Below are 71763 nucleotides of genomic sequence, written 5' to 3'. Positions count from 1 at the left end.
CCGGTTTCCAAAAACTCCAGCACAGAAACTACAAGAGCACTTCTCTACATACATTTCTCAATTTCAAAGATTTAATAAAAACCTGAGAAAAGGCACCTAAAAGAGAATTATAGCCAATCTCACATATAAATGCTGACTCAGAATATCTAGAGATTAATCTAAAATTTGGGAGTAAATTAAACAATGAATGTATAAAAAGTAAAGGAGATTCAATTTAGTAAAATTGCAGTGGGTTCAATGTTAGAAAATTAAATATATCAGATTATAAAAGCCAAATTGTTAATGATATATAATAATTTATTAATTTATACATATAAACCCCAAAAATAGTAAATAAAATTTAGCACTCTTTTCTAGCTTATAAACTTAGTCAAATATAAGATGTAAGATACTTTTCAAAAACTTACTATCATTTTCGTAGAATATTTTCAAAGCATTCTAACTAAAGAAAATATACCACTTTTGCTGCTATTCTTTAGTAATCATCCAGAAATGTTAATTAATGCAGCCAACAAGAGTATAAAATAAGAGTATAATTTTTTTTAATTTTTACTTTAATTGGGAGCTTTAAATTCACCCTGCTTGGATCGTGTTCTTTCAAATTGTTTCATATGTATTGAGGTGTAATTGCCACACAGGACTGCATACGTGTACGGTTCACAGCGTCACGTTTCAGCTGGAGCGGAGCTTACACCACAGCGAATGGCAGTGCTGGGTGGCATGGCTCAGGGCCTGGCCCCGGGGAGGGTGCTGGGTGAACACGGCAGGCCTCGCTGTGGGTGGACGGCGGGGCCTGTGTGACCCGGGACCTCAGATGCTGCATCAGTAAAAAGCCCTCCTCATCCGGCCACATCACAGCACCTGCGTGGGTGCTGCCATCACTGCCGTCGCCACCCACCTGGGCTCGGGCACGGGCATCTGCCTTTCTCACCTCATGACTCTCTGAGAAATGCCTGCCCGCCTCAGCCCCCTTCCTCTGTCCTGCTGTCAGTGCACTGTGGCCATCGATGTCTCCCTCGTGGCCTCCCTGCGGCCACAGCCTCCTTCCCGAAGGCCGTCCAGGCGACACCGTCCCAAGTGTGCACTCAACCCCCGTAACCGTCCGAGGACATTTGCACACGTGCAGGCCTGCCCCCGCCTGAGGCCTCTCCTCGCCGAGCCGCCTCCTGCTGCCGGCAGAGCCCAAACCTGCCCTCGCTGCCCGTGGGCCGTTCACTCGGCTGCCCGTCCAGCAGCTTCTCCTGTAACGGTCCCTCTCTGTCCCCTCAACCTATGAACCAGGAGGTCACACATAGTTCCATTCCTGGTCAGGGCACAGGCCCGGGTTGTGGGCTCGATCTCCAGTGTGGGGCCTGCAGGAGGCAGCTGATCAATGATTCTCTCTCATCATTGATGTTTCTCTCTCCCTCTCCCGTCCTCTCTGAAATCAATAAAGATATTAAAAATAAAAGATATTGCACTAGTGGGAATAGAGGATGGGTAAGCATTAGAATGATGGGTTCGTCATTTTATAACTTTCATATTAATTCCCCCCCCCGTCCCTCTCTCTTCCTCTTCCTCTCTCTCTCTCTCTCCCCCCCTCTCGTTCCCCTGGTTTTATTTAAGAATCATTGTGCGAACATGAAGAGTGGAGATCCTTCAGGGAATATGACTTGCTACACTATATTTTCAAAATGGTTGTGTGATTTCATAAGCGGATATGGGGAGACATCATTTTGAGACTAAGGTCTCTGGTGTGAGCACCTTACTGTGGAGTGAAGGCCCTGTAAAATAGTCCATGTTTACACAGGACATGAGCCAGCGGCCTGGGGCAGGGATGTTGACAAGTTTGCTGAAGGAGTTTTAATTCTTTTAATGTGTCTAAACCAGCCGTGGGCAAACTACGGCCCGCGGCGGCCCGTTAGAAATGAATAAAACTAAAAAAAAAAAGACCGTACCCTTTTATGGAATGATGTTTACTTTGAATTTATATTAGTTCACACAAACACTCCATCCATGCTTTTGTTCCGGCCCTCTGGTCCAGTTTAAGAACCCAGTGTGGCCCTCCAGTCAAAAAGTTTGCCCACCCCTGGTCTAAACCCACAAACAGGACTTCCATCGTTGCATGTCTTTGAAGTCCCTCCATATTTCCCATCGACGTATTCATTGTTCCCACTTCCTCCCCGTATCTCCCCCCCTTCACCAGGCATCATTTTTCTTCCCCCTGGAAGGCCCCCTAAGGATTTTCTGTTTTGGTTGATCTGACAATGTCTTCATTTCTCAAAGGTGCTGTCGGAGGTGTAAGCTTCCCGGTTGGCAGTCATTTCATTACAGTTCTTTCAAGATCTCCTCCTCCTCCTTCCACCTTCCATTTTTCTGTGGCGAAATCAGCCATCAGCCTTATTGTTGCTGCTCGGACTGAGTTTTCTGTGACTGATGCCGAGATTGGCCTGGGAAATTGGATTTTCTCTGTGTCTCTCCTGCCTTTTCACGTCGGTGACCAGATGTCTTTAATCAATTATGATAAACGATCTGCCGCCGTCTCTTCAAATAGCGCCCTTCTCCATTTTTCCGTGTCTCCTCGTGGAGAGATGTTATATTTGCTGTTTCCTCTAATGTCCCCGCTTTCCCTGACAATCACTCTTCATTTCCGACTGTTCATCTCCCCGTTCGGTACGTACCTGTCCTCTGGCCGCGATCCTCGCTCAGGCACAGGTGGCCGCAGACACGGAGCCTGACCGGGGAGCCTGCACCCTGGCTTTGCCAGGTGGTCATCGCGATGTCCGGGGATTGGCAGGCCTTCTGGGCCTCACTGTCCTCACCTGTAAGCGAAACGGTGCCTGTGGCTCAGGTCACCTCGGGAGCTAGCAGAGCTTCAGGAGGGAGGGAAGGGCATGGGGCGAGGATAATATGTCTTCCTCTGCTGAGACAGGAGACAGGGTTCCCGCCCGAGGGGACAGAAGGCTGGGCCACGGGCCAGGGTGGGGCTCGGATGGGCTGCAGGAAGTACGCTGGCCAACTTGGCAGCCAGCAAACAAGGAGGGGAGGGTGGGCCAGGGTCCCCATGGATCCTGGAGTTAGATGGGTCACTGCGGGAAAGGAGTCTGTGTCCAAAAAGCTGCCCTCACAGACAGAAGACCCCGACTTGGGGGAGATTTAAAACATCCACAGGCTTGGAAGGTGATTCAGGAATAACGACTCCAAAGTATTCGGGGGCCTCATTGTTATAATCAATTATAGGGTCTCCCAGGAGGACAGCTGTGAACTCAGCCCATTTGAAGAGCTTAACACATTGTGGACGGATCACGAGAATTCTCGTGTTTTCTGTTCTAAGGCTTGTGGCCAACCACGAGAATTCTTTAAAAAGATATTAGCTTGTAAGAACACGTAATAAATAACTTCAAAATGCAATGGGTATTTAATCTTAAAGCGTGCCTTTAACATTTATGTACTAGTAAAATGTTTTTTGTACTCATTCAATAGAAACTTATCTGGCCACTGGGTAAAGCTAGCAATAAAACTCCTGGTCCACAGTGTGTTAAGAATATTAAGTGAAGCCCTAGCCAGTTTGGCTCAGTGGATAAGAGCATCAGCCTGCAGACTGAAGGGTCCCAGGTTCTATTCCGGCCAAGGGCACATGCCCGGGTTGTGGGCTTGATTCCCTGTAGGGGGTGTGCAGGAGGCAGCCGATCAATGATTCTCTCTCATCATTGATGTTTCTATCTCTCTATCCCTCTCCCTTCCTCTCTGAAATCAATGAAAATATATATTTTAAAAAAAGAATATTAAGTGAAAATGTCCCCTCTTCCCTCATTTGGCTTTGAGACGTTAAAAAATAAATCAAATCGAAGAAATTAAGTGCAAAATAAAACAATGAAAACTTAGAGATTAGCATATAGTTTATGCACATGGTATATAGAGTACGAATTATCCTGAAATTCTTGTTGACCCGTTCATAATAATCAAAGCAATACGAAAGAAGTGAATACCCATGCTCTAATATCTGTCACCATGGAGACAGGGCCCACTGTGCCCACTGGATTAGGACACTTAGCGAGAGCCTTGGAGGCTTGTACCTGCATAAATCTAAATAACCATCCCGTTAATTGTGGAAAAAGTCTTTAAACGTAACTGAAATATGTGCCTCAAAACACAAAATACATGAAATAAAAGTAGGTTGTTTTATGTATTAATATTTAAGTAAATTTCTACAAATATCTTAATATCCCTGGAAATGGAATGTATTTGGATAGATGTTATCATATTTATTAACACTTTAGGATAGAGTTTGGGAAGCAATTTTCAGTCTCCTAGCCATTGTGCTTAAACATACATGAGACAATTAGGCGATCGTTTCGTGTATTTTTTCTTTTCTGTATTCAACACTGTGTATTGAGGACCTACTGCATGCAAAGTTGACGCTCAGAGCGACCCCACCCCATCGCAACCGAAAGCCCGCGGCCAGTTGTGGTCCCGCTCTCTCGGTGAGTGGGGCGGGGTCACGGGTCAGAAACTACAGGAGTAACCATGTCCTTCCCACCCACAATGCGGCCTGTGAAGGGACGGCTGCCAGAGGGTTTGCCAGAAGACATCCAGTCTGGGCTGGGGTGAGGAAAGGTCCCTCCTGGCCAAGCGTGTCTCTCTCTAGACTGAGCATGGGCAAGAAACCATTTCGGGGAAAGGCAGGAGGACACAGGCTCGCGGGCCAAACCCCGTGGCAGGAGGAAGGTTGGGTCTTTCATAGAAGACCCGGAAAGACCCCTGGCCCTCGGACGGCCAGGAGGAGAGCGGAGCAATAGTCTTGAGCTTCCGAGGGGCACAGCATGCACAGCTCCAGGGCCCTCTGTAGCCTGACCAGGATTCTAAGAACAGCGATAGGGCGACAGGAAGTGGAGACTGCCTCGTGGAGAATCAACAAGAAAACGAGAGTGGGTGTGGGGAGGTCACTCAATGAATGAATGCAGGTGTTCACCCAAGAGATCGTGGCAGAGGTGATGGTGGAGGTAGATAGAAGCAAACGGACTGAGAAATTGAAGTGACGGTGTGGTGGAGGATTGTGTGATGTGTGTATCCACAAGACCATGGTGGCTGGTATAGGGAGGAATCAGATTGCAAGCAGTTCGAAAGCTATTGAGCTTGTTTAGCCTAAAGACATCAATGGCTGTGGATCAAGGTGATGGTGAAGGAAGAGGTCAAGAGGAATTGTTGATAAGGGTTGTGGAGTAGAAGAAAAAGAGGAAAGTCAGGAAATAGCACTTAACCATGTAATGAGTTAATCAGAAAACTTAGCTAATATTATAGCGGCATTAAGGATAGTTTATGTTGCCTGGCTGGGTGGCTCAGTGGTTGAGCATCCACCTATGAAGCAGAAGATCACAGTTGATTCCCTGTTAGGAGACATGCCCTGGTTATGGGCTTGATCCCCCGTAGGCGGCGTTCAGGAGGCAGCCCATCAATGATTCCCTCTCGTCATTGATGTTTCTATCTCTCCATCACCCTTCCTCTCTGAAATCAATAAAAAACATATTTTAAAAGGAACAGCTCATGCACAGTAAATGCTGACATGCTCTCCTAAAAGTGCACGTCGTAGTTTATCCCAGAGAAACATTCTTCAGATTATACCATGGGCCAAGACGCGCTGGGATAGCGACCGTGTTTGTTGTTTCCATTCTGTTTTGGTTGGAGGTGGCCCAGCACGGAGACTCTGGGCCCCTGTCACTGAGACTCCCTGAGGAAGGGCTGCTCCTGGGTGAGCTGGGAGGGGGGACGATTTCCCCACAAATCCGGGAGAGTTTGTGCCGTGAGCTAGTCCTGACATCTGTGATCCTTTAGCTCACCCCCGCCGACGCATTCATAAACACATCCTTAAGGCACAGAGAACGTCGTCAGCGTGGGCAGGCTTTTGCATATGACTATTTTATTAAGGAAGAGTTGTGTGCTACAAACTGGTACCGTGTTCGGAACAGGCTCTGAAGGGACCTCGCGGCGCCAGCACCCAAGGCTGAGCAGGAGCCCCTGTGCTCTGGGCCCCTCAGCTGCGAATGAAAGGTCGTTTCGGGTCACTGCATAGTTGAATGCATTAAAAATTAATAGAATAAAAACTCTGAGCAAGCACATTTACGGAGTCTGGATTGATGGCAATTGCTAATTGGCCCGTGCAGTCTCATTTCCCCCTTCCTGGTATATCACAATTTTATGGCCAGCAGTAATTTAAAGTAAGTGCGGTGTAGACTGTACACACCATTAACAGTATAATCCACCCAGCTGACCGGGTTGGGCAATCAACGCTGCCCATGGCAACCTTCCCCTCCTTGGGATAGCGTGGGGATTACGTTCGCACGATCATTGCCCAGGGCGCTCTTTCTGGGGGTTTTATGCTCAGTTTAGGGATGAATTCAGATACTGAGTTTACAAATCCAGGTATATTTTCACAGTTTGCCTGTGATTTGTGAGGCAAGTCAGGAAATAGTAGGTGGAAGATAAAGTGGGTTGGAAGTATACGTTTTTCTCCTTCTAAGACTCCGGGTTTGGGAAGGGATACAGACCCTCCCTTATCTCCACTTCTGACCCCACTGTGTCTAGTTTCTGGGACAACTCGGGTCACTTCCAAGTGAATGTTTATCTTGTCCTTGTTGGTTTCATTTTTAATAAACATTGTACGATTTTACAGGCTCTGAGAAATCTATAATAATAAAAGCATAATATGCTAATTAGACCGGATATCCTTCCAGACAGCCTTCTGGATGAAGCCTGGGCTGTGAGGCAAGCCCGGGTCCCAGGTGCCTGCCGACAGCCGGAGGGAAGCCCGAGTCCCAGGTCCAGAGGGAAGCCGGTGCTGGCAGCTGGGGGAAGGAAGGCCTGCTCTTGCATGAATTCCGTGCATCGGGCCTCTAGTAACACAATAATTTATTGTAGTTAATAAAATAAACTGTTCCCTCAGTCATTTGTTCATCTCCTCACTTATTTAGTACATTAGAGGCCTGCTGCATGAAATTCGTGCACTGGTAGGGTCCCTAGGCCTGGCTGGTGATCAGGGCTGACCAGGGCCTTCCAGCTGCTGGCCAGGGCTTCCCTTCCCCGACTGCCAGCCGCCGGCAGGGGCCCTCCTTCCTTCCCGCCACGCCCCGGTGGTCAGCACACATCGTCATGAGCGATCAAACCCCCAGTCTCCTGATTGAACTCCTGAGGGGATAATTTGCATATTAGGCTTTTATATATAGAGATTGTGAAATAAATAAAAAGTGGCTGCACAAGTAATGTTATAAGTATCCATGGACCCCTCTGCGCAGCACCACGATGCTGGGATGTATCTTTAACATCATATGTTTGTGAGTGTTGGTTAAGCTTTGTAAGCTTTTTCCTAATACTCTCACCACCAGGCACCTCTTAGTTGCTTGACTAAGGCACACAGGGTTTGATCTGGGAAAACTTGCTTTTCCTATGGTTTGCTCCAGTCCTGCTTTTGCTGGAGTTAGCTGAGTTTAGATATCCCCCAAGTCATATTTTTGGAAAGACTTTTAGGCCAGTCCGTATTTGTGAGAGGAATTGCTGACCTGTGTTTAAACAGCAAGACCCAGGGACGCTTGATACAATAATTTGCAAAGCAATTTATACCCAGATTTTTTTTAATTGTAATTTTATTAAACCATTTGGTCCATCAAAATATTTGGACTAGTCTTTTTCATTATTCTAAATTTTAATACTAAGATTAAATTTCTCATAAAATATTCCACTTCCATGGACTCTTGTCATACCTTTGATAACAGACACGTCCCTATTTTTTTTTAAATTTTTTAAATATATTTTATTGATTTTTTACAGAGAAGAAGGGAGAGAGATAGAGAGTTAGAAACATCCATGAGAGAGAAACATCGATCAGCTGCCTCCTGCACATCTCCTACTGGGGATGTGCCCGCAACCCAGGTACATGCCCTTGACCGGAATCGAACCTGGGACCTTTCAGTCCGCAGGCCGACGCTCTATCCACTGAGCCAAACCGATTTCGGCCCTATTTTTTTTTTTTTTTTTTTTTTTAAGGAAATCTATTTTCTCATTATCTTACTAGAGGCCCTGTGCATGAAATCCATGCACGCGGCGGGGAACCCTCAGCCTGGCCTGCGCCCTCTCACAGCCCAGAAGCCCTTGGGGGATGTCTGCCTGCCCTGGAGGTGGGAGAGGCTCACGCCACCGCCACCATGCTAGCCAGACATGAGCCCGGCCCAGGGCTTTGGCTGAGCGGAGCTCCACCTGTGAGAGCGCACTGACCACCAGGGGGCAGCTCCTGCATTGAGTGTCTGCCCCCTGGTGGTCAGTGCGTGTCATAGCAACTGGTTGTTCTGCCGTTCGTTCAATTTGCATATTAGCCTTTTATTATATAGGATTGGACAGCACCAGCTATCAGTGTGGTAGGGCAGCTTTTATGTCCATGTGGTGGAAAATCTCTACATAGACTAGGCTGTTTATTGAAGATCAATTCTCCATATCATTCAGGAAGCATAACACAGCACTTGCTTATGTCCAGGTAATGTCATGCATATTCTTAGAAATCACAATTTTGGATAATTACCTTAAAGAACATTGTAGTTAACATAATAGGAAAAATGCCTTATAACAGTGTTCCTAAATCTCCTATATGAAAATTTAAATTAAAAATTCAGAGTTGGGTCGACCCTGCTATAGACGATGCTGTGAAAATGTGGGGCCTTTAAAGACTCAACCGAAGGACTTGTATACATGTATATAAGCCATACCAATGGACATGGACAACAGGGGGATGGGAGCATGAGTTTGTGTGTGGGGGGGAGGTTGGGGGTTAATGGGGGGGATGAGGACACATTTGTAATACCTTAACTAATAGTAAAAAAAAAAAAATTTAAATTAAAAATTCAGAGTTGGGTCGACCCTGCTATAGACGATGCTGTGAAAATGTGGGGCCTTTAAAGACTAATAATTTTCTACTCAGTGTAACAATAGCACTGATTCTAACAGGAAAAATTAATGTCTTTCAACAGAAGAAGAAGATCTCGAATGACTAAATCACTTTTAAAATCTGTTTTGCTGGGAAAATTCCCAGGGAATGGCTCCCCCTGCAATGTAACATGCAGGGTGTGTGGGCAGCAGCCCAGCCGGGCTGGTGTGGTGCCGGCCACCCAGAGGCCGACTGGGTCCCACAGCTGCCTCAGGCTGGCTCAGAAAATTACAGCCCTCCATCCCCTCTCCACTCCATCTTCGGCCAAAATCCTGAGACTGAAGCGTTCTTAGCGTATGTTCCCTGACTTTATTACAGAGGACACAGGCCCTCCTTGTTGTTTTCATCACGTTGAGACCGAGTGATAAGGGCTCTGCTTAGAATAAAACTAAGAGGTAAGACGGTTGCTGGGCAGGAAGCACAGTGAGCGTTCTTCTCTCATGTGTATCTCAGCTGTGGGCCCCAGGGCCTCTTCTCCACGCGGAAACACCTCTACACAGTCACGCCCAGGCTGCCTGTGGGCCCGCCCTCCATCTGGGCGTAGCATTCCCGTGCCTTCGGACCTCGGGACCGGCCTGGTGTCCCATCGCGGGCCACGTCTCTCCTCCCGTGGGTGGCGTGGGTGTCCTCCGTGGAAACTGTGTGACTCCCGGGGCTCAGCCCAGGTCTCTCCTGCGTTCCCCCTGCTGTGCTCACCCGGGCCTCCCTGCTCCCCGGCTCTGAAGGGGCAGCCCTGTCCTGCGCAGCCCACACCCCTTCACAGAGCCAGACTCCTGCTTCCCTGTGATTATAGATCAGCTCTGATTCTCTGCCTTTCCCGGGGCACCGGGCGGGGCTGACAGGCGTGAAGGCCTGGTGTTTCCCACTAACAGCGCTGGCTGTGGTCCCGGCTCACCTCGCTGGCTGCGTGGCTTTGAATAAGTCCCCGCATTTCTCGCTGCCCCGCCCAGTCCCTGGGGGCCAGGCATGCACCCCTGCCACCGGCTGGACCAGAGCATCCAGGTCGGTCCGGGACAGGGAGCGGGGCTGGTGTTCGCTGTTGCTGGTATCACCTCCTTTCTCGCATCGTCCAGGGCGACCCACGTGCACGGTGGGGGTGAGTGCTACACACCAAGCCTGGGCGAGGCCCTGGAATTACAGGCTGAGAAGAGCGAGCCTTCGGGCCCCAGAAACGTCCCAGGGAAACGGGCCTTAGATGTGTGGATCCGCCCAGGTCTCCTGAGACCTGAGCCCTAGGACCGGGATAGAGGTGCAGCGGGGACCCCTGTGCAGGGCGGAGGGGAGCGAAGGCCGTGGGGCGTGCCTAGACCCCGGCAGCTCTCCCAGGGGCCAGGGATGGGGTGAGGAGGGACTGGGGGGATGTCTCAACCACAGCCCAGCACAGAGGGGCCCGGTCAGACCCGCTCCCAATGCTGAGCCCTGAGCGAGGGAGCCAGCGTCAGCCCAGGGAGGGAACGGGGGACCGGCCTCTGCTCTGCGGGACGGGCGCCTGCTGGGCCCAGGGGGGCGGGGGCGGCTGTCTGTCCAGGACGTCCCACCACAGGCAGGAGGGGCCTTCCTGGCGGAGACATGTCATCACCGGTGGCCGGTGGTTCACGCCCGGAAACCCGGCGCTGCGGGCCCGGCGTTACTCAGGGAGAGAAGGGGAGGTGACCGGGTTCAGTCCAGTGAAAAGGGGGTTCAGGGCGTCTCAGGCAGAGAACAGGCCACGTGGGGAGGCGTGGTGTCCCTGTGGAACTGCTGGTGGGGACGCCCGGGGCCAGCCAGGTGTCCTGAGCCCCTCCCCTGTCTCCCCTGCTGTCTCCCCTGCAGGAGGGGTGGAGGATGAGGGTGCCACGGGCCTGTATCTTGGATCAGGGCAGGAAGGGGGAGATGAAGTCTTGGGGGGCTGGCCGTGCCAGGGCTTGCAGACCATGTTAGGGACATTGAACTTTGAACCACGGACAAGGAAGGGCGCTCTGGGAGGCGTTCATCTTGGAAACTTGGGGTCCCTGGTTTGGAAAGGGTGCTCGCAGGGTCCGCAGAGAATGGGTCACAGGAATGAGACCGAAGGACGGAGTTCGGGTTCACGGAAGTCAGTGTGGCTTGTGCTTTGGAATTAGGAGATGGATTTGAAATGAACTGTGTTGCTGCCCAGCCGGGCAGCTCAGTGGTTGAGGGGCGACCTATGAACCAGGAGGTCAGGGTTCAATTCCTGGTCAGGGCATGTGCCCGGTTATGGGCTCCATCCCCAGTGGGGGGCATGCAGGGGGCAGCCGATCCATGATTCTCTCTCACCACTGATGTCTCTCTCTCCCTCTCCCGTCCTCTCTGAAATAAACTTTTGTTGTTGGGTATACGACCTGGGTGGGTCCAGGGGTGCAGGTATTTCTGCCAGGAACACGGATCCTCCCAGATGAGAAGGGGGGAAGCTGGTGATGAGGGGCCGCTCCCCGGGCTGTGAGCTGGTAACTCGGGCGGACGGGAGGCTGTTTGTGGGAGACAGACTGACGGGAATGCCTACTCAGCACCTCTGCTCTTTAATTCCCCGACCCTCAGGTCCGGGTTACATAAATGTGAATTATTTATAACTTCCCCGTATCCTTGGAGTCTGAGGGGACAACCTTTGTACAACATTGAGGCAAGTGTGCAGTTTCCTGTCTGTGACTTGAAGAGACAAACACACGAATCTAACAGAACTGGATACAATGTCCCAGAACTTTAATATGAACTCTCGCCTTCCACTTCCCTAACAGTATTTTACTTATTTTGTTATTTTCAGGGCATATTTCTCAGCCCCTTCTTTCTTCATATGACCTCCCGAATGTTACACTGTATTGTATTGATGTCAGACAGTCTCAGGACTTTAAATATGATCTTATAAAATAGTGATTTTATGACATAAATGAAGAGTGGGGAACAGGCAACTGAAAAACAAATACCCAATAATTGCACAACTCAGCTCAAACCTGTCATTTGTAAATGCCTTTCTGGACTTCTCCCCCTCGTGTGCATTTATCCAATTTAAGAAAATAACAAAGACAGACTATGCTCATAAGGTGACACTATGGAGACTGCCTCGGTCAGAAGCAAGTGCTTATGTAAATGTTAAGCATTTGCTTAGCACCCGGCTGGCGGGCTCTGTGGTTGAGCACCGACCTATGAGCCAGGAGGTCATGGTTTGATTCCCGGTCAGGAAATCGAAGGTGGAACGAAGCATTTATTGTTCTTTGCCTCTCAAGACAAGAGGCAGCCTCAGAGTATGTGGGGTGCAAGTGATGCTGAAGTGCAGGCGGGTGAGACCCTGCCAGACACGCGGGTGGGTCCTCGCTGGCTCACAGAGCAGAGGCCAGGCCGCCGTGTAGCTGCTGTTCGGTCTCCCTAAGCCCTTGGCAGGTGCCGGGGCCTGGGAATAGCCGGTTGGGTGTGGTCTCCGGCCCCACCTGGCTCCCTGCTCGTCTTATCTGCTCTCAACACGTTTCAAATTGTCATGGAACCACCTCGACCACTTTCCTGCCCTCCAGGGTCATTCTAAAGGAGTTGTTATAAACCGTCTGGCTGCTGAGATTTGTGATGATGGCTGAGATTCGATTTTAGAGAAAAGTGTGGCGTGATGAGTTTTTTCCCCAAGAGAAATCATAGCTTTGCTGTGACTTATTCTAAAAAGGTCGGTGATAAAAGGTCCCCAATTCAGAAGCGTGAATGCAAGCGCAGCCCCAGAGATAACGCCCTGACGCTGAGGAGGGCGTGCTCTGTCCTCTGAGCGGACACGGGCGCACAACAGGCAAACCCGTCTCATCGCAGCGTGGCTTTCATCCGTGGCTCTCGTGGAAACGGTGTGCAGTTCAAAGACTGCACTTTGGTCTAGAAAGGGACTAGCTTCATATATTTAGAAAAACAGCTTTTACTTGGTTAAAGTAAGTCCCTTTCAAAGCTTGGCTTCATAGTCTATGCAACAAACACGTTCATGGGAACTCCTTCAGATAAAATTGCTCTTTGGACACAGCTTTTGTTGTCTGTCGCTGGTTGAAGTCATAGGAAAGCCAGTGGGTGTTTCCTTGTCTTTTCCAGGCTCGGAGCACCTTGAGCCTCTGGGGCCTGACACAGGCCCTGGGTTAGTCTCACCCCGAGTGCGGCCACAGAGCAGGCACCGCTGCCGAAGAGCCCTGTCCCAGCGGGTCATGTCTCTCTCGTGGCTGAGGGAATTCTCTTTTAAAAAAATATTTTTATTGATTTCAGAGAGGAAGGGAGAGGGAGAGAGAGAGAGAAACATCAGCGAGGAGAGAGAATCATGGATCGGCTGCCTCCTGCACGCCCCCCACTGTGCCTGTGCCCTGGGTGGGCATCGAACCGTGGCCTCCTGGTTCACGGGTCGGTGCTGAGCCAGGCCGGCCGGGTGCCGACGGGATTTTAGGAACATTCCCCCTGAACCTGGCGTTGGGAGTTGGTGTCCGTGAGCTGCTCCTGGAGCTGCGCTCTGTGATCCCGCTGTGAACCTCAGGCTCCGTTCGGGCCTCTCTGCTGGGGGACCTGCTGGGGAGCCTCCCGCTCAGCCGCCCTGAGCTCCCCTGGCCTGAGCCCTGGCTCCCGCCCTCCGATGTGAGGGGACAGGATCCCGCTCCTCCAGGAGAGCAGCCTCCCCCTTCCTGCACCTGCGGCCCCGTCCCTGTGGCTGCGGGCGGACTGCGTGGAGAACAGCCATGAGGCCGCCTCCGGGCTCAGGGGAAAGTGTCCACATTGATTCTAAGTGTTTGACACCGTGGGCGGGAGAATGGAGAGGGCGGGGGGGCGGGGGGGGGTCCCATCTGTCTGCCATCCTGGGCTCATCTATTGGAGTTCCTTTTCCGTCCAGATACCTATGGTGCAGCCCTTACAAACAGCACTGACTCCCATGGGCTCTGACATATAAACGCCCGAGAAATGGAGCGAACTGTCTCCTGCGAAAGCTGTGGGAGTGTTTAGCGAAAACCTCTCCCGTGTGGGGAAGGGAGTGAAGCTGCTCTATCACAGAGAACCAAACATGCCTGGGTTTCATGTGTGTTCCCTCCAAACAGCCGTGCAGGGCGGGCAGGCCAGGCTGGGGCGGGCGCTCCATCAGGGACCTTCCCGGGACCCGGGACCCGGGACCCAGGACCCTTCTCTGCGGCCTTTCTTCTCCTCCCAAAGGGCGCTGCGCTCCAGTGACACCACCGCGGGCCTCCGGCCACAGCCAGGGTGTGGAGGCTCCGTTCCCTCAGAGGTGATGTAGAGCTGTAGTCAGCTCCGGCCGGTTTGGCTCAGTGGATAGAGTGTCGGCCTGTGAACTGAAAGGTCCCAGGTTCGATTCCAGGCAAGGGCACATGCCCGGGTTGTGGGCCTGATCCCCAGTGGGGGACTTGCAGGAAGCAGCCAATCCATGATTCTCTCTCGCCATGGATGTTTCTATCTCTCTCCCCCTCTTCCTTCCTCTCTGAAATCAATATATATATAGCTGTAGCCAGTCTCCTGGCCATCCCTGGGCCACACGGCCACGCCCAGCGGGAAGGCAGAGCTGGGAAAATCAGTTCCTAGCGGGTGGCCCTTAGCCTGTCAGGACATGGAGATGCTCTGGGACTAAAGAAAGATCTAAAGATGGCTCCCGCCCCGCCAGCATGACTCAATGGTTGAGCGTCCACCTATGAACCAGGAGGTCATGGCTCGGTTCTGGTCAAGGGCACCTGCACGGGTTGTATATGGGCTCGATCCCCCGTAGGGAGTGTTCAGGAGGCAGCCGGTCAATGTTTATCTCTCCCTCTCCCTTCCTCTCTGAAATCAATCCTACATAATAAAAGCCCACATGGCATCACGCCCCCGTGCAACATCTTCACAAGATGGCCGCCACGCAGGGATTGGGCCTAAACCGGCAGTCGGACATCCCCCCAAGGGGTCCCAGATTGGAGAGGGTGCAGGCCGGATTGAGGGACACCTCGCCCATGCATGATTTCGTGCACCGGACCTCTAGTAAAAAATATATTTTTAGAAAATAAATAAATAAATACATAAATACATAAATAAAATATATAACAAAAACGCTCCAGCCATCGTGCTGCTCCACTCTTGTGCTAGGTGAACACAGACACAGGACTTGGAAGCTACTATAGCTGCAGGGTGCGGTCAGTGGCCCGCCAGCCCGGGCTCCTATCTCGGGGAGACCCAGAGGAAGGCACAGCTGGCTGCCCCTGGGGTGGGTGGGGATGAGCACAGTTCGCTGGGGGTTGACGCCGTGGGAAGGGCGGTCGTGAATAGAGAGTGAACAGGGAGAAGGAGAGGGGACTTGTGTCTTATGGTGACGTTATTAACATTGAGGTGAGATGTTACAGGAGGAAACAGGAGCGCATTGCCTCTCAAAGGCTGTCACGGGAGGAATTTCTCGTTGTTGTTTTGTTTTTTCACTCAGCGTGAAGTAATTATTAGATGCCAGTGTTGGACGGGGTTATGTCAGGCCCCACATGAGCTCTCTTAGGAGCCTACAGTCCTAGCCATGCAGTACTTTCCAATCCATCATCCCCACAGCAGACAAGCCAAAAGTAGCCCGGCCCGTGTGGCTCAATGTTTGAGCATCAACCCATGAACCAGGAGGTCACAGTTCTGTTCCAGTCGGGGCACAAGCTTGGGTTGTGGGCTTGATCCCCAATAGGGGGCATGCAGGGGGCAGCCCATCAGTGATTCTCTCTCATCATTGATGCTTCTATCTCTCTCTCTCCCCCTTCCTCTCTGAAATCAGTAACAGTGTATTTTTAAAAACAGAGTTATTGATATGCCACATTGTAAGCGTAGGAGCTTGTTTTTCTTCATTCTACAGTGATTTCCGCCTCCCCCTCCCTCCCCTCTCTCCCTAGGAACTCTGGTGTCTGGTCCTTTTGTCCTGGAGGGCGGGGATTCTGAAAATGACATGATGCATGAGATGACGTGGCTCCCAACAGGACGTTTTCAAATCTCCATCCCACTCAGAGGCCTCCCTGGCTCCTCTGTGTGGAGGAGACACAGGCACCTGTTTCATTTCTTTAATGTCCATTTCCTCTTATTAAACCACAAAGTCAGGGCAAGTTTTAAAAAAAAGGTTTTTGAAACTTAGAGCAGTAAATGAAGAGTAGAAGAGAATAAAACTTACTTAATCACTTGTAAGCTCACAAATATACAAGCTAAAACCCGATCTACACGCTAGAATCATGTCTCAGAGCTTCATGCAGAATTAACGCCCGGGTCAGACCTGGGCCCAGCACGCCGGTCTGAGACATGCATTTCCTCTGGCCCAGGGCGCGGTCGGCTTTCCCGTGCCCCCGTGTGGCCTCATCTCAGGGAAACTATGTGAACGCACCTGGGGACACACCTGCTTTCGTGTCTGCCCTGAGATCGCACTCCCCATCGGGGTCCGATAAGATGGGGAAGTGCTCTGTAGACAGGTAGACAGGGAATCAAGCACCTAATTGCAGTGTTCTGTAAACCGCTGGGTGGGGAAAGCCATTTGCATCCATTGCTGATCTCTTCCCATTTAATTGCACATCTGAAAGGAGAGCGAGCGCTCGGAAATCGCGGGAAGCAGAGGCGGTGGCGGCGTCTCCTGTCGGGCTCCCGCTGCGTTCCGGGAGCACAATTAGAGGGGCCGTGTGTTTACGTGAGAGTGAAATGTTATAGGAAAACAGCCATAGCCGGCCCCGCCCTCGGCCCCGTAAACACTCAGGAACAGGGCCAAGGGGCGGGAGTGCCGCTCAGGGTGACGGGATTACAGTGAAAATGAGACGTTTATGGGTGTAACATGAGCGTGCTGCTCAGTGGCTTGCGCAGGAGGAGGTGCTGGCTTGCACCGGGCGTGGAGGGTTTGTTTATTAAACGCCAGGTCCGGGTGGGCTGTGCTCGGCCCCACACGCTCTCCTGGGCCCCCGCTCCTGGAGGGGCCGTGCTCCCCACTGGTCCCCCGCACAGCAAACGGCCCGCGAACAGCTCCCGCCGGGTCTCCGCGGCCGCGCCCTCATGGACGGAGCCTGGCCACCGTCCACGCGTGACACGGGGCGCGACGCGGCGTTGGGCGTGCGTGGCCTGCATTCGCTCCGTAAATGTAATTGCTCGGCCGTTTCCCTTTCCCGGCCCGAAGCACGCTCTCTAGGTGGTCACTGAGTCATGACTGAATCGCCTCAGGTCCCGCGGGGACGCCCCGTCCAGCCTCCCCAGGATGACAACAGCCACAGCACAGCGAGCCGCGTGCCCGGCGCCCCTGCCCGCAGCGCGGTCCCAGAAGGTGACATGCTGGGGAGTCAGCTGCCCACTTTCAAGAGCACTTTCACATGAGTCACCTGCTCAGAGCTCCCCCTCGAGAGAGGACCCCGTTTGTATGTCATTTCTTCTTCTTCTTTTTTTTTAATAACTTTTTATTGATTTCAGAGAGGAGGGGAGAGGGAGAGAGAGATAGAGACATCAATAATGAGAGAGAATCTTTGACCGGCTGCCTCCTGCACCCCCTGCTGGAGATCGAGCCCGCAACCTGGGCCTGGGCCCTGACTGGAATCGAACCCTGACCTCCTGGTCCCTAGGTTGCTGCTCAGCCACTGAGCCACACCGGCCGAGCTGTGCCATTTCTTCAGCAGAACCCAGCCACTCATTTTACAAACACGCTTTGAGTGTAACGCGTCCAAGCGTACGTTTTAACCCTGGAGAGACGGCGATGAGTGAAACTGACATCATTTCAGAGCTCATCCTTTATTCAAGGGTCTAAAAGCAGCTCCGCCCACGGGGCCGGCGCTCGATCAGGGCCGCCGACCAGAGGGACCGCGATGGGGGCCAGCCCAGGGAATGAGGGCTTGTCCTGTTGTGCTAAGAAATCACATTTTATCCTCCAGTCAGTGACGAGTGCGCTAGCAGGAGGGTGGGGCTTTGTATGGGTTTAGGAGGGCCATGCTGTGGGACGGGGACGGGGGACTGGACAGAGGCATGGCATGGCTTTCTTAAAAATGTACCTTTATTGTTGAGTGTTACAGGTGTCCCTTTGTTTTTTCCCCATTGACTCCCTCCACCCACACCCACCCGGCGCCACTCAATTGCCTGTGTCCATGGGCTATGCATGTATGCGTACAAGTTCCCCAGTTAATCGCTCCCCACCTACCCCCCACACACCCCTTCCCCCTGAAATTCATCACTCTGTCCCATGCTTCTGTGTCTCTGGATCTATTCTGTTCCTCAGTTTAATTTGTTCATTAGATTCCACATATGAGTGAGGTCCTGTGATACTTGTCTTTTTCTGACTTATTTCACTTAGCATGATGCTCTCCAGGCCCCTCCATGCTGTTGCAAATAGTGAGAGTTCCTTCTTTTTCACTGCTGCATAGTATTCCACTGTGTAGATCTACCACAGTTTTCTAGTCCACTCATCTGCTGATGGGCACTTAGGCTACTTCCAAATCTTAGCTATGGTGAATTGTGCTGCTATGAACATAGGGGTGCATATATCCTTTCTGATTGGTGTTTCTGGTTTCTTGGAATATAGTCCTAGAAATGGGATCACTGGGTCAAATGGCAGTTCCATATTTAATTTTTTGAGGACACTCCATACTGTTCTCCACAGTGGCTACATCAGCCTGCATTCCCACCAGCAGTGCAGGAGGGTTCCTTTTTCTCCGCATCCTCGCCAAAACTTGTCTTTGAGAGTTCATTACTGGTGTATAAAATGCCATCAATTTCTGGGTGCTAATCTTGTATCCTGCTACATTGCCAAATTCATTTATTAAATCTAGTAGTTTCTTTATGGAGTCTTTAGAGTTTTCTAAATAATGTCATCTGCAAATAATGAGAGTTCTACTTCGTCCTTTCTAATTTGAATCCCTTTTGTTTTTTCTTGTCTGATCGCCGTGGCTAGGACTTCCAGTACTATGTTGAATATGAGTGGTGAGAGTGGACAGCCCTGTCTTGTTCCTGTTCTTAGCGGAAATGGTTTTAGTTTTTGCTCATTGAGTATGATGTTGGGTATAGGTTTGTCATATAAGGCCTTTATTATGATCTTTCTATCCCCACTTTGCTGAGAATTTTTATTAAAAAAAAGGATGTTGGATCTTTTCAAATGCTTTTTTTTGCATCAGTTGATAGGATCATGTGTTTTTTTGTCTCTCTGTTTGTTTATGTGATGTATCATTTATTGATTCGCGGGCATTGTGCCAGCCTTGCATCCCTGGAATAAATCCCACTTGGTCATGGTGTATGATGTATTTAATGCATTGCTGGATCTGATTTGATAGAATTTTATTGAGTATTTTAGCATCTATGTTCACCAGGGATATTGGCCTATACTTCTTTCTTTGTAGGGTCTTTATCTGGTTTTGGAATTAGGGTAATGCTGGCTTCATAGAAAGAGCTTGGAAGTGTGCCTTCCTCTTGGGTTTTTTGGAGCAGTTTGAGGAGGAGAGCCCTGAGAATATACATACACCACTGGACCAAAAGGGCACCACCCTTTATACTCTCATTTAGAATGTGCCATTCTCACTGCGTTCTGTAGGACTGTGCCTCAGAGAGAGACTCTGTGAATGTGATGGGCAGTCTGTTCAGCTTCTCCTTTCTTGCTCTGTCTCCCTGCGGGATATTCTATATCCCATCATTCACCAAACTGTGAGATACTTTTAACGATTATTCTTCAGGAAGGAAAAGCCACTTAAATTATCTTAAAGTGTCGCCATACTTACTCTCTTTTGGAGAATGACAACTTATATTCACATGTTAATGGCTCTACTTGACTTGGTTTAGCTTAATCTTTCCCCCTAAAAAACTATTGAGAGGAAGGATTGAGAAGTACAGACTGGCGGTTACAGAGGAGTCCTGGGATGGAGAGTGCGGCGCAGGGAATACAGTCAGTGACGCTGCAGTGACTGTGGATGGTGCCAGATGGATATGAGCTTTAGCTGGATGATCACCCAGCAAGTTACATTTGGTCTGATCACTGGGTTGTTACCTTAAACTAATATAATATTATATGAACTGCAATTGGGAAATAAAAAAATTATTTAATGTAAAAAATATGTGAATTTGAATGTCTTTGCCATGAATTGTGTTGTGGAAGGGAAGAGGCAGAGAAAGATAGAAACACCAGTGATGAGAGAGAATCATGGATCAGCTGCCTCCTGCACGCCCCCTACTGGGGATCGAGCCCACAACCCAGGCATGTGCCCTGTCCAGAAATTGAACCGTAACCTCCTGGTTCATAGGCTAATGCTCAACCACTGAGCCACACTGGCCAGGCTATTCAGAAACGCAGTTTGGGAGGGACTGAGAGCTCATTGCTGTCAGGATTTGGGTTGTGAATGGTGAGTTCAGTTCTAAGCAGGGCATTGATTTCAGGGGTGGGACATGGAGAGGGCGCTGTGGACACCGGCTTCTCTCCCGGGACCACCCTGCTCCCGGGGCCATGCAGCTCTGCCCACTCACGCAGTCGGGCACAACCTTCAACCTTCGGCCACTGTCAGCCTTCTGAGAGCAGATGGCGGCGACTGTAGGCAGTCTCCCTCCGCCTCGCGGGGCTGGCTGTGCAGTTCCGTCAGGATTTACTGGGAACGATGCTGGCGTGTGTCATACCAAGTGACAGGGAAGTGATTTCTCACAGCTCGTGGCACCCTGGTCGCAGGAGAGCCCACGAGGTAGTGAAGGGGACAGGCTAATGCCCACAATAAACAACACTAGCGCATGTTAGATGCTGACAGGCGGAGCCTCCCCCACGCCACTGTCACAACAACACACAGAGGGGTTCAGGGACAGCCGTCACTTCAGGTTAAGAGACTGAGCATGATACGGAGTCACCTGTTCATCCTAAATCTCACCCAGGTTGCGGCAAAGCAGGGGCCTGGACGCCCGGAGATTCGCAGTAAGAGACTCGTTTCATTTCATGGACTTGCCCTGGCCCCTGTTGGCTCGTTCTGAGGGCAGAAAATCAATTCACCTCCTTCGCGGTCTCCGGGCAGTCATCTGTTCTGCTGGCCAGTCGTAGAAAGTGCTGTGTGACATGAGGCATCGAAGAGTTTCAGCTTCTGCATTCCGGATCCCCAGACCTTTCCTAGGAGGGGACTGCCCCTTATGCAGGGACTGCAGCCACTCATGTTAATCCTCACCCGAAGATAGATATAGATGTATAGACATATAGATGTATAGACATGTAGACATGTAGACATATAGACATATAGATGTATAGACATGTAGACATATAGATATATAGACGTATTGACATATATACAAATAGACATATAGACATATAGATGTATAGACAAATAAACAAATAGACATATATACAAATAGACATATAGACACATAGACAAATAGACATATATACAAATAGACATGTAGATGTATAGACATATAGACATATAGACAGACATGTAGACATATAGACAGACATATAGATAAATATACAAATAGATGTATAGACTTATAGACATAGACATATAGACATATAGACGTATAGATGTATAGACATGTAGACATATAGACGTATAGATGTATAGACATATAGACATTAGACATATAGACATATAGACGTAATGACTATAGACATATAGACACATAGACATGTAGACATATAGACATATAGATGTATAGACATGTAGATATTTATAGAGAGAGGGGTTACATGAGGTCAGTGAGGCGCTTAGTGCCGGCCTGTGACAGGTGATTGACACGCCAGCAGTGCCAGGGACGGGATTCTTCAGGGCCCCAGCAGCCTTTCCCACCTCCTGAGGTTGCCATTTGCTCCCCTTCTTGGCGCTCCCAACGCATCTTTCCTCTGTTATGAGGACACGCGCATCTGTCATTGGAACCGTCCGTTCCGTTTCTGCCGCAGGCCCGTAGGTTTGAGAATTCTGTGCTCCAGGGTCACAGCTCACGCTGTGTCACCAGGACCTACCGCACTGTCTGCCATGGAGCTGAGCTCCAGCCCATTGAGTCCTTCTGGCTCCTGCCCTGACCGGAGTCTAGGTGTCACCCCCTCCTGCCACCTCCGAAGTGCGTGTCCTCACGAGCTCACACCTGGGGGAAGGTGAGCACCCTCGGGAAGCACACGGGAAGGTGTCAGGGACATGTCCATCCTCCACACGAACATCTTCCAAGGAGCACCGGTGCGCCTGTGTCTACAGAGGGACACACGCTAAGGAGGTGGGTTTCTGTTTCTTCTGCTTGGTGTCGGCATGATATTTTTTAAGAGCTGAGACAGGGAGGGGTCTGAAGGAAGAGTGATTCTGTCTGGGGACGGCGGGGCGGGGCGGGGCGAGGGGATGGAGCGCGCGGCCTGATTGGGCTAGAGCCGGTTTGCTGAGAGAAGTAACTGAGCACCCCAGACCCACCCCGGCGGTGGGTGCCTCGGGCGTCTGATTGGCACGTGGTAGACAGCATGGTGCTGTTGGATGCGGACAGCCAGCACCTCGTCCGGGACCAAGAATCAGGGCTTAGAAATGTGGGCGCTCAGGGCTGGGCCCTCCCGGCCCCTAACCCGAGGCAGAAGCTGACCCCGAAAAGGCCGTGCGAAAAGCTAGGCCACACCCTCCTTCAGAGGAACTAGATATATAGACATATAGACATTAGACACATAGACGTAGAGACGTAGAGACGAATACGTCAGTTCCGTGTCAGTTCCGGTGAGTCTCACCTGAGCCTGCGCGGGACACAGAACGAAACATCCCCAAACATCGGAGATGACGTGACTGAAGGGAAGCCATTAACCTCCGGTGCCTCAGCGATTCGGGAAAGAGGAGGCTGTTTTTCCCTCTAACGCCTTCGTGAGCAGCAGCCCGGTGCTCCCATCACTCACGTTTACTGCGCACTCAGGACTGTATCGCTTCACCTTTCCGAGTCTCCTTAGCACCGCCCCCTCCTCCCCCCCCCCGTGTGATGCTGGGGAAATGTCAGGTTTGCTAACTATCCTGGCAGCTCCTCCCATAAGGCAGCGGCACTGAAATGTCATGGGCAGAGCAGCTGGGGGGAGGCTCTTTGCTTCCCTGTCCCCCACCACGTGGAGGTTAGTGTTTGGAGGTTGATTAAAAGTGGGGTCCGTCTCGCATGATGTGACTTCTCTGTGGCCCCTCCGAGCGCATCACTGTGGGCCCAGGGCTCAGCCAGAGGGGTTGGGGGGCCATTTAGTCTCGGGATGTCTCCAGATGCAGGTTCCATCCCACACACGCATGCCACCTTCCGGAAATAGAGCTGGTGAGAGCCTGAGGCTATATTTGCCATCTGGCAACTAACGTCACCGGCAACCTGGACAACACCCACGGCAAAGTAGTTCAGGCTGCGTGCGAGCTCACAGAAGCCCGTGTCCGGCCTCTTTTCACAAATGCACTGAGCAAGGTCACCGTACAGCATTCCTTACAGCAAAAGAAGCCAGACCTTTTCCTGGCACCTACACCCTGGTCAGAAGGGATACGGACATCTGGGCTGGTTCTTGCTTTATTCTAACTAGATTTAATTTTTTAAAAATATATATGTTTATTGATTTCAGAGAGGAAGGGAGAGGGAGAGAGAAACAGAAACATCAATGATGAGAGAGAATCATGGATCGGCTGCCTCCTGCACACCCCACACTGGGGATCAAGCCAGCAACCCGGGCCTGTGCCCTGACCGGGAATGGAACTGTGACCTCCTGGTTCATAGGTCGATGCTCACCCACTGAGCCACACCGGCCGGGCTATTCTAACTAGATGTAGAACTGAAGCCAGACTTTGCTTTATTATTTTTTTTAATCTGAGCAAGGAAAGCTTTCTATATTCATTATGAATTTTAGGATCCACATATAATTTTCAAACATTACCATAAAATCATATATACATAACACACAGACACAGGGAATGGGGCGGTGACAGCCAGAGGGAAAGGGGGTGGGTGCAGGTGGAGGTGGGCGAAAGGGGGGCACGGAGATGGGAAGAGACTTGCTCGGGGCGGTGGGTGCAGGTGCAGGTGACATTTTATTGACTTGGACACTTGAAACCTCTGTAGTTTTGTGAATCAATGTCACCCCATTACATTCAATCAATAAATGGAAATAAATAAATAAAGGGGGACTCTGGCCACGGACAGACGTGCATTAGAAAGTCATTCCTGCTCCCCAAGTCCCCGCGCTGAGCCCTTCCTGCCCTGCCCCACGGGGTGGACGGAAGCAGCACTCGGAGCTGGGAGGGGGCCGGCGGGGGTGTGAGCTTCATCCAGACTCTGTCTGGATTCTAGACCCGCAGAGACCCCCTGAGCCCAGGGAGGTGGGCCTGGCGATCTGTTGGTGGTGGGACCAGGACTTGAACTCAGAACACGAGAGGCAGAGAGGGGTCGGGACACCCCTAACCACGTCCTAAATAACAGGAAAGGCGAGAGCGGCGCCGCTGGTGCCCAGCGGCCATTCCCCAGGCTCATGGTCACTAGAGAAGATGCACTGACACGCAGCACACACCCCTCCTGGCGTCGCTGGCAGCGGGAGGAGAGGGAGATCCCATCGGTTCCCCGAGAAGCGGTTTCCATGGAGAGCAGGGCTGGAGCGGGGTCTGGCCATGGGGACGGCGGTTGAGAGCCCAGGGGCCTGTCAGGACATGTTGGAGACGTCGGCTTCCTCCCAGAGAGAATAGCTGATGAGAGGACCAGCATGGCGGACCCCACCCGCTCACCGTGCGATGCAGACACTCGGAGTGGCAGGCGGCCTTGCAGGACGCTGGCCCAGGGGCCATGCCCACCCGCCTCCTCTTCCCAAAGCCCCCGTGGCCTTGCTGAGCCTTCGATGCTTTGGGGGAACATAAGCCGGTTGAGTCCGCAGGGAGGAAGGAAGGAAGGAGGGCCCTGCAGCTCCAGCTCCAGGAGCGCAGGGAGGAAGGAAGGAAGGAGGGCCGTGCAGCTCCGGCTCCAGGAGCTCAGGGACCAGGCAGCATCGGTCCAGGCAAAGCCGCTCAGAGCGTCTCCAGGCTCCGACAGGGGGTTTGTTACCAAATGAAACATTTTCCTGAGTTCACCCACAGGAGCTCTGGGAAATGCCAATATTAGCCACACAGTAGTAATGAGACGATCATTAGTGATCGCGGGAACGGGAATAGTGACGATACAGACACAGGGGCTGCGGAATCTGTTACACTTCCTCCAGCAAACAGGACCCAGCTTCCCAACACGCTGCTCTTTCCTTGAACACGTACCGGCCGCGTCAGCGATAGCCTTTCGTTGCTGTGACAGCGCCCCACAGCCAGGTCCTGGGTAGACAAGGCCTTGGACAAGATTCCTTCGGGAGTTTCACAAACACACGTTGCAATCACGCTAAGTTGCTTCTAAATCAATATCTGTCAGTAAATTGCATTTCCCTTGAGTTACTATTCTTAAATAATGTTTTACTTTTGAAAAGTACAATAGGACCCCAAGTATAATAAAATGACGCCCATGAATAAATGCACCTTTAAAAGGCAGTCGTATGTCCTTATTTTCATCGATCTGCCTTTCTTTGCCAAGTCTGGCTTCAACAATCCACTACTGGTATGTAAAGAACTTACCAACACGTATGTGATGTGTTAAGAGAAATCAAAATTAAAATTGGCAGGTTGCCTCTCACTTGTCAATTGGGGATCCTGTCTATGGGAAGAAACTGCCCGTCTAGGAAAGCTGGGGGATATCTATGTCTTATCTATAGCTGTATCTATATCTATATCTATTTCTATATCTGTATCTGTATCTATATCTATATCTATATATGTATCTAAAAATACATGAATGCAAATGTCTCAGGATACCAAGGCAAGAATTATTAACCATATTTTGAAGAGAGTTGAACATTTCCCTAAAGTCTTCCTATTTGGGGGCTGTGCCTCAGTCAGCCAATCTGGTTATGGTGCGTACAAGGCCTTGGACAAGATGCCTTCGGGAGTTTGCGCGCCCCCCCCCCCCCCCGGCTCTCTGGGTGCTGTGCTTCTCTGGTTTGCAGCCCCCAGCGTGCTTTTCATCGTCATGTGCTGGTGCTCTATGGTCATGTAAGATAAGTCCTGTGATTCCACGTGAGATCGACAAAGCAAGGTCTGTTAAGAGAAAGCTAGGTCCCATCATTCCCTGCGTAATATCTTTTGTGGTTGCTGATTTTATTTATCCTTTCAATTTTATATTTCCCTGAATAAAGATACAGGTATAGATTCAGGTGTAGATACAGATATAGATATAGATGTAGATGTATGTATAGGTGTAGGTGTAGGTGAGATATAGATATAGATATAGAGCTATAGATAGAGATATAAATATAGGTATAGGTGTAGGTGTAGTTATAGGTGTAGGTATAGGTACAGGTGTAGATAGAGATAGAGATAGAGATAGAGATAGAGATAGAGATAGAGATAGAGATAGAGATAGAGATAGATAAGACATAGATATCCCTCAGCTTTCCTTGACGGGCGGTTTCATCCCATAGACAGGATCCCCAATTGACAAGTGAGAGGTAACCTGTCAATTTTAATTTTGATTTCTCTTAACACATCACATATGTGTTGATAAGTTCTTTACATACCAGTAGTGGATTATTGAAGCCAGACTTGGCAAAGAAAGGCAGATCAATGAAAATAAGGATCTTCGTGCCTAAAGACTTCCTTCTACATGGAGAGACCAGCTCCTTGGAAATGCCTGGATCCAGGGCTTTGGCAGAAAAATGAACTGTGTGACCCAGGAATCTATGGTCGCTTCTCCAAGCACAGCTGTCGGGGGGGTAGGGCAGGGGCACTGGGCTAACTTTGAGGACACCTGCAGACCCCCCGTTGCCCCCAAATAAAACAGATTGTGCGTCTGAAGAAGGTCAAGGACAGAGGGTGGAAGCCCATTGAGTGCATCCATGATTCTCCTGAAACCTTCCCGCCTGCTCACGTGGGTCTCTGTGCCTTGGGGTGGCAGAGAGAAGGAGACCGCGATTCTGAGCGAGTTCCTGAGGCTCTGGCCACAGCCCTTTTCTGTGGCCTCAGAAGATGACCTGCGGGAGAGCCTCCCTAGCGAGGGCCTGTGAGGGGGGGAGGGTCAGAGCCCCGGGATTCGGACTCCCAGACACCATCTGTGAACCTGGGCATTTGCTGCAAGAGCAGGGCGGCCGCTCACCGCACCCAGGCGTCCTGAGTGTCCACAGTGCCTTTGCCCCAGTGAACAGCCACTCCCCGGGACCTACTGGAGAACGGCGGGGCCACGTGCCTGGAAGACGTCCGCCACCTGCCAAGGGCAGGATCCCCACCCTGATGGCTCCCGTGGGGTTTTAGTGACGGAGACTCCCCAAACCCAGGCTCCTGCCTCTGCAGGTGGAGGTCGGCGAAGGCTGGGCATTGCTGCTGCCAGTGCAAGGCACGGGAGGGAATATCTGCCTCCAGAATTGCCGGGGTCCAACCCCAGCGGGTCCAGGGGTTCCCAAAGGCGTAGACGGAGTCGGCGAAGAAGAAGGAATGACACGGAGACAGCGTTCAGTTGATCAGCAGCCTAGCCAGGATCTGTAGCCAGGATCTCCAGCCAAGTTCTGGTCTGGATCTCCAGCGAAGTTCTGCTTAGGATCTCCAGCCAGGTTCTGTGTCCATGTTCTCTTGCTAGGTTCTCCAGGTTCTCCAGCCAGGTTCTGTAGCCATGTTCCCTCGCTAGGTTCTCCAGCCAGGTTCTGTCCAGGTTCTCCAGCCAGGTTCAGTCACCAGGTTCTAGTCAGGTTCTCTTGCCAATTTCTGTAGTCAGGTTCAGTCCAGGATCTTTTGCCATGTTCTCTCCAGCGAAGTTCTTCTGTCTGTAGGTTCTGTGTAGGTTCTGTGTTCTTCCTTCTGTCTTCTTCTGAGTTCTGTGTCCTAAGTTCTGTGTTCTAAGTTCTGTGTCCTTCTGTCTTATTACATCTGTATTTATACCAGTTGATTCAATCCTATCAATCTCTATTACAAAGGTTAGGGCGTTTCTTATCTCCATTCCAGGGAGTAAAGATTATGTAGCTTAAGTATGATTGTTTGTAGTTAAAGTGATTAATTACCCACCTGGCACTAGTTAAGAGGTTTTATTCCCTCCCTAACTTCAGGGGAAAATCCCTACCTGGGGAAACAACCTTTCTCAGAGACCTTGGTTAAAACACATAGTGCCAAGAAGGTGAGCAAACATATTAAGAACAGTATGCCATATATGCCAGGTCCCTTGAAACAGCAAGCATGGACCGGCTCCCGGCAAATTCCCCCTTTTTTATTTTTTAAAAGCGGGCATTAAAAAGAAAAACCCCAAATGCTCTCTTGTATCCATTTTAAGAGTAGGATTGGCGCTTTCCGCTATTACCTGAGTCCTGATCTATCACCCCAGGGAGAGCTTGCCAATCCTGCACTTTCCCGGGGTGGAAAGGCTGCAGTGGGGTTAAGGATAAGGCTCCTTGGGCCTACCTCCTCCCATGCCTTTACATTTACCTTTCCTTCCTCAGAAAAGCATGGACATACTTCTTGTATAAAACGTTCTGTCTGACTGGGAGTAACCTTAATTCCTCTGCTAGCAAGCATATGTGTTAAAAGATCAATACAGAGTCTTATTTCTTTAGACTCAGTATGGCACATCTTCTTAATCTAAAGATCAATACAGAGTCTTCTTTCTTTGGACTCAGTATGGCACATCGTCTCAATCTAAGTTCTGTACTATCCACCTTCTTACCCTACTTATCCTCTATAGGGGGGTCTGCAGTACCCTGGTGGAGTCCTATCCGTCCCGAGTGTGGGGGTTCTCAATGAGGGGGCTTACCTAAGGGAATCCTGTTCCAGGGGTTCCCAAAGGTGTGGACGGAGTCGGCGAAGACTATCCACCCTCTTCCTACGGTGGAGTCCTATCCGTCCCGAGTGCAGGGCGCTTACCTAGGGGTCCCTGTTCGGGCGCCATTTGCCGGGGTCCAACCCCAGCGGGTCCAGGGGTCCCCAAAGGTGTGGACGGAGTCGGCGAAGACTATCCACCCTCTCCTACGGTGGAGTCCTATCCATCTCGAGAGTGGGGCGCTTACCTAGGGGTCCCTGTTCGGGCGCCATATGCCGGGGTCCAACCCCAGCGGGTCCAGGGGTTCCCAAAGGCGTAGACGGAGTCGGCGAAGAAGGAATGACACGGAGACAGCGTTCAGTTGATCAGCAGCCTAGCCAGGATCTGTAGCCAGGATCTCCAGCCAAGTTCTGGTCTGGATCTCCAGCGAAGTTCTGCTTAGGATCTCCAGCCAGGTTCTGTGTCCATGTTCTCTTGCTAGGTTCTCCAGGTTCTCCAGCCAGGTTCTGTAGCCATGTTCCCTCGCTAGGTTCTCCAGCCAGGTTCTGTCCAGGTTCTCCAGCCAGGTTCAGTCACCAGGTTCTAGTCAGGTTCTCTTGCCAATTTCTGTAGTCAGGTTCAGTCCAGGATCTTTTGCCATGTTCTCTCCATCGAAGTTCTTCTGTCTGTAGGTTCTGTGTAGGTTCTGTGTTCTTCCTTCTGTCTTCTTCTGAGTTCTGTGTCCTAAGTTCTGTGTTCTAAGTTCTGTGTCTTTCTGTCTTATTACATCTGTATTTATACCAGTTGATTCAATCCTATCAATCTCTATTACAAAGGTTAGGGCGTTTCTTATCTCCATTCCAGGGAATAAAGATTATGTAGCTTAAGCATGATTGTTCGTAGTTAAAGTGATTAATTGCCCACCTGGCACTTAGTTAAGAGGTTTTATTCCCTCCCTAACTTCAGGGGAAAATCCCTACCTGGGGAAACAACCTTTCTCAGAGACCTTGGTTAAAACACATAGTGCCAAGAAGGTGAGCAAACATATTAAGAACAGTATGCCATATATGCCAGGTCCCTTGAAACAGCAAGCATGGACCGGCTCCCGGCACAGAATATGAAGTAAATCCCAGCTCCATTGGCAGCTCAGCTGGTGTGGCACAGTGGTTGAGCGTCTGCCTAGGAACCAGGAGGTCAGGGCACAGGCCCGGGTTGTGGGCTCCATTTCCAGAGTGGGGCGTGTAGAAGGCAGCCAGTCCATGGTTCTCTCTCATCATTGATGTTTCTCCTCTCTCTCCCTCTCCCTCCCTCTCTGACATCAATAAAAACGGATTAAATAAATTCGTTGACAGTTGCCTATAGCAAATCCTCTAAGGCAGAGGGTGTGGAACTTAAATGTTGGGTCTTGTCCTGCAGTTACTGCCACGTGCGATCGACGCCACGGCCTGGATAAGACAGGGAGGAGGCCAGTTATCTCGGTGCGTGTGTGCGGACACGGACCCAGAGCCGAGCCCGATGACTTCAGCCCTGCCACTTCTACTCTTTTAGAAGAATGTAAAAATAAAAACCAGAACATCGTGGGCAAATGTGGTTTATTCTAAACTTAACTGAAAAAAGATCTTTGAGTGTTGAAGGGTAGAATATATTCCAGTTTATTTCTGGCCATTTTCTGCATTATTTCCCTGAGTGGCCTGTGGTGGAATGAAATCTGTACAGACAAGAGTATAGGGTGTGAGAGAAGACATCTGCCTGGCATTCTCTTCCCCGTGACTCGAACTCGAGAGCAGCTCACCCTCAAGGTCTCTCCCACTGCCCGACCACGTGCCTAGGCTTGGCCCAGAGAGCAGCACGCCCCCCTTTAAAGTCCTTCCCATGGCTTGTAAACGATCGGAAATTGTTTGCTGAGCAACGTTTCATCTTTCTGCAAGTTGTTTTTGAGTCTGACACGCATCTTCACCCAATAATGCTTGTCATTGTTGGTCTTCAAACTTTTTCGGTTGACCTGGACGTCCTTTGTCTTTCACATCGAAATCCTCACTGTTAAAGCGTTTAAAGCAGCGCTCACAGTGTCTTGAGATGGAGCGTGTTCACTATAAGCTTCCCGAAGTATGCGATCACTTTCAGCAGCACTTTTCTTCAAAATAAAGTAATGAATTAAAAGTTTTCGCAAATGCTCTTTTTTTTTGGCACGAAATTTGACATTTTTAAGCATTCATCATAAAATGCAGAAAAACTGAGATCAGAATCGTGAGTGTCCCCATTCCCGGACCACATCTGGGGCTCCCATTTTCCACGGGAAAAGCCACAGCAGCTGAACCACTAGCTGTGTCATGAGATTCGTGTTCATATGACGACGTTCCATGTGTGTTCACCCGGCGGTTACAGGAAAGGAGAGGATTTTGCTCCTCGTGCTGCAAAGAACCAAACAAATGCATTTAATAAATATTCCCCGGGCTGATCAGCACCACATTTGCATGAATTTATGCAAATGCAAAGGTGCCTTGTTGGTAGCCAGACGCTAATTTGCACAGATTCCAGACAGGGTGTGTGAGGGACTGGGGGCCGCTCAGAGGAACAGGGGTGACCAGGAGGCGTTGTGGCACAGTCTTCAGGGCTGCAGCTCAGATGGGTTGCAGGAGGGGGCGTCCCGCACCTCAGGAGATGGTCCAGGGTGCAGAGCAGCAACTAGAGGCCCAACCAAAAGGGAGGAGCCTGAGGAATTCCTGGGGGAAGGAGGTGGCGGGGTCACCTGTCCAGGTGCCATTCTGTGATGTTCTTATTCAGGAGGGAGGGATGGCCCCAGAGGGCCCACCCTGGGTGCGAGGGCCCCCCCACCCGCTGCCTTCAGTGTGTCTGTGAGAAGGAGGCTGCAGAGAGAGGCCTGTGGGCACATTTGTGAAGCGTCATGTTAAACGTGCCCTGGCTGTGCCCACATCTGTAGCCCTCCCCAGAGAACCGTGCCCCGCCCCCCCACCCCCCCCACCCCCGCCCTGGGAGGCTTGGCCCTGGGTCCAGCCGGGGTGGTGGCGGGGGTCTGAGTTGTTCCTCAGTCCCGGCCCCTCTGGCGCCATCTCTCCCATCCCCGCTCTCCCATCTCTGCGATGTCTCCATTTATTGGAGTGGCCTCTCACTCACCCGGGTCTCCTGAATGCACAGCTGGCCTCCGCTTGCAAATGCAGAGGGCGTGGGTGATCTGGCTAAAAAAGAAAGGGACAATCGCTGAATTACATTCTAGAATAAAGCATGTTACTGATTTCATTGCACTGGGTCCTGTTGACTTGGGAGCGTAGCAAAGCCTTGTATGTTGAATTCTGCTCCACAGTCATGGGAGCTGGGATTTGAACTTCGTGGAGGTCCTGTCCCACACAATCTGGTCGCTTCCTTGAAGACTAAACATCCCGGGTTCTGTACCTGCCTCCCCACCCCCCACTCCTCACCCCCACCCCCCACCCCCGCACATGGGCAGGAGAGGCGTGGCTGATGGAAAACACTTTCCTTCAGGAACCGAGTTGAAGCAGAGTCCAGAGACCATAGCAATGGCGCCTCCTGGGGACACAGTGATTCGTTTTCACTGCGTCCTGGGTGGCAGGGTCACTGCTTCTTCCCCCTCCAGCCACTCCCCGTCTCCAGGAGGCTGTTCCGTGAGAGCGGCTACGTCCTCTGTGTGGCCGCGGACAGTTCAGTTCTCTCCGAGTTCTTAGTGTCCTTGCTCCGTCACTCCGTGCGCTCCCTTCTGCTGACCCTGTGTCCCCTGCACAGTCCCGGGATCTCGCCTCACAGGTCGCAGATGTTAGCCCAGAGCAGGCTGATGTCCACCGCCCTCCCTCCTTCCCAGAGGAGCCCTGACCACTGAGACCCGTGCCACAGTGAGGGTGCTGTTGGTTACAGTGCGTGCTGACCATCGGCACGAGGCCTGTGGACAAGGGGCCTACACCCCTCAGCTTGAAATTGCCTCCTCCTCTTCTGCCCAGCAAATACTTATCCATCTTTGATTGCCCTGCTCAGCTATATCTATCTATCTAGATAGGTAGATTGATAGATGATAGATGATAGATAGATAGGTAATAGGTAGATAGATGATAGATAGATGATAGCTAGATAGCCAGCCAGCTAGATATATGATAGAATGATGATAGCTAGCTAGCTAGCTAGATAGATTGATAGGTATATAGCTAGATGATAGATAGATAGATAGATAGATAGATAGATAGATAGATAGATGATAGATATATAGATAGATGATAGATGATAGATAGATAGATCATAGATGATAGATAGATAGATGACAGATAGATATAGATGACAGATAGATAGATATGATCGATAGATAGATAGATAGATAGATAGATAGATAGATAGATAGATAATAGATAGATGATAGATAGACGATAGGTGATAGATAGGTAATCTCCACTTCTATGAAACTGACTTATTTGTTTCAGTTGGAAATCGATGTTCCCTCCCATGAGCCTGTGTCTAAGCCAGGAGGACCACACACATCTCCAGGCTGGGCACTTAAGGATGTGTGGTCGGTCCCCAGCCTGGCTATGAGCTGCCGCGGGGAGAGTGAGCCTGGTGCTGGTGTGGCCACGGACAGAGTGGGGCGAGTCCGCCACCTGCTGAGGTTGCAGAACACACCCATTTGGGCGGGTACTGCGTGTAGCACCACGGTCATCTGAGGGGAAGCCTCGTGAAAGGCTGGGGCAGCGTTGACTCGACAGTTGTTCCTCACGAGCTCGGCATGTGCAGGGGCTGGAAGGGACGCGTTTGCAGAGGGCAGAGGGGCCCTGGGTGTCTGCTAGCACGGGCTCTTGCATTGGAGAGCTGTGAACACATGGCGATAATTCACTTCAGAAAACTTGCAGAAATTGGGTCAATATCAAAGGGCAGTCTTATGAAATGCATTGAAGTATAAGGTAGAAATTAACACAGGACCAGGGTGAGAGTCGTGTAATATGTGCTGTTTCCTCGTAAGCAGGCATGCATGTATGAGGATGTCTAGAAGAGCACCCTTACAGACCTCGTCATGGGCGCCATTTGGTTTAGGACCAAAAGGGGTTTGATCATTCACCTCCCTAACATCTAAAGACAGAAAACAACCTCACAGATGGACATGGAATGTGCCCGTGTTATTGTATGGAGTTATTTTCTTACAAATATCAGACCTGACTTTCTCGATTAAAAAGATGTGTGGTTAGTCTGTAAGTCAGAGGTTGCCCTTTGGGGAGCGGTTGCTGGGAGTGTGGATGGTTATGTAACCACTATAGGCCCAGTGCATGAAATTCATGCACAGGAGGGGTCCCCCAAACCCAGCCTGCACCCTCTCCAATCCGGGACCCCTCGGGGGATGTCCAACTGCTGGTTTAGGCCCGATCTTGGGGGATGTCCTGCCTGCCTGCCGGATCACCCCTAACTTCCCCCCCTGCTGACCTGGTCACCCCCCACCCCCGCCAGCCTGGTCACCCTTTACTGCCCCCCCACTGGCCTGGTCACCCCACACAGCCTGCCGTTTGGTCATTATTGTTACTGTGACAGCGCCCCAGACAATATGCATATTCCTCAATTATTAGTATAGATGGTTACTGAGCAGTGCATTCTGGGGAACAGGGGGAAGTGGCCCTATGACTCAGAGACCAGGGACCCCACAGGAAGCTGGGAGGTCCGGTCTCGCTCAGCGAGGATGGGCCTTGGGTCACGGGTGAGGCCTGAACTGTGTTTAGGTCTGAGGAGCCTCCCTCCTCCAGGCACCACTTGCTCAGTGGCCTCCCACACACACTCCGACCTGGGTTCAAACCTGCAACCTTTCCATGTACAGGACGAAGCTCCAACCAATGGAGCCGCCCAGCAAGGGCAGTTACTCTTGGCTTTTATTTTATGGTCTTTTATTTTAGTTTTTAATTTAATTTTTTACTCTTTTTATTCAATCTTTGTTGAAAGGTTTATGTAGGTCCCCTTTCCCCTCATTAACCCTTTCCAGCCTACCCCCCCTCCCCCAGGCCCTTACCACCCCATTGTCTGTGTCCAGGGGTGATGCATGTATGCACACAGGCCATTGGTTATCTCTTCCCACCCACCCACCCTCCCCGCCTTCCCTCTCAGGTCCCACAGTCCATCCATGCGTCTCAGTCTCTGGGTCTATTTTTGTTCGTCAGCGTATTTGGCTCATTAGGTGTTAAAAGTGCTCTGGTTGTGAGCACTTGGGTTTTCTGAAGATGCAGTCATGTCACATACAAACGTTTTTCCTTTCTGCAAATGTATTGTGGACACACTGGGAATATAGATACCAGAAGCAGAAGTCTGTGGGTAAGTTGGGAATAGGATGCTTTTTCCTTCGTGACGTGGTGTACGTGGCCCTGTGCTCCCGCCGTGCTGAGAACACCGAGTCCTGCAGCTGCAGGGAGGCTCTCATGGGCAACTCGCCCCATGGAGCCATCGCCTCCCTCTCCATCAGCCGCAGCTCCCAGGACAGATGCATGCGCCCTGCAGCAAAGGTGGGGGCACTGGGCCACCTCCCGCAGGCTCGCCCCCTGTCATCACCCTGTGGGGCCCACCTTCCGCATATCACCTTCTCATTCCTACTCCCAGGCCTTTCCGTGCACTTCCTCTCGCCCAGCCCCTCCCTCCTCCGTCATGTCCGGAGCCAGGTGCTGTCCTGAGAGGTGTGTACCACTCCCTACCGGACGTCTCCCCTTATTCCTCCATGGCCTCCAGTGTTTCTGCTGCCTCCTTAACTTGGTTTGAATCTGAACGGAAACGGCTCCACCTTCTATCCCTTCTGTGTCCTTTCCCCTAAGTTAATGCCGTGTCCTTAGTGTGTGGCTATGGGATGTCTCTGTTACTGAGCTGGGAAACCTTTCACGTTTCTCTTTCCTTTTCTTTCATCTCAGGATAACTGAGCTCTGCGGTTTGTGTGGGGCCAAAGGCCCTGGGCATACACTGCTGAGCCCTCTGAACTCATTCTACTCTTTATTGTATTATTCGATTCCTGGGGGTGAATTACACACGAAAGCAGAAGAAAATGTACCCTTAGATGTGCACCCTGAGTCATTACCCGGAGATTCCGCAGGAGTTGGCACTGAGGCAGGAGACCCCTGTGTTTGTTGGTCAGTTTCCTCGACTGTGGACCGAAGGGGGAACCTCCCCTCGGAGCCTGAGGAGGTTGGATGCGATGCGTCCAGAGGGGTGACCGGCGGCTGGGAGAGGGAGGTCGAAAGTCAGCAGACATTGCTTCCTTTCCCCGCACAGAGTCAGGAAAACACAGCTCTTCTTATCATAACATGACTTCAACTTTTAAACCTGAGTCATTTCTCTCCAAACTACAGGAGACTCCACATCTTTTTGCACGTCCCTCCTTACACAAATGAAATAAGAATTTATGCCCCACATTATATAGAACTGCATGGCATGTGTCATATGTGCATAACATAGAATTATGTGAAATGAAATGATAGACAAGCAAAATGAATGTGTACATGGAAGTTTAAATAAAATAGAAAGCAGTCAGCCTCATTCACAGGCAACCTTGAAAACAAGCCGCTTATGCTCTTGACTCTAAGAGTGGAGGCAGCCGCTCCTGTGCTGCGAGGCAGGAGCCCTCCCTGGCACCTCAGTGCATTCTGGGAGGAAGGAGAGAGACAGGCGTCCCCCATTATCACTGGGGGATGCATTCCAAGACCCCCAGTTGATGCCTGGAACTGTGAATGGTACCAAACCCTATATTTTTCCTATACTTTCATATCTGTTATAAAGTCTAATTTTATAAATTAAGCACACTAAGAGATTGATACCAATAAACGGAAGATTATAGCAATTCACTCTACTAAAAGCTTTGTGCCTGATCTCTCTCGCTGTGTATCTATCTGCCTCATAACCAATCTGATAACAGGCAGGGGCATGTGCAGCTTGGAGAAGCTGGACAAGGTCATGAATCCCATCTTGGGAGAGACAGTGTGTGTGTGTGTGTGTGTGTGTGTGTGTGTGTGTGTGCGGGGAGGGATGTTTAGTCATGCTACTCAGACCCATGTGCCATTTAGAAATTATGGATTGTTGCCCTAGCTCCTTTGGCTCAGTGGATAGAGCGCTGGGGTGTGGACCGAAGGGTCCTGGGTTGGATTCCTGGTCAGGGCACAGGCCTGGGTTGTGGGCTCGATTTGCAGTGTGGGGCGTGCAGGAGGCAGCCGATCCATGATTCTCTCTCATCACTGATGTTTCTATCTCTCTCTCCCTCTCCCTTCCTCTCTGAAGTCAGTAAAATATACATATGAAAAAAGGTAAAATAAAGATTATGAATTATTTATTTGGAATTTCCATTTAATGTTTTCCGATCTTGGTGGACTGCAGGGAACTGAGGCCAAAGGAATGAACCTCTCTGAGGCTGGAATGCCGGGAGCCGGTCCATGCTTGCTGTTTCAAGGTACCTGGCATATATGGCATACTGTTCTTAATATGTTTGCTCAACTTCTTGGCACTATGTGTTTTAACCAAGGTCTTGAGAAAGGTTGTTTCCCCAGGTAGGGATTTTCCCCTGAAGTTAGGGAGGGAATAAAACCTCTTAACTAAGTGCCAGGTGGGTAATTAATCACTTTAACTACGAACAATCATGCTTAAGCTACATAATCTTTACTCCCTGGAATGGAGATAAGAAACGCCCTAACCTTTGAAATAGAGATTGATAGGATTGGAATCAACTGGTTTAAATACAGATGTAAGAAGACAGAACACACAGAACTAGAGACAGAAGAACTTCGCTGGAGAGAACATGGCAAAAGATCCTGGACTGAACCTGACTACAGAAATGGGCAAGAGAACCTGACTAGAACCTGGTGACTGAACCTGGCTGGAGAACCTGGACTGAACCTGGCTGGAGAACCTAGCAAGAGAACATGGACACAGAACCTGGCTGGAGATCTGAAGCAGAACCTCTCTGGAGATCCAGACCAGAACTTGGCTGGAGATCCTGGCTGGAGATCCTGGCTAGGCTGCTGATCAACTGAACGCTGCCTCCATGTCATTCCTTCTTTGCCGACTCCGTCCACACCTTTGGGGACCCCTGGACCTGCTGGGGTTGGACCCCAGCACTGGAAGAGATGTGTGCTCAGGGGCGTGCAAACACAGCACCTCTCCGAGCTGGGGCCTGAAGCTGGGCTGAGGGACTTCATGGTGATTGTCGCGTTGATGTGAAAGGGCTGCCCAGCCTTGGGAGGCACCTGGTGGCTCTGGCTCCGTGAGATCTGAAAGCTGGCCAGGTGTGCGGGCAGGGGAACTAGGAGGCCAGAGAAGGCTCTTGCCGGGCATGCCTGCACCTCCTTCCTCACACCTCACGCCTCACACCTCACACCTCACGCCGTACTGAGGGAGAAGAAGCTGCCTTCTCTGAAGGCTGTGGCCGCTGCCTCCTGCCAGGCTCAGGGCTGAGGCACGTTTCGGTGTAGCTGTCACCAGGAGCTTGTGCTGAAGGGTCTTGTGTGTTTAGCTCGTGCTCCCTTTTCTCTGCCTCCCACTGAATCGGGGTGCGGTCATTTCCTCCCGGGGGCACGGGGCCTCTTCTCCTCTGTGCCTGCCTGTGCCCACATGGCAGCAGCCTCCGCCTCTAACAGCTGCCCTCACACCGGTCGGCAGGAGAGCTGCTCCCTGTGGACCGTGCTGGGTGTGCACGGGGAAATCGGCGACGGAGAGGAAAGAGCGTGACGGGTTAGAACTTCACGGAATACAGTCAGGCCTGGAAAAGTGATGCATGAATTGAAAATCACTTAATATTTCCCACAAAATATGACCATCAACAGTGTCTGTTGAGGACTATTTCCATGTAGCATCAAGTCAGAAACTGTATAAATAGACTTATTCTGTCAAGTAGTAGAAAATCGTTTCCTAGTTCCCTGCTTGTGTTTCAAGTGAAGTTGAGAGGCTCAAGGTCATGGTGAAGTTGAGAGATTTGAGGTCATGGTGAAGGTGAGAGACTCAAGGTCATGGTGAAGTTGAGAGACTCAAGGTCATGGTGAAGTTGAGAGAGTAAAGGTCATGGTGAAGTTGAGAGAGTAAAGGTCATGGTGACAGTGAGAGAGTAAAGGTCATGGTGACAGTGAGAGAGTAAAGGTCATGTTGAAGATGAGAGAGTAAAGGTCATGGTGACAGTGAGAGAGTAAAGGTCATGGTGACAGTGAGAGAGTAAAGGTCATGGTGACAGTGAGAGAGTAGAGGTCATGGTGACAGTGAGAGAGTAGAGGTCATGGTGACAGTGAGAGAGTAAAGGTCATGGTGAAGTTGAGAGAGTAGAGGTCATGGTGAAGGTGAGTTGAGAGGACTGGCATAGGCTGGAGGTCAGGTGAAGGTGGAACACCATGTGCTCTGGGGTGTTTTGCAGAAAGAGGTCAGAAAAGATGGGTCCCACGGTAACCAGGCAGCGAAGTGGGCGTCACTGCTGCTGAGGGGCCAGGGGGACATAGCAGGTCTCACTGAGGAGGAGGAAGAGGAAGGCGGGAGCTGGCATCTTCACCTCCGCTCAGTCCTTCTTCTCCAGCTCTCACCTCCCTGGGCCATGCAGCTCCGGGAGCTACTGGGTGGCTTCCTCCAGCCTCGCAGCCTCTTGCCTTTGACTCACAAGCCCAGCCTGAATGATGCCCGGGACGTGCAGCTCTGCCGTGGCTCCTCCCTGGGGACCGTATTGTCCATCAGCTCAGTGCACTCGCAGCAAGCGCTTTCTCCGTGACTCTGGCTTTGTTCCTACAATGGTTTCTGACTCCTCATGGGCTGTGATTGAGCAGGTGCTGCGCTCACCCCTCAGAGCAGCAGGGCCGGTGGGGGGGGGCGGGGGCGGGTCCCGGAGGGACAGTAAGCAAAGAGGTGACGGTGATGGGGGGCAGGTCACCCTGCAGAGACACTCATCCGTGCCTCTCACAGCAAGTAAGTGGGTGGATGGATGGATGGATGGATGGACAGGTGGGTGGATGAATAAATGGACAAAGAAACAGACAAATAAGTAGCATTCATTTCAGGGCACTGCCATAAGGAAGTGCCACAGACCGGGCACCTTAAAACCATAGAAACCTATTCTGTCACAGTCTGGAGGCCACGGGTCTGTGATCATGGTGTTGGCAGGACCAACCACACTCACTCCGACAGGCCAGGGGGAGGGTGGTTCCTCACCTGGTCCCAGCTTCTGGTGACGGGTCCACCCTTGGCCTTCATCCTTGACTTGGGGACACATCCCAGCCACCTCCGCCTGCGTCCTCACGTGGTTTCTTCCCCCGGCGTGTGTCTCTGCGCCTTCATTTCTTGCCTCCCAAGAGCCCTGGTGACTGGACGGAGACCGCTGCAGCCCAGCGGGGCCCCGTGTTATCCACCTGCGAAGCGCTGGCTTCCTCGGAGGCCACGTGTGAGGGACTGGGGCTTGGGCTTCGGTGTGTCTGCTTTGGAGACACATTTCAACCTACAACACACACACGTGTGGGATAGAGGGACGAGGACTGAAGGGCGATTCACGACGGGAGGGGAGGGGGGAAACGCAGGCTCAGACCTGCCGAGGAGCGTGGGCTGAGCACCGAGCCGCTGTGAGCTGGCACCAGGGCCGGACAGTTGACACGTTGCATAGATTTCGCTCTGTTGTCTGTTTTCTGCTCGGTTATCAGAGCAGTCGCTCTGCATTTGTCCAGCTTCTATGAAGTCCATTCATGATGTTGAAGTATTATCCTTTTATTCAAATTTTATTTTATTCAAATTCCCAGAGTGCCGGGGTCCAACCCCAGCAGGTCCAGGGGTCCCCAAAGGTGTGGATGGAGTCGGCGAAGAAGGAATGACACAGAGACAGTGTTCAGTTGATCAGCAGCCTAGCCAGGATCTCTAGCCAGGATCTCCAGCCAAGTTCTGGTCTGGATCTCCAGCGAAGTTCTGCTTCGGATCTCCAGCCAGGTTCTGTGTCCATGTTCTCTTGCTAGGTTCTCCAGGTTCTCCAGCCAGGTTCTGTAACCATGTTCCCTCGCTAGGTTCTCCAGCCAGGTTCTCCAGGTTCTCCAGCCAGGTTCAGTCACCAAGTTCTAGTCAGGTTCTCTTGCCAATTTCTGTAGTCAGGTTCAGTCCAGGATCTTTTGCCATGTTCTCTCGCTAGGTTCTGTCTCTAGGTTCTGAGGCCAGTTTCTGTCCAGGATCTTTTGCCATGTTCTCTCCAGCGAAGTTCTTCTGTCTCTAGAGAACGTTCTGTGTAGGTTCTGTGCCTCCTGGTTCTGTCTTCTAAGTTCTGTGTTCTAAGTTCTGAGTCTTGCTGTCTTGTTACATCTGTATTTATACCAGTTGATTCAATCCTATCAATCTCTATTACAAAGGTTAGGGCGTTTCTTATCTCCATTCCAGGGAGTAAAGATTATGTAGCTTAAGCATGATTGTTCGTAGTTAAAGTGATTAATTACCCGCTTGGCACTTAGTTAAGGGGTTTTATTCCCTCCCTAACTTCAGGGGAAAATCCCTACCTGGGGAAACAACCTTTCTCAGAGACCTTGGTTAAAACACATAGTGCCAAGAAGGTGAGCAAATATATTAAGAACAGTATGCCATATATGCCAGGTCCCTTGAAACAGCAAGCATGGACCGGCTCCCGGCACCAGAGAATTCTCATGGATTGTGGGGCAATGTTAATACCACAGGAAGATCCGTTTCTACTCGATGCAGTATATTGCGATGGATGCCGCCTGTTGTTTGCGTGTTTAGAAGCATGTAACCAGCTCGTCCCGGGCATGTTACCATCCACTGCCCCCTGCATGCATGCTTTCTCGTCACGTTGCTAGCGGCTTCCTGCTCGTTTCAGGCTTTTCTATCCTTGGCTTCCCCGCCCTGCACTTCCTCCACGTGTCCCGTTGCCTTCCCGTCGCCCCGTTTCATCATGTGGACACCTGCCTGGGCATTAGGTCCTTTCAATCACACTTGACAATGGGAGTTTTCAGCTTTTCTTTCCGTATTCCTGGTAGAATTGCTACCTACTTTGTCTTTCTTTCCTAAATGCATTGTTTCATAATTTTCCTTAAAATCACAAAAGGACATATTCTCAGTGGAGAAACGGTAATCAGCGAGACAATGCATGCCGCGTGCTCGCGCACTTAACCCCACTGATTGGGGTTCAACAAATGTGTTTCTTTTAAACGGTAAGAACACTGACAAGGACTCCAAGTGATGTGAATGTGAGTAAAGTAAACTTTCTTTGAAAACCTGCATTTTAAAGCAATTTCTGACGTTTTACCGACTTGTAATATTCTTAGGCCAGACGATGCCTGGTCGGAGGAACACATCGTTTTGATATAATCTGGGCAGAGCTGTCTCCAAATGGAAGTTGTCAGACTCTTAAATGAACACAAACTCATCTGAGGGAAATGGACATGTGACTGTTACAAATAAAAGCTTTTCATAGTTCACATTCAAGACATGCCACTCTCCATGCCATTCTTCTCCATGCCATTCTTCTCCATGCCACTCTCCGTGCCACTCTCCGTGCCACTCTCCATGCCACTCTCCATGCCATTCTTCTCCATGCCACTCTCCATGCCATTCTTCTCCATGCCACTCTCCGTGCCACTCTCCATGCCACTCTCCATGCCATTCTTCTCCATGCCACTCTTTGTGCCACTCTCCATGCCGTTCTCCATGCCACTCTCCATGCCATGCTGTGAGCTGCGAGGGTGGGATGGTCAGATTGGAGACAAGAGAGACGGGAGGCATGGGGCTGAGTGGGGCACAGCTGGGACAGGTGCTCATGGGAGGTGATGGAGGCCTTGTAGTAGAGATGCAAAGAGGAGTCAGGCACAGGGGAGGTGGGCAGGGGCAGAGGGGAGGAGGGAGCAGAGCAGGCACCTTCTCTCTGGTGGGGATGTGCCCAGGGCTTTTGCATATGTTCCGGAGGCTGAGGTTTCTAAGTAAAGAAACTGGGTGATGATGAAGCCCTTTACCGAGTGAGGATGTAGGAGGAAGAAGCTCCAAGGATGCATTATGCAAAAATGTGCAAACATAGCTGCCTCCTACTTCTTGCCACTGTTTTTCTCCCCCTGCCCCCCTTTGCTCCTGCTCTCCACCCCCCTTCTCACTATTCCTCCCTCTCTCCCTCCCCTTCGTCCTACCCCCTTACCCCCCCTTCCTCTCCCCCTCCCACGCCTCTCTGATTATCTCCACGATGTACGCAGATTTCACAGAGTTGTACTCCGGCTGCAGCGACGCCTATGGTTGGGCGTGTTATGAGAATGGCCGGTCGTTAGAGGAGGTAGCGTTAGCCCAGTTCCCGTGGCTGAGAGAGAAGTGAGGGAGTCGGTTCCTCTTCCACTCCATGAGGAGGGCTTCAGTACTGAACTACATCCAAATAGGAAAGATTGTGGACTTGCAGGTACTTATTCTAAATGTGTCCACAGCATCCTTCGTTTCTAACCCATTAGAACATTCTGGGGGGAAGGGGGAGGAGCTTAAAGCCAGGAGACTTTCCCTAATGTTTTCTGGTTTAACATTTCTGAAGGTTCTTCCAATGATTGAACCCTGCTTGAAAGTGCACGTGTTCCTTTTAATAATTCTGAGGAAATGGAAATAAGGCTGGGCTGTGAGAGAACATCCTCTTCTGTGGGGGTCTGAGTAGACTTTATTAGCTGGTGGCTTTTCTTTCTTTCCTTCTTCTTTTTTTTATTTTTTGCAAATCACTTATAAAGTATTCAACCTCTTTCAAAAAATATTTGCAGTCTCCTCACTGCAGCCCTTTTAGCTGAGAGCCATCAATTGAACTAAAGGTACACAGATAAGTAACACTGACGGAAATCCCTTTATAGCTCAGGACCCAGAGAGAAGAGGGGCCAGTAGTTTATCAGTGAGTTTAAAATCACAGAGGTGGGGTGTGTATGCTGTGTGTGTTCGCCGAGCAAATAAGAAAAGTGGAGAGCTATCAGGAAGAGGGGGAAATTACCCCCTACGTTGCCCTAATGTTTGGTTTGCGCATCTTTCGACCATTTGTGAATGACAAGCCTTTAAGCTCCCCAGCGGGCCTGGCAGCGTAGCAATGATGCCGGAACTCAAAGGTGACATTAGGATGGAATGAGCTTTATGAATGTCAACAACGATACACATTATCTTTCCCATTCGAGGACAGAGGGTGGGCATTATCCATGGCGGCAAAATCCAATTATCAAAATGTGCTGGCTGGGCCGTTCCTTTATCAGCCATGGCACTCATCCATTGAGTGAGGCCAGGGATTTCAATTACAAAATTCACAAAAGGGAAGAGGGGCCAGCGACCCCGGGGAAATGTTCGCATGATCAGAATGTTATTGGTGGGATTAGACGCGGGTCTTAAATTAAAAAAAAGCAGGGTGTGTGTCCGTGTGCTGGTGTCTGGACAGTGGAGTTGTAGAAAATAACCCTGAAGGGGGACTTCTCCCCCATCTGAGGGGGGAGCACAGAGTCGCTGAGCGGGGGACATGATCCCAGTGGCCCCAGTGGAAGTTCAGGAATGTTTGTGTTGAGAGTCTCCCAGGTCGGTCAATAAAACGCACCCCTTTTGTAAACTGTACTTGGAGATGTTATATTAAGTGGGCATCTCTGAGTCTTTCACCTTTGAAAGGGTGAACGCAGTTTTAAAGACGACGTCACAGTTATGTTCTCATCCTAGGGTCCCATGATGGTGGGAATGACAGGAGCGAAGGGGACTGGAGGAAACTGAGCACAGAGATGGGGGAGGGGCGGTCCCTGGACAGCTCAGTGGGGGAGGGGCTGATCAGGAAACCTCGCCCACAGTGAGATCTAACTTCGCTTTTAAAAATGTTGCCACGTGTCCTTGCCAAAGATTTCCAAAGCGCTTTTCACACAACTTCATTTGCCTTTAAGATAACGTGGGGATGCCAAAACCGGTTTGTCTCAGTGGATGGAGCGTCCGTCGGCCTGCGGACTGAAAGGTCCCAGGTTCGATTCCGGTCAAGGGCATGTACCTGGGTTGCGGGCACATCCCCAGTAGGAGATGTGCAGGAGGCAGCTAATCGATGTTTCTCTTTCATCGATGTTTCTGACTCTCTCTCTCTCTCTCCCTTCCCCTCTGTAAAAAATCAATAAAATATATTTAAAAAAAAAAAAAAGATAATGTGGGGAGATGGGCCGCTACCACAGGCAGCACAGGAAGAACAGCACACTCATTAGCCAGGCGTGTTAGCACACGCTCATTAGCACATGCGCATCCACGTGTGCACCTGCCCCGCTCTTAGACCCGCATGAGTCCTCAGTTGTGTTTGCATCTTTGCTTCTCCTTCCTCGACTCTGAAAATTCCCGCGAAACTTTAACTTGGAGATTTAATTCCGATGCCGTTAACCCTGGGGCAGTTCCCCCAACAGGAGGCCAGGGGAGCAGTCACAGAGCACCTCTCCCCTTCCACAGCGTCTTGGTGTGAGCTGCGCAGAGGGAGGGGTGCGTGAGGCATGTTCTGCTGACAGAGCACCCGCGCCGTCCGTTTTCCTGTCCGCACCCTGAGCACTGGGGTCAGAACCTTCCCAGGGAGGTCAGAGCTCAGGCGGGGATGCTGCTTACCTTCTTGGAAGAACACACTCAGCTTGCGCCCTGAGGTCCTGACCCCATCACCTATCAATCCCTCCCCCAGTCCTATAGGATTTGAGGGTTTTCTCTGTTGTGTTAATGTGGAGGGCACTCCGAATGCCCACCTTTACAATAATGGCTCCTGGCTGCCTCCACCATTGGTCAGCCTCAGTCCCAGCTCCCCTGAGGTTCCCTGCACCTGGGCTGTGCTCACTAACAGGACTGTGGTTTGGGAGGATGGAAGGTTTGCGCAGCGATTGCACTTTGACACTCTCCATGCCACTCTCCATGCCACTCTCCATGCCATTCTTCTCCCACTGCACACTCATCACCAGGAGGGGGACCATGACTCACTTTTAAGAGTTCATCAAATGCCGACCAGCATGGCTCAGTGGTTGAGCATTGGCCCATGAACCAGGAGATCAAGTTTCGATTCCTGGTCAGGGCATTTGCCAAGGTTGTGGGCTCGATCCCTACTAAGGGGCATGTAGGAGGCAGCCGATCCAAGATTCTCGGTCATCATTGATGTCTCTATCCCTCCCTTCCCCTCTGAACTCAATAAAAGCATATTTTTTAAAGAAGTTCATGAAATAGTAACAATTGCATTACTTTATAGTCTGAGTTCAAATCGCTGAAAGAAGGGCAACTTAGAATTTCAGTGTCAGAAATTACATTCAGGAAGTTCCCAGTCTTTGCATTATGTACAAACATAAAACATTCACTTATTCTGGTGTCATAAGATGCAAGTTCCAGGGAACTGCCAATTTAGTGGCATTGAATGAGGGAAAACCAACTGAATTATCAAAATATGTTAGACCCCAGAGGGCTAGTTTCTGTTTTTCTAGTTGTGAGGGAAGGTCTGCAAGTGAAACTGATATATCTTTAGGCACATTGGTCCGAGCTGGTCTCGGTAAATCTACGAGGAATTATATCTCATATAAAAACAATATATGTAACATATGTGTGCCTAAGCATAGAAGCGTGCGTATCTATGACAATGGTGTGTGCGTGTGTGTGTGTGTGTGTGTGTGTGTGTATGTGTGTGTGTGTCTGCAAAGGTTTAGGACGCATGGTTAACGGGATGCCCACGCCGTGTGGCCGTGGAGTGGGTTAAAGAGCTTCCCCCTTTACTCTGTACACGTGGGGTCTCTACTCTTTAGGACTGTGTGGGACTGTAGTGACAGTAAAGGAGCAGCGGCCGTTTTAAAGGAAGTGCGTTTGGAAATGGCCCTGACCCCGCAGATGACGTCACGCCCCCCACTGCGGGCGGCACCAGGATGGCCTTCCTGCGTTTGTTCACAGCTGTGATTCAGACGTTGCTGGATGGCGGCAGTCGATCACAGGGCGAGAAGATAAAGCATTGAGTCACGTGGCTCAGTCACTGGCAAGCCTGGCGGTTCACACACGAAGTGGTTTCCCAGGGCACCTTGGAGAGTAGAAGGTCTGGGAATGGCTCGGGGCAACTCGCCTCGGGTTGGCTCCTTTCGCTGGAGAACTGCTCGCCACGGAGTTTGCCTGGACCGGTGGGTTATGTCGGAGGCTGAACCGAGACTCACAGAGAAATGCCCTAAGCTGGTAACCCCTCGTTGGGTGACGGGTTCTCTCCTGGCGGCCTGTGCAGTGTTTTCTTGGAGGTTCACTCTGATTCGATGGGCACCGCCGTCGGCCAGAACTGGGAGAGACTCAAAACCCGCCAGTGAAGCAGCCGCCACAGCATCTGAGTAAAGTGCCGCGTTTCCCTGGTGCGCCACCCGTGTTTTAATTGGTATTGGAATAACTCTTGTAAGTCGTTTATTTTGGAGCCAATTATGGCTTGTCTGAGAGAGAAAATTGAACATGTGGGTGATGGAGGGCGGTGGCAGCATCACCAGGAGCGTCACAGGGACATGGGGACACGGCTGCCTGAGCTGCATGAGCTGCAGGGAGACTGGGGTCGTGACTATGTTCCAGCGACATCCATGCGGTGGAGCAGGAGCAGCTTCTCCTGACACTGAGGCTGCTCCTGCCTCCGGCCTCCTGCCAGCACCTCGCGTGCCCGATGCCAAGGGATTGGCTCTCGCTGACTCCATTTTACGGAAATCTTCTTAAAGGTAGTTGGCGTCCCATGGCCAGAATTTTTAAAAGAATAGTGTACCTATTAGAAGTTAGATACATATGTTCCCATTAATATCTTCAAATACATAACTTTAAAATAAAATGCTCACATGATGAAGTTTTCCAAAAGCAGAAAGAAGCGAATACAGTGGGGTGACTGTTCCCATGCACCCTGCATCACCTTCTCGTCAGAGCCAGTGACTGACTAGTAAGCTCCTTCCACACCTTCCAAGATTACACATGCACACGTGCATCAGCTGTGACATGGACGCATGTGTTTATATGTATGCACGTTACACAGAAGCACACACATATGAATAGTGCTTCTAAAAGGAGCGCCTTGTCCAATACCCTCATCCGAACTGTGTGTTGGACTGTTGAACGCTGCCGCTGTAGACCCCTTATCTTTACATGAGAATCTTCTCACTGTTGTGAAAATCGAAAGGTGTAGAATGTCTAGGGCGGCTCCAGTGTGCGGGGCTGCGTGTTCATTCGTTTATGGAGACTCCCAGCACACATTGCTGCTCACTGTTCTGTTTGCTAATCGGTTTACAGTGTTTCTCTATGTCTTATTATACATCTTATTATCTTTAAAAGATGACATTCGCCGGGATCTGTGCGTCTCTGTAGCTTGGATTTACAGCTCCGGCCCAAGGCGGTGTTTATGGCTCTAGGCTTCTCCATCCGTAACGACCACTGATCTGTACCTTCCCTGTGCCTGAGAATATGGAACTTGGAATGATGCCTTGCAAGTGTGGCTCAGTGGTTGAGCATCAAACTATGAACCAGGAGGTCATGGTTTTGTTCCCAGTCAGGGCACATGCCCAGGTTGCGGGCTCAATCCCCAGTAGGGGGTGTGCAGGAGGCTGTTGATCAACAATTCTCTCTCATTGATGTTTCTATCTCTCCCTCTCCCTTCCTCTCTGAAATCAATACAAATGTAGTTTTTTTAAAAAATAATTACATGTGCATCCTCCCTTGAGTAGGTGTCAGTCTTTACGATGTGTTTCTACATAACAACTATTCTAGCTTGCCTTACAAGTGCTACCTTTTTTCTACCTTGGAATAGATAAATACAGAAATACATACTTCTTTACAATGAAAAGTACAGAGAAGAAAGGCATATTCTGTTACACATTTACATGCATATACACGGGTACTTCAGTATACAATTTGAAATGAGTGTCCACATGTGCATATGTACATATATGTACACGACAGTCTCAGCTCAGCCCAGGCAGACCTGGCAGACCTGGCCAAAAAGGGCCTCGCAATAAAGCGAGTGCAATGACATGAGTGTGCCTGCATTCAATGTGAGAACACGGAGGCATTTTAAAGGGTGTTAGAAAGAAATGAGCTGAAAAGAATCACTGAATTATTAATGACCAATTATAGATTTAGGTAATGAATGTGTGTGGAATAATTTAGTAATCCATAAAGTTGTATACTGATGTTATTTTTATAATTTCTGTAATTTGGAAAAGGACATTTTACATGGAACTGCCTGAGGGATGTGAACGGGCAGGCGGGGGTAAGGGGTAGGGGGGGGAGATTAGCCAGAGAACCTATATGCGTATATGCACAGCCCTTGGACACGGACAATAGGGTGGGGAAGGCCTGGGAGGGAGGGTTCGGGGCGAAGGGGGTCAATGGAAAAACAGAAGGACATATGTAATACTTTCAACAATAAAGATAAATTTTAAAAACAAGGGGAAAAGGGGACATATGTAATATTTTCAACAATGAATTTAAATAAGTAAGTAAATAAAATATAAGGTCAGAAACATCTTACATGTTGATTCCTTGTTACATTTGGCATCAGTAAAAGGTTGTTTTCAATTTGTTTAAGAAAAATGACATAATTCGAGTAACTGTAAAAATGTGACTTGGTGAGCCATTCATCGTTAGCCCAGCGGCAGCCACTCTCGGGGATGGTTGGTGCCTGGTGAGCAGTGAGTGTGGCTCACGTAACTGATGCCTGAGGGTCACCGAGCAGACCCGGTGGCTAAGGTCTCCCAGGAGAGCTCACCTGTAACTTAGCAGGAAGAGGAAACCTGCCTCCCACTGCCGGGCTGGCGGCCTCCCAGGGCTGTACCCCTTCATTTATGGGGTCCTCCAGCATCAGGGCTGCTGACGATGCACCCCTCAACCCTAGGAGGTCGTGTGTGCTGGTTCATAGGAGGTCGTGTGTGCTGGTCCATAGGACAATCGTGTGTGCTGGTCATAGGAGGACACACGTATGTGGTTCATAGGAGGACACGTGTGTGCTGGTTCATAGGAGGACATGTGTGTTGTTCATAGGAGGACACATGTGTGCTGGTTCATAGGAGGACACATGTATGTGGTTCATAGGAGGACAGTGTGTTGGTTCATAGGAGGTCGTGTGTGCTGGTCCATAGGACAATCGTGTGTGCTGGTTCATAGGAGGACACATGTGTGCTGGTTCATAGGAGCACCGTGTGTGCTGGTTCATAGGAGAACATGTGTGCTGGTTCATAGGAGAACATGTGTGCCGGTTCATAGGAGGACCGTGTGTGCTGGTTCATAGGAGGACGTGTGTGCTGGTTCATAGGAGGACACATGTGTGCTGGTTCATAGGAGGACCGTGTGTGCTGGTTCATAGGAGGACACATGTGTGCTGGTTCATAGGAGGACACATGTGTGCTGGTTCATAGCAGGACCGTGTGTGCTGGTTCATAGGAGGACGTGTGTGCTGGTTCATAGGAGGACACATGTGTGCTGGTTTCATAGGAGGACGTGTGTGCTGGTTCATAGGAGGACACATGTGTGCTGGTTCATAGGAGGACACATGTGTGCTGGTTCATAGCAGGACCGTGTGTGCTGGTTCATAGGAGGACGTGTGTGCTGGTTCATAGGAGGACGTGTGTGCTGGTTCATAGCAGGACTGTGTGTGCTGGTTCATAGGAGGACAGTGTGTGCTGGTTCATAGGAGGACGTGTGTGCTGGTTCATAGGAGGACACATGTGTGCTGGTTCATAGGAGGACCGTGTGTGCTGGTTCATAGGAGGACACATGTGTGCTGGTTCATAGGAGGACACATGTGTGCTGGTTCATAGCAGGACTGTGTGTGCTGGTTCATAGGAGGACGTGTGTGCTGGTTCATAGGAGGACACGTGTGTGCTGGTTTCATAGGAGGACGTGTGTGCTGGTTCATAGGAGGACACATGTGTGCTGGTTCATAGGAGGACCGTGTGTGCTGGTTCATAGGAGGACACATGTGTGCTGGTTCATAGGAAGACACATGTGTGCTGGTTCATAGCAGGACTGTGTGTGCTGGTTCATAGGAGGACACATGTGTGCTGGTTCATAGGAGGACGTGTGTGCTGGTTCATAGGAGGACGTGTGTGCTGGTTCATAGGAGGACGTGTGTGCTGGTTTCATAGGGGGCGCAGATGGATCCGGTAGCGCAGCTTTAATTTGACTTCGGAAACCAGACCTGAACAGTAAGCCAGCCATTGTGACCCTCTCCATGCCTCGTGCAGGAAAGTGGGTGACTCCTATGGTTTCATTTGTAGCCAAGTATTTGCAGGTGAATGTGGGTAATCTCAGTGGCGTGTTGGGTGGGGTGGCGCCTCGGGGAACTCCCAGTGAACACGGAAGCCCAGATGGGACGCTGTGGGTCAGAAATGATGGGAGAGTGAGTCCTCACAGCCTTGCTCTGAGGGGCCTCCCTCCCCCCTGTGCCCAGAGATGGGGAGTGGGGCTGAGACAAGCGAGGTTCCGCGCTGTCCTGGGCAGGTGCATGTGCTGAAGGTGGTCTCCTCCTGGGGCAGGGGCTGTGCTGAAGGTGGTCTCCTGCTGGGGCGGGGGCTGCGCTGAAGGTGGTCTCCTGCTGGGGCGGGGGCTGCGCTGAAGGTGGTCTCCTGCGGGGGCGGGGGCTGCGCTGGGGGTGGTCTCCTGCTGGGGCGGGGGCTGCGCTGAAGGTGGTCTCCTGCTGGGGCAGGGGCTGTGCTGGGTGTGGTCTCCTGCTGGGGCAGGGGCTGTGCTGGGGGTGGTCTCCTGCTGGGGCAGGGGCTGCGCTGGGGGTGGTCTCCTGCTGGGGCAGGGGCTGTGCTGGGGGTGGTCTCCTGCTGGGGCGGGGGCTGGGCTGGGGGTGGTCTCCTGCTGGGGCAGGGGCTGTGCTTGGGGTGGTCTCCTGCTGGGGCAGGGGCTGTGCTGGGGGTGGTCTCCTGCTGGGGCAGGGGCTGCGCTTGGGGTGGTCTCCTGCTGGGGCAGGGGCTGCGCTGGGGGTGGTCTCCTGCTGGGGCAGGGGCTGTGCTGGGGGTGGTCTCCTGCTGGGGCAGGGGCTGTGCTGGGGGTGGTCTCCTGCTGGGGCAGGGGCTCCTGTGAGGCCTCGGGCAGCCGTCTGGGAGGGCGTGCGGAACTGGCGTGGGCAGGTTGACATCCCGCCCGGCACCTGGCTCCTGGGCTCTCGAGTGGGTCAGGGGAGTGTGGGCACTGGGTGGGCGGCACCTGCACCCACATCCAGGGGGCCCAGCGCCTCTGCCCAGCCCGCGATCACTGTCACTGACCCTCCCGTCGGCGGCAGAGGGGGCGCAGGTCATATGTCACTGCGGGCTCTGCCGGCCGCGGCTCTTCCCTGTGGTGAGAAGGGAGAACTCCCCGGTGTCACTGTCACTCGGGGTCCCTGAGAGGCTGAGGGAGCAGGTAGAGTCGGAAACAAACAGCACCCTAATAGTCCGCTCCACGTACTCCGGACCCTGTCGTGTGTGGGAGATCACAGCCACATGGGTGCGCACGGGACCCCAGAGGAAGGCGCTCACGTCTCTCACTGTTTCAGGAACGTGTGTCCAGTTTATGGATGATTTCACCGTGACCAGGAAACGAGGCTCAGTTCTGTGTGGTGTCCTAGGGTTTCCAGAAAAGCCTTGGGGCTCCGTTCCTTCTCAACGCGGCCTGGAGGTTTCGCTCACACACCCTCGCCCACCGTCCTCGAAGGGAAGACGAGTTTCCTACCTTCGGAAGCAGGTCTTCGCTTTGAGATGCGGTTGGCCATTCATTTCGGTTTGTCGCGTAGCGAGAGGTAAGTTTTGCTTCGTTTGGTTGAATTGTCTTTGGCAAATAAGGTATTTATTTTATTTCCAAAATAAGATCCTGAAAGCATTCTTCTGGAGAGACGCCTGGGGGGACATGTCCCGCCCGTGGCCCTGTCACAGGCTGTCCTGCCATGACCTTGTGGAGGACGCTGGACTCGCGCTGGGGGGTATGTGGGGGGTCGCGGTGAGCGGTGAATGTGGAGGCTGCTCCTGCCCCTGCAGGGACCCAGCCCAGCTTCTTCAGTAAACCAGGGGCTGACCTGCGGCAGGAGAGGGTGACCCACCGTCACCCACCACCAACACCAATTCCCACACGCTGGATCCACACAGTCTTCTTATAAATTATATCTATATTTTATTGACTTTAGAGAGAGAGGAAGGGAGAGGGAGAGGGAAGGAGAGAGAGAGAGAGAGAGAGAAAGAGAGAGAGAGAGAGAGAAACATCCGTGATGAGAGAGAATCATGGACCGGCTGCGTCCTGCACGCCCCACACTGGGGATGGAGCCTGCAACCCAGGCCTGTGCCCTGACCGGGAATCAAACTGTGACCTCCCGGTTCATAGGTTGATTCTCAATAAAAACATATATTGTAAATAATATGAGAAAAATTCAGGCTCAAATAAGGTAATCAGAGAGACAACGGACCTTAAAATAGTAATAAAGCTACAAAATAAATTGTTTGTAAATCAGTAGCCCCACATTTCACGCCACGGCCTGGGAGCAGTCGCAGGCACTCGCCTTCGCACACCGGCAGGGCCGATGGAGGCTCCTCCTCAGGAAACTAATTTAATGGGTAAACACTGGGCACGTTCAGATCTTGGCTGACGGGAGGGTCTGACCTCACGTCCCGCGATGCCTGGCCCGGCCTCTGCATCAGCCCATTGTAGGGACCGCGGCCGCCGCAGGCGGGCGATGCGATGCTGTTAAATATTGCGCAGTAACGTGCGTTTGGCACCATTTGGCGTTACAGAGATTTTCTTTCAAGCAATTAGCTCACTGGAATAAGACTGAATTCAGTGATTTTCTTTTCCTAATTTACTTAAAATATACACTTGACATTTTAACTAAACTGTCATTTGAAAGAGAGTTGACATTTTGGAATCACGAGCCTGTGGGTGATGGAGTCTGAGCGTAAGGAGCCTGGCATTGCGGCCCAGTGGAGCCGCCTCCCTCATGCCCGTGGACCTCGGGCTCCAGGCTGCCGTCTGCTGGGCGGCTGGGCACTGCGGCTCTGATGCTTTCCTTCAGCAGCCTCACCCCTAACATCCAGGAGGCTGCCCGGGGGAGAGGGGGTCTGAAGGTCTGGGAGGAGCGTGCACAGCCTGTGGGGGTTCCCCAGGGCAGTGCACAACCTGCGGGGGTTCCCCAGGGCAGTGCATCCCAGTCATTTGTTGTGAGACAGATGCAGAGTAAACGTGCTCAATTCCAGAGCTCGTGTTTCTGCCGGATGATGGGGTCTGAGGATGTGGGGGCGCCACAGGCCCCTCTGCTCCCCTGAGAATCACTCGCCTCTCAGGGGCCTGCCCCGCACACACACTGGGCTGCGAGGGGACCACTTCCTCCAACTGGACGCGCAGAAGATGGGGTTCCAGAGGACAGAGGGGCGCCTCTAGAAAGGGGCAGACAGAGAGGCGTGTGGGTCGGAGCAGCCGTGGCCGTTTCACTGAGGAGGTGGAGTTCTGTCCCTGCTCTCCAACTCCATGGCCTTCTAACCCTAGTCTTCCTCCTCCATCCAGGAGTCAATAGGGCGTAGGTGCCTCCCTGAGGGGTTGGATGGGATGCAATGGGGTGTTTTCCGTAGTGAGTTATGGCGGGGAGGGCAGGAGGCTGGGCCCCGGTAAGCCGACCGCCACCAGCCCAGCGCAAAGGCCAGCAAAGGCTTTCAGGGGAAATTATGGCAGAAAATTTCTGGTAGAGAGATACACGAGCATCTGTGGGTTGGTTTCTATTCTAGTCACTCGGTGGTTTAAATGCACCCCCGCACCCTCTGAACTGCTCCCTTCCGAGTCCCAGTGTGAGAAGAGGCAGTCCGGTGCCCCCAGAGGCAGTGGCGGGATGGGGGACAGTGGGGAGGGAGAGAGAAACGGGGCGCAGACACTGTCCTTTCTTCTTTCTCATTTCTATAACCTCCACGTGGCAGCACCCTGGCAGGTATGGCCGAGAGCGGGTGCCTGCAGAGGGACAGGCAGGGCCCAGCCAGGTGAGCAGGGAGGGGCAGGTGCTGGAAGCAGAACCAGCCGCTCTGCTCATTCCCACCGGGCTCTGGGAAAACTGTTTCCTTTCAGCCAACACTCAGAGAGAAGCAACAGCTCCCTGGTCTGCAAACCGACCAAACTGGTTGTTCAAAGACAGTGAGATGACACTCACAGGTGTCCCCAGGGCTCAGGGAAGAGCATGAGGAAGGAAATAAACAGCCTCCAGCCACGCATCAGCAGGGAGCCTGGGAGGGAGGCCCACCAGCCATTTTTACGAGATTCCTCATTTTTATAAGATGGAGTGACGGCTGTAAACATTCGACCCACAAACCTAGCTCCCCGAGGTCCTCTAGGATCTAGGAGAGAGGATGAGATCATGGCATCGGCCACCCCCAGTTCCGAGCCAACGAGGGGCGGTCTGTTCCTCTGCCAATAACATTCCGGCCGGTCGTCCACAGACACCGTGTATCTCTACTTAGCAACTGACTGGTTTCTCCCTTCAGCGTTCGTCATGTTTAAAAATATATTTTTATTAATTTCAGAGAAGAAGGGAGAGGGAGAGAGAGAGAAAACATCCGTGATGTGAGAAAAAATGGATTGGCTGCCTCCTGCACGGCCCCTCCTGGGGATGGAGCCCGCGCCCCGGGCCTGTGCCCTGACCCGGAATGGAACCGTGGCCTCTTGGTTCCTAGATTGATGCCCCACCACTGGGACACACTGGCCAGGCCTTTACCATTTTTAGGATATAGTTCTGTCCATGATTTGTTACACCTAAGCCTTTTATTGTATTTGTTCATGGTTATAAAGGCCATCCTAGCTTCCGTCCCGTGTCCAGGAGCTCAGCGCTGTCAGACGGAAACGGCTGTTTTCTGTCGTATTGTGTTTCCCATGCATGGGCTTATTTCCCATGTGAGCCCTGGGAGGCGCCTCATGGCTCTGTGACAGTGTGTGTGGATGATGGTACCTCCTGCTAGTCGGGCAGTTTGACCGCAGCCTTTCGGGTCTGTGTACGCTTGTCGCTGTTGTTAACGTAAAAAAACCATTGAAACCTGTAAAGAATTTTTGTGAGTTTATTTGAGCCAAACTGTCGACATATGCCGGGAAGCAGAACCTCAATGAATTGAGATAGTGCTCCGGAGAATGGCAGGGTTACATCCGTATTTATACATGACATTCCTTGGTGACAGATTTAAGGAGGTGGGATTAAGCGAAGCAGGGAAACCTCAGTGATAGGATAAAAAGTAAAATGATGGACACTTACTTAGGTGGGTGCAGGATCAATTAACATGATAATGAAGGAATTTGTAGTATCTGCCCTGGCACCCAGAACATTTGGTTGTGCCCCAGGGGCTCCAGAAAAAGGGAAGTTACAAGTTACCCAGACACTTCAAAGGAATGTTATCTTAGAGGCAAAAAGGCAAATGGGCTCAGTAAGGATCAAAGTTGATCTTGTCAGTGAAGATACCGGCCTAGGACATAACTGCCCACCATAACTGCTTTTAGTCAAAGTTTAATTTCAGACCATCCTTTGTGGTTATTTTAGGTCTCTGAGTCTGCTAGGCTGCCACGCAGGCCTTCCCTGAGCTTGTCAGGTCAGCGTGTGGCCCCTTTCGTCCACACTGTACACGCTCAGCCTGCTGCGCAGCCTTGGATAAACACAGCCCGGCCTTAGTCGTCAGTCCAGGGCTGAGCATGCGGAATGTCCCCGTGCAGTGTCATGTCCGCGGCGGGCCCCTGTAGACACTCACTGTCGGTGGGGCGGTCGTCCTCCATGCCGATCACTGGAAGGCATTTTTGTGATCGGATATTCTCCTGCGTCGATTAGGACAGCCTTCCGAGCTAGCATGGCCACCGCACCGGTTGACGTTCAAGTATTGGATCATCTGTGCGTCCCTGGAATAAACGCCACTGGGTCCTGGTGACGAACTCTTGCTATACCTGCACGTGGCTTGTGTCTGCTTCCTTCTGTTTTGCTAGGGGTGTTGTGCAGATGTATTTATTAGGTAGATCCGTTTATGGGTTTTCTTTGCCACTGTTGGCCTTTAAACAGCAGGGCTGTACTTCTCACAGTTCTGGGCACTGGAAGTTCAGCACCCAGGGGCCAGCTGACTCCGGGCTGTGGGAGGGCCACTTCCTGTCTCACAGGTGGCACCTGCGTGTCACTTCCTGTCTCACAGGTGGCATCTGTGTGCGGTCTCCCATCAGGAGGACGCAAGGACACCACCCTTTTGACCTGACCATCTCCCAGCGCCCCCACAGAGGGGGGTTCATCATATGAATATGGGGGGACCGTGAACCTCCCGTCTATGGCAGTAGAATTCTCCTATGAAACCCCGTGCGCCGCAGCTTTCTGTTGGGGGAGTTTCATGGTTACATAGGCAATCTGTTGTGTCGTGTGTTTTTAACAAGCGGCCCCTTTTTAAGTTGACAGATGTATGTGGGTAGTTTTTGTAGCAGATCCCTGTTGTTGTTTTTTTGTCTTTGGTGTTTCTAGTAATATGTGCTATTTTATTCCTGAAATCAGATATTTGTATCTTCTCCCACCCTCTCCTTATTTTGTCAGTCTTGCAAAATGTTTGTTGACTTTGTCAATATTTTCAAAGAATTGTCGGTTTTTAAAATTGCTTTTCTTTATTGCTTCTCTGCTTTCAATTTTGATTGATTTCTGCATTTGTCTTTTCTTTCTTGCCTTCTGTTTGCTTACGGGTGATTTTATTCTTCTCTAAGTTCTCGAGATGGGAGCTTGGATTATTAATGTGAAATTTTCCTCTTGTCTGATGTATTTTTCTTGCTATTAATTCTTCTCTCAGCCCTGCCTCGCTGACCCCAGAACTTTGAGAAGTACAGCCCTTGCATTTGTTTCCCTCGAGACTTCCTCTCTGAGGCCTGGGTGACTTGGACGGATGCTGGCTAGTGACGAGTGTCCTTTCATGATTCTCTTCCATCCGTTCCTGTTTGAGGCTGCAGCCCACAGAGGCTGCAGTCAGGGTCAGTGCCGTGGACGGCACCACAGTGGGCTTCTCCTGTGGGGACGGAGCTCAGGCTGACTTCTACCATCAGAGGTTCCGGTTCCAACCAAATGAACCCACAGGTCTGTACACAAGCCGCTTGATTGGGCGACGTTGGGGAAAATACAAAGTGGTGAAGCGTCTCTTTGACTTTTTCCAAGGCTGTTAACTCGTGGAGGATGATGATGTCATGATACGTGCTCACGCATTCTGAGCGGTGGCTTCACTCTCAGGAACGTTTGTAAATAGATCCAACCCAGTGACAGAGAAAGACGGGTCTTAGAATTCAAAAGATGCGTCATGACATCCAACATTAACATCAATCTCTTTGACCCCGGCTCAAGGTGGTGATGACTGGTTATGACTGCCTGACGTGCATGTTCCCTTTTCAAGAGACACTGTGATTGCTTTCAGGGAGGCAGTAAGAATGAGCACACGACCTGTCAGATGAGACAACCCCACCCCCTAATCTAGGAGGGAGGCAGCACACTCAGAAGCAGGCGCAGTGGCCTCTGGTTTCACGGAGCTCCTGTGAGGAGCCCACAGCGTCTTCATTCGAAGTGTTTACTTTATGTCACTGGGTTGGTGGATGCCTCCTTCAAAAAAGAACATTCCCAAAGGTGGTTTAAGTGGACAAACTCTGGTGACCGGAGTTGCTCGATTACCTAGCAACGCCTTGTGCACGGGTCATGTGGTTGCTCAACGGTGTATCTCAAATGAACATGCCACCGTGAAAGAGGAATTGGATGTGTTCATTAATCAGCGTCAGTGACACATTCCCGCGTGGTAACCGCATCCCTGTGCTTCTCTGAATTGCAGGCTATCGGGGTTCCAGCTGCCCTCCGCCATCGTGAGTTCCGGCTCCATCCTCACGCTGTGGTTCACCACCGACTTCGCCGTGAGCGCCCAGGGGTTCCGAGCCCTGTATGAAGGTAGGACGCCCCGTGCGTGCTTGGTGCCCCCGACGGCCGGGCCGATGGCTCACGCCTGTCGCTCTAGGTTGCAGGTTTTAGTGTGAATGTGAATCTCAGGTTCCAGGGGCGGAAATGTTTGAATCTGGAGCAATGCATTGAAGATTGGAGACTACTATTTGCTATAATTGCCAACAATTTTTTAGAAAAAGGTGTTTACAATTCTCCTTTATCGATAGAACTCTTTTTTATTGGAAAAGCAGTTTTTCTTGTGACACAGAGTTTGGAGAAGTTTGAGTTCTAAGGGGCAGCACCCCTTTACCATGGAGAATTTATTCCTAATACAGATGAGTTCTCTTAAAAAGGCTGTTGCATAAGAATGCTGACAGTGCTTACACAAAGGGGGTTCTTTTTGATGAACATTAGTTTTCAAAGTTGAAATTGTTCATGGAGACGGTTATTTTGTCTTTAGTGTTTGGTCATTAGCAGGCCTCAGGGCTTGGTTTTGTGTGTGTTCAGACACGTGTCTTGGTACCTTTGGACGCGTGAAATCGGTTTTGAAGACTCCTGAGCAAACATGTTAAAAAGAGCACAGAGATGTCGCGCTCTGAGGGGAAGTGCCGCAGGAGGCACAGCGCACTCAGCTGAGGAACCGGACTGGTGACCCTTTCCTTTGTGCGTGAACGCCAACGTGGGCCTGTTTTAGTTGGTTCACAGAGAAGTCGTACAATCTCTTCCGTGTCACACAAAGGCTGTAATGTTTAACAGAAGCTCCCGTGAGTTGCTGAAAGACTGTGGATGGGGTGGAGGCCATCCCTGGCGGCAACACACACCTTTGACCTCGGATGGCCTCTGGGCTCAGTCACACCTTCATGTTCCTGTTGGGGGAACTGGCTGCGCTCGGGCAAAAGGCATTCTTCGCGGGAAATAAAATCGACGTGCGCTTTCTGCCACGGGACTGGGCTGCCACGCAATTACCAGAGAACATACGGCCGACTGCCCTCCCTGCGCGTGTTTAAACAAGCCAATGTACCCTTTCCCTTAAAGTTTTACGTGGAATAATCCTTAGGATGGTCCGCAGTTCTGACTTCCGTGTCTTCTGGCCTCGGCGTTTATGCCTCCACCCGCATCCGTGGCTGAAGGGTGGGTAATCTTTAAGTAGATCGTGGACCATCACGGATGCTGTCTTGTTCAGAGAGGAACAGGCCGTGTAAGATGGACAGGTGCTATTCTGTTTCAAGTTTATTGTGTCTACCACTCGCGAGGCAGCCTAAGGTCACACGATCTCTTTTTTACAAAAGAGGTGTTTCTGAGGCCGCCTGTGGTTACCTGTGGAACCTGGCTGGTCCGCCCGCCGTGTGCTACTTGCTGAGAAGGTGATGCAGCGCCCGCACGTGGGAAACCCGGGCGCCCCCACTCCCGCCCTGAGAAAGCGGGGCCTGGACAGTGTGCTGTGCTGGTTTCCTGATAGAAACGCTGGGGGGACGCTGGGACGGGTGATGGCCAGGTGCACAGGCCCGTGAGCTTCCTGAGCTGTTGTTGCTGGAATTATTGGCTGCCATCGTGGCTTAATGTGAAGCCGTTGGGGGGGTGGGTCTGCTGGAAAAATCTTTGAGTTTCTTAAAAAAAAAAACAACAACTAGAAATATGACTTGAAAAGGGAACAGGACCGTACTTTAAAGGTAGTGTATTTAAAGAGTTGATATTTGGAAATGCTACTATTGTAAAGTTTACATTTCAATAGGAACATTAAAAGAATATAGTTTCTTTACCAGTGGCTGCAAACCTTTGTTTTGAAAGGAAAAAGCTAATCAGAAAGTGCTTTGTCAGCAGAATCAAAATTGCAGAGAGAATGAATATCAGTATTTTAAACATGTTGCTCAATTAGCGTAAAGGTCTCCCGAGAAAATGAGTGTGTACTGTCTGGAGAAAAACCGTAATGATCGTCTGAACAGAAGGATAAAGAGCAGAGGATTTACCTAAAAGGAGCAAAGCTCCAGCACAAGCACCGGCTGACGGACGTGTAAATCTGCTCCCACAGTGAATTTAAATACAATACCAAGGCAATGTCACCGTAAAAAGTGAGATGTTATTATGGACAGAATGCATAAAATATAGCATTTAAATATAATATAAAGCAGAAACAATGTAATTGGCAGAAAAATATCTAAAATACTTTTGGAACCAGCACATTAGTCCTTTTGATGAGTCAGATTTCCTTCTTTCCCATTAGGTTGTACTTGGGTGGGACTGCCCGTCACATAATTAATGTCAGCCAGATAATAGAATAACATGTTGATGTCTTATTCAAGACATTCAAAATAAACTTAATTTATTAAAAAACTAAATCAGCATTTAAAAATATAATTCACTCTACTCCTTAATCTAGTATTATTTTCTTCCAATTAAAAATTAGAATTTGCCGAAACCGGTTTGGCTCAGTGGATAGAGCGTCGGCCTGTGGACTGAAGGGTCCCAGGTTCGATTCCGGTCAGGGGCATGTACCTGGGTTGCGGGCACATCCCCGGTGGGGGATATGCAGGAGGCGGCTGATCGATGTTTTTCTCTCATCGATGTTTCTGACTCTCTATCTCTCTCCCTTCCTCTCTGTAAAAAATTAATAAAAATATATTTTAAAAAAATTAGAATTTATTTAGTATTATCAGATTGATATTTCATTTTTCATTTAAACTTATTTGCTTGAATTGGAGAAAATCTTTCAAACTTAAAATCTGCCTAAACGCTATGCCCTTGGTAAGAAACTTAATCTGGGCACAAACTTTTTAGATTTCTGGCAGTACTTTGGAATAGTTAATATTTATGTGAATTATTATTTATACATGGAAATATTAATCTAGATAACGAATATGGAAATAATAAATTGAAATATTCTAATTAATATGTTCAGTCATTGAATTTAACCCTGATAATCAAATGGGAATATTTATAAGTTTCACACTAACTTATTAAATAGGGAGCCCTTCAGGGTGTTAGTAAGTTTGTAGATTATTGGTGAAATCAACAAATTTTAACCCATAAATATGGAATAATGAAATTGAAGTTAAAAACATAACAGGGTGTTTGTAGTAGTTTATATGCTAGTTTCATGGTTAGACATTATTCTTTATGGTAAACCAAAGAATTCACATAATTTTCCTTGGTGAATTTACAGCAAAAAATATTGGGGTTGCACGTAATTTGCAGTGAAACGGAGCGCCATCGGAATTCTTGTATTTGTCCAATAGTGAAGTGCTGTGTACGTAAGTGGGACTCACTTCTCTATTTCTATTTGTCGCCCTTCCTTCATCAAGGTCTCAAATACTATATATATATATTTGTTTATCAAGTTTATGATATGAAAAAGACATGGGGGTCAGAAAATAGGCATGACACGCCACCACATGGGAGTACTGCCATAGGGAACACACATGACCAGGCATGGCCATCGTTAAGCGTGACTCTAGAGACGGCGCCCGAGCACCTGTGGCTCAGCCCTCCGCCTTCCGCGTTTGCAGGAGGTGCTCCGCTCCCTCCGCAGTTTGCTCCCAGGGGCCCAGCGAACTGGGTGCCGGGGCCGGGGAGCGTGCGGTGGGAGCCCCCCAGCTCCACAGCCGCGTCACTTGGGCCTGCTTCCCTTTGAAGCGCCGTTTCCTGTGCCAGCGCACATCCTTATTTCTGCCCCGGACATCCCTCCCAATGTTCCATAAGCTATTGGGCCATTTTTATGCTCTGGCCTCGGCTGTATTTTAAAGTTGGAGGTTGCAGGAATTGTGTGTCACATGTAGGGTGACTTTGTCGCTGTTTTCCGGGTGAGCTCAGTTTGCGTCGCACTGGCTGGATGTTTCCAGGCTCTGGTGGGACGCAGAGTGTCTGTGTGTAGCGCAGCTTCTATTTGGATGGGAAGCTCCCTCTGTGAGGGCGCTGAGGCCGCTGTGTGCTCACCAGGCCGAGTTTTCCTCGTGGAGAACGCGGCTCAGCGCAGGGCGGGGCTGCGGGGGGCTGGGTTTCCGCCCGGCAGTCCGCACAGGCTTCATGGGGAATGAACTTTATAGAGAAACGGGGATGGAAATCATATGCGTATTTTGACACAGAAGCTCGCTTTTGCAATCATCGTTTGGCAAGGCGGAAGGAAGGTTAAATTAGATTCATGTTTAAGACAAAGCTGATAAGAAACAAAGGAATCTAGTCCTTTAAATTTTCTTTAAACAGGCTGGCTTAGGAATGGAAACATTTAACCACAAATGTAGACAGTCAAATATTTTGATCAAAAAGCACTAATTTTACACCCTCGGCATTTTTCTTAGCTTCCCAAGGTGCCATCTTTGAATTCATTGGCCTTCCATTTCATGCATGAAATCTATAAGAATCTAGTGCGTGAAGATCTAGTTTAATGGAAAAAATACTGGAGGCCTATGGAGGGGGAATTGATGTTAGTCAACAGTAAAAATGTGCTTGTGTCAGAAATCGCGTTTCACACAAAACATCCATTAGAGTGAGGAGAACAATTGCCCGTGAAGATGGCTTAGGAGACTCCTGGGTTAGGAGATGTTCTTCTAAGAGTTTTCTCTTTCAAGTGTATTTTTATCTAAAAATCATTCCTTCTATCAATCATGACATATGTTCTGCTGACTGAGGTATATGTGTCCTTGTGGGTGATAGGAACAAAGAAAGGCAGATATGTAAACGATAGATAGGAAGATAGATGATCGGTAGGTAGATAGGTCGATAGATAGATGATAGATAGACAGATAGGTAGATGAGAGATAGATAGATGAGAGATAGAAAGATAGAGGATGTGCCTAGAATGGTATAAACACATATACATTTTGTTATTAAATCCCCAGATGATATCTACGAGTAAAGTAAAATTACCTCATATTATCAGTTAGAGAACGTGAGGGAGTGACCTCCAGCAATTGAAATTGCCAGGAGCTCATAGCTAATAACTAGCTAATAAATACTGAAAGCAGCAATTAAACACAAGCCTGTCTTTTGTCAGAAATTGTCATTCTTAAGCAATCACTGTACCAGTATATCCTTTTATATACTTGTTTATTTGTGTATACACAGATATGCCCATACACACATAAATGCCTGCATATGCATTCATGTGCATGCACACAGGTAATTGAATGTTACACACGTGCACATCTAAAATGCACACACCTGTGTAGACGTGGTTATGTAAGTGAGCACACAGTTCTGGCCATTCATTCTCCCTCTCATTCATCACTGAGCTGTCGCTGAGCGCCTGCCTGCCCAGTGCCGACTACGCATAGGAATGGGGAGGGAGGTGCGGGCCTGCGGGGCTAGGGAAGGGCAGCCTGGGGGTGTGGAGAGCCCGTGGAGTGAAACTGGTGCCAATGGCAGGAACGGCGTCGGACAAGCTCAGGGACCAGAGGGACATCGGGTCTGTGTGAAGCCAGGGCCATGCGGGGCTGTGTCCCAGAACCGCTCAGAGCACGCCCTGCGCATGCTGCTCGGCCTGGGCGCTGGGTGGGGTCCTCCAGGGGACACATCTCCCGGCACCTCTGGGTGAGGAGGACCAGGGCCGGGGCCTGGGACAGACAAGTGGCCGTCCCAGGAGGAAGCCGGGGCAGGAGGAGGGCGGGCGGGAGGGAGCGGGGGGGGGAGGGAGTGTGGCAGGGCAGACGGACCTGCTCTCTGAGAGGTCAAGCCTGGCCCTGTGACCCCCTCAGGGTCACGGTCAGGTGTAGGTGGCTTCCTCCGGGAGCCAGAGCACTGCCTCTGAGGCCTTTGAGGGCGGGCAGTGATGAGTCACTGCTGCCTTCCAGTTGGCCTGCCTCCCGTTTCACAGTCCTGTCACCGGCCGCCTGGGCATCGTGGTTGTGGTCGGCCATGTGAGCAGAGAGCCGTGGGCTGCACTGGATCCAGCCGCACCTTCAGCGTCAGCCTTCAGAGGGCAAGTGCGCAGTGTGGGCGGCCATTCTCCCTGGGACCCTGGAGGGCGACGAGGGGCGCCCAGAAAGCATGGAACCCCTGGGGTCTGGCACAAAGGAAATATTCAAAAATGTTTTTGAGCCCTGGCTGGTGTGGCTCAGTGGATAGAGCATCGGCCTGCGGACTGAAGGGTCCCAGGTTTGATTCCCGTCAAGGGCATATGCCCGGGTTGTGGGCTAGGTCCCCAGTAGGGGGCGTGTAGGAGGCAGCCGATTAATTATGATTCTCTTTCATCACTGATGTTTCTCTCTCTCCCTCTCCTTCCCTCTCTGAAAGCGATAACAATATATTTAAAAACATACTTTTCATAAAAAACCTGCACTCAACCCCGACTTGCCTGCACCCTGTGGCTGGCATTTCTTCCCCTGGAAACGGAAGGAGAACTGCTCGCCAGCACCACAGAGAACGATGCTCAGCGACTCTCTGGGGTCCCTGAGCCTTCTCGCCCAGAAGCTTCTAAAAAGCACTGAAACGACTTCAGAACAAGCAGGTCACAGGGTTCCCAGGGGCACGAGCTGCCCTCTTCACAAGTAACAGACGCCACACGGTCACACATTCACCTGGGGAAGCCTCAGCCGCCTTCAGGTCATTCATGCACATTCATCTCATGGCAGCACATGGCTCACCTCTCCCTGAGACCTGACCTTCCCTCCCAGGTCTCACTAAGTGATGAGCTGGGGTGGGCGGGGCTTCCTCCCAGGTGGGCGGGGCCTCTTCCAGGGGTGGGCGGGGCCTCTTCCAGAGGTGCTTCTCCTTCACTGGATGCATTTGTCATGCCCCTCTGACACATCCCTCACACAGAATTTTCTTTTCTCTAACATCCGTGAATCCGGACTTTAAAAGAGCAGCTAAATTATTACCCTTCAAGCTCAAAGCTCTATTTAGAATGTCAGCCCTGATTTCTTTCCTCCTGGAATTGATTATCCAAACTCAGCCTGCATGAGAGCCTGGGCCACGGGGACACGCCTGGCAGGAGAGGAGCCCCCCTGAAGAAAGGCACAGCGGGAGCTGTCCGCGAGGCGGGCGTGTGGCCTGCCTTTGGTCCCACAACAGTCACTGGAGCTGAAGCCGGTGGGAGCTCCCAGCATTAAGGTCCTCTTGACCTTGGCCGTACAGGTGAAGCCGGTGCGGGCGCCCCTTGGCTGACCGCACGTTCTCTCTGGAGCTGCAGAGCCACTGGTCCTGGGCCAGCCTGCGCCCGGCTAAGTGGTCTTTTCTGTCCCCGATGGCAGATTGTCAATGGTGAGCCCATTGGAACCCCTAGCGAAGGAGTCCAAATGGCGCTTGGAATACTCATTGCCTTAGTGATGTCGCTGTCAACATCTCCAAAGAGCCCGGACATGAGAGAAACGGGGTCCTTTCTGAAAGATCAGCTCTCAGGCATCAAATGAGGGTCGAAGCAGAGAGATGCCGAGGCTCCGTGAAGAGGGGGGTCGGCCAGTCCACAGGGTGTGTCACCGTCACCTCTGATGAAAGGAGAAAAGACCAGTGAGAGCCAGAGGTGGAGCCCTGGCAGCCACACGAGCCAGGAGCAGGGATGCTCAGCCCCAGAGCTTGAGTCCTAGGGACCAGCGGGCAGCATCCCTGTGCGGGTGTGGGTGCAGGTGAGGGTGAGGGTACGGGTGAGGGTGAGTGCGGGTGTGGGTGAGTGCGGGTGTGGGTGCAGGTGAGGGTGAGGGTGCGGGTGAGGGTGAGTGAGGATGTGAGTGAGGATGTGAGTGAGGGTGCGGGTGTGGGTGCAGGTGAGGGTGAGGGTGCGGGTGAGGGTGAGTGAGGGTGTGAGTGAGGGTGCGAGTGAGGGTGTGGGCGCGGGTGTGGGTGCGGGTGCGGGTGAAGGTGTGGGTGCGAGTGTGGGTGCGGGCTCTGCGCAGGTGTGGGAGTATAGAGCCATCCCGGTCCCCTCCTCTGGTACCTGGCTTCCTGAGTTTGGGGTCAGAGACCCTCTCAGTTCCTATGACCCTGTGAGTCCTCTGAGTGAGTGTGAATAGACGTGTGCTTTATTTGGGGGAGTTCTCCAGAGTTTCATCCCCCATGAAAAGGCCAGAGTGACTCCTGCCGACGGAGGACATGAGCTCTGCGCACCGGCATTAGGGCGTGGAGTGTTCGGTGCTCTCATTCCTGTCGCTCAGCTGGCTTCTTGTTGCAGTCGTTTGGATTTCATGTGCGAGGAAGCGGCCCTCGGGCCCAGCGGGGCCTCACACGTAGGCCCCGAGTGGGGGGAGAAAGGACCGGGCTGTCGGCAGACATAGTCCAGGGCCTTCACCGGACACTGATTTCAGGTCTCGGTCTGTGAACTTAGTGAACGTGCATTTACCGGAGCGATGAACCCGCTGACTGGGCACCAGAGAACGTGGTTCCGAAGCAGGAGAAGGGTCCCCCCCACCCACCGAGGGGATGAACTTCGTTCCCAGTGAGTCCACCCTTTCTGCTGGCAGCACACCAGCTCACAGTCAAGTGCACACACACGCACTATCTGGCTGCGAACGACCGTCCTTGGAGCAGCCTCATAAGAAAGCCCTTTCCTCTCTGTGCCAACACCACTGAAAAGACCTGGTGTTAGTCCGACATGTTTGGAGCAACGTGATGTCCCTGGTACATGAAAGTGAGACATGTAGGATGATCCATTGCAATAGAAATACGTTTAAAAGTGATACTTGTGTAAGTAGCTAGAGCCAGGGGTGGGCAAACTGTTTGACTCGAGGGCCACAGTGGGTTCTTAAACTGGACCGGAGGCCGGAACAAAAGCATGGATGGAGTGTTTGTGTGAACTAATATAAATTCAGAGTAAACATCATTACATAAAAGGGTACGGTCTTTTTTTTTTTTTAGTTTTATTCATTTCAAACGGGCCGGATCCGGCCCGCGGGCCGTAGTTTGCCCACGGCTGACTAGATGCACATATGTGTCTATCCATGTCTATGTTCGCACACACATATGTAAGTACTCAGAAAGGGTAGGGGGTACCGGAATTGTTCAATACGGTACTTCGAGGAGGGTCTGAATGATTAGGAAGGAGGATTGCTCCGCGCTTCTTTGTATAATTGCATTATTTCACTGGTTGCCATGAGCACTAAAAATATCAGATAATGAACATCATGAAGAGAGATTTCTAAAGACGATGTGGAAATCAATGTGCTTACAGGATCCCCGGTTCTTACCTAGAAACTGGAAAGTGAAACCAAGTAACTAAGAGTCTTTCACTATTGTTTTCGGATGCCGGTCAGTGGCAGCACCAGCACTGAAGCTGAAAGCACGGGAAAACGATGTGTGTTCGCTGGAGATCCCCGCCCAAAAGCACAGCTTCGCTGAGGGGATGTAGGCGAACGGATTCCACGGAAAAGGCGTCCTCAGAATCTGCAGTCGGTAACAAACGCGTGTTGGCTCACACTTGCCCTTCGAGGCCATGCCCAAGCCGAGCGACTGGAGCTGCATTTCTTCATGGATTTCCTCTTGGCCACAGTTCACGTTTCATCCTTTGTGCCCACTCATCTCCCAGCGTTTTCTTCTAACTTTTCATTGATTTTTTCTCTCCATAATAGCCTGTGTCATAGACAAATTACTCCAAGCTTATATGCATATGCACTCGGTGATAATCAATCTCAGGTAATGTTTGGAAAAAAATGGTTATTACTCAAAGTGAACGTTTATAAGCAAAAATGATGAGATGAAGGAATTGATTTTAATAGCCTCCTTCCTGCTCTCGCGGTCACCTGTCCTTGATGAGGGACACACCGCGTGACTACAGAGCAGGCGGCCTCGCCATTTCAGCACCAGTAGCCTTTGCTGCCCGGCTCGGACACGGGAGGTGACCGGGCTGGGGGAACGGATAAGTCCCATGTTTGCATGTGGGCGAGGGCGTGGTTCTGAGGTCTGGACAGTCCAGTGTGGGGGGCGAGGCCCTCGGCCAGGGACTGGGCCCCTCTGGGAACAGGGGGTTGGAAGGACACACGGGCGACAGCAGGCGGGGGGGGGCAGGCTTCATCGTGAACAACGCAGCCAGAAACTGGCTGATGGGGGGGGGGGGGGGCACACACATTCAACCAGTGGAGGCCTCGTGCCAGTTAATGATGCTGGTGCCACATGAACGTGTGTACGTCACATCCATGTACTCAGCCTGCAGCCACAGGGGAAGAGTGAGTCTTAGCACACGCCTCCCTGTGATGCTTCTCAAAAGCAATGCCAAATGTGCCCCCCCCCCCCCAACGACCAGGCAACGCGGTGTTTGTTTATGGGGAGAGCCGCCTGCAGAGACACGAGTCACCCCCACCCCCGCTCCCGGCTGGGCACTGGCCTCGTTTCAGCTACATGTGCAGGCACATGCGTCGCACATACCGAGGGTTAGCGGGCCCCACAGGCCCAGCAAGCACCCCTGTTGCTGGTCTAAGCATAAGTCAAAGGGCATGTTAGTCTGAAGAGTTTCTGACTTACTCAGTAATTCCTTTCTTCCTTTTCGTTGTTTCCTGTAAACGTAGCAGAACATGGCAATCCGCAGTCTGTGGAAATAGCTGTGAGGGTGGCCCCTGCAGGACTCCTGTTCTGGGAGAGACTCGGTTACGGGCGTGTTCTCAGTGTCACTGACTGACCTGAAACGGCCTCGCATGGCCTTGCGCCAGGAGCCGTGCCTTTTCCAGGATCAGGCATTTACCTGCGTGTTGACCTTTCTCTTTTTTTTTTCTTTACCCGTGGATATTCTCCTATTGGTTTTTAGAGAGAGTAGAAGAGGGGGGGAAAGTCAGAGAGAAACATCGGTGTGAGAGAAACACATCGACTGGTTGCCTCCGGCACGAGCCCTGACCAGGGCCGGGGCCAGGCAGAAGCCAGCAACCAAGGTATGTGCCCTTGACCAGAATCGAACCCGGGACCCTTCAGTCCACAGGCCGATGCTCTATCCACTGAGCACACTGGCCAGGGCTCACCTCTTGGTCTTTAATGCCAACCTGTGGCGTGTAAACCTGAGGAGGCCACGTCCCCCGTGCCCAGGGGGGTGAGGTGCGCAGGAATGGGGAGGGAGGTGCGGACCTGCGGGGCTAGGGAACCCCTGCCAGCGGGGACCACGGGCGCTTTTGTTGACACATGAGCCTCCTCACAGACGTGCGCGGCCTGGTGCTCCCGGAATATGACTCACATCTCTCGCCCACCCCCCCCACCCCCGGGGGAGAAAGCACAGCGTAATGACAGGGAGTGGCCAGGCGTGAACTTGCAACAGGAATCCATGTGCACCCCATGCAGCGCCTGTGGTCATTGCATCCCGCGGATCTCCTAAGATCCCATCTTGTTTCTGAGTCATGTCGCTGAAATATGTCTCTAACTGTCCACCTGATGGAGGGACAGCCACGCTGGGGAGGAGAAGCGGGGGCAGGGGAGGGCGGGGGGCGGCGGGCAGCCGGCCTGTGGGCTCTGCGCTCCCTCTGCCTTCTGTCCGGGCGCGGGGTGAGGCCGGCTCCGGGGCGAGGCTGGAGCACATGTCAGCTCGATGCTCCCATCCCGAGGCAGGACACGGGTCCCCACGCCCGCAGCGCCGCCTGCATTTTCTAAGCCTTCCACGCGCTCCCACCTCCCCGCCTGCCCCGGGCTGAGGTCTGTGTCGTGACTGACATACGTGCTGGGCTGTTTCTGGGAGGAAAGCGCAGAAGCGTGAGCCATGCGCTGCCCCACGGCCTCCACGCGAGGGTGGTGCCGGCCCCCCTCGTTGGGTGGTTGTACGTTGGCCGGGCCCAAGGGCTGGCTCACACGCGTGTGCAGTTGGTCCTCACGCAGCTCCTGAAGCCGGGAGGGCTCAGTGTGCTTGTGAGCGGCCGTGTGGAAGAAGCAGGGGCCGTCAGCCTCAGTTAGACGATGCCCGGAGCCGTGCGATGACACACAGCGTCCCGTTACATGCCGGCCGCGTGCACCGACGTTCATCACCGCTGCAGGGAGCATGTTGGCCCGTGTGCGCCGATTCCTTCCACTTTCAACGGCCCCAGCGCAAGTCACCCCGTGGCCATTAAACCAGCGTCCCATTAGCACTTTACGCTAAAAAGGCTTTATGATACACTAACTTCCGTTTAGTCTTTAAAACCCGGCAAGTAGGTACTCATTCCTACAGAGCTACCGAGAGGGGTGAGGCGGTTCTTCAAGTGTTGCCTGGGCATCAGGCCCTGAGCCGCTGGAGGTTCGAGGTCCCTCTCTGTGAAGGGCGGGAAGCGGGGGGGTGGGGGGGGGTGTTTGGGGCCTGGATAGCAGCTGTGTTTGGCTCTGCAGTGTCTGGGCTCAGCTCCTGCAGTAAGACCACAGCCCTAGAGGGGGCGCACCTGGGTGAGCGCTGTGCTCCCATAAAGCTTCATTTAGCAAGGAGGGGGCCCCCCCCCAAAGCCAGAGCCTTTCCTCCTGTCAGCTCAGCCTCCCTACTGGACGGCCTGCTCCGCACAGTGGGAAGTGGGCGAGGTTGGGAGGGACAATGGTTGGTTGTAACTGAGGAGACAGCTCAGGCAGCTCCCCAGGCAGACACCAGGCGGGGTGTCAGGAAGGTCCATCTCCCTTGCGTTGGCCGACACAGTCCTGGCGTCCGGCACACAGCGCTGCTCCCGGCGTCCCCACTGTCCTTGGGGGTCGGACGTGGCCTGTGAGGGCGTGCACCTACCTGGACCCGAGCCGCCCGGAGGCCCAGGGCCCTGTGTGTTCCTCTCAGCAGCTCTGCCTGCACCCAAGGCTCTGTGATTCCCACCCCAAGGGGCTCCTTCCGCCCCACCCCTCACTGAAGATGGTGTGTCCCCTGGCCAGGCCCTGTGCCCCTCGCATCAGTGCCCGTGGGCGGGCAGGAAGGGGGTTGTTAGAAGACCGGCTGCCCTGATAGGCTCTGCCTGCGGCTGGGAGAGAGCTGAGTTCCCGAAATGGTTGCCCTGGAGCACCCACTGCTGCCCGCATTGCCCACAGGGCGTCCCTGAGTGCGGGGGCCGCACGGGTTGTCTTGCTGCCCTCTGACGGCTGGGCTCCTCCTGAGAAGACCCTGGCTGTCACTTCCCTAATGGACCCAAAAGAAACCCGCCGGCCTGTGTCCACGGCCGCCCTCCCAGAGCCAGAGCCCGCGAAGGGGCTGGCGCCCGCCTGGACGTGGGCCCCTGTCCCGGGCCGGCACCAGCAGACGGCCCTGCTCGCTCCTCAGCCAGGGCGAGGTGCTCCTGGGCGTGACTTCACTCGGCCCCGACAGTCAGTCAGATGTCCCCACGGGGCGGGTTGGGCTGCCTCTCAGGGGGGCCTCGGAGGCACCGTGCTGGCCCAGCCCTCGCCGGGGCTGCCCACTGCGCTCGGTGGACCCACGCCTCCCCGTGGCCGCGGCCGCCCCAGGACGCTCCTGAGGGAGCCACGTCCTGCCCCGTGAAGCCGCTGCTCGAAGGGCCACGCGCCCTGCACAGGACCCGCA

Source organism: Myotis myotis, unplaced genomic scaffold (genome assembly GCF_014108235.1).
Source record: "Myotis myotis isolate mMyoMyo1 unplaced genomic scaffold, mMyoMyo1.p scaffold_m19_p_39, whole genome shotgun sequence".
Taxonomy (NCBI): Eukaryota; Metazoa; Chordata; class Mammalia; order Chiroptera; family Vespertilionidae; genus Myotis; species Myotis myotis.
Note: the sequence above shows the minus strand (reverse complement) of the source record.